Source organism: Pan troglodytes, chromosome 4 (assembly GCF_028858775.2).
Source record: "Pan troglodytes isolate AG18354 chromosome 4, NHGRI_mPanTro3-v2.0_pri, whole genome shotgun sequence".
NCBI classification, from domain to species: Eukaryota; Metazoa; Chordata; class Mammalia; order Primates; family Hominidae; genus Pan; species Pan troglodytes.
Window position 1 is genome coordinate 48,454,440 of NC_072402.2, and position 72,089 is coordinate 48,526,528.

At 36.8% G+C, this 72,089-nt stretch overlaps 1 protein-coding gene across 4 annotated transcripts; it reads right to left on the reverse strand.

The window, feature by feature from the left end:
• Positions 1-10,114: 10,114 nt before the first annotated feature.
• SREK1 (splicing regulatory glutamic acid and lysine rich protein 1) lies at positions 10,115-47,255 on the reverse strand. Of its 4 annotated transcripts, none has more exons than XM_009449070.5 (12): positions 46,427-47,255; positions 37,384-37,517; positions 31,634-31,749; positions 28,689-28,853; positions 28,370-28,548; positions 27,041-27,171; positions 26,067-26,181; positions 20,793-20,912; positions 20,009-20,377; positions 15,957-16,052; positions 13,342-13,483; positions 10,115-12,285 (listed from the first exon to the last, which is right to left on the reverse strand). In XM_009449070.5, the coding sequence occupies exons 1-12, from the start codon at positions 46,585-46,587 to the stop codon at positions 12,136-12,138; spliced, it is 1,878 nt and encodes a 625-aa protein (XP_009447345.1). In that variant the 5' UTR covers positions 46,588-47,255; the 3' UTR covers positions 10,115-12,135. The 4 variants fall into 4 exon arrangements, with proteins under 4 accessions (XP_009447345.1, XP_001162417.2, XP_063667237.1 ...); XM_001162417.8 differs by having other exon boundaries at positions 13,342-13,486; XM_063811167.1 differs by lacking the exons at positions 37,384-37,517; positions 46,427-47,255 and adding an exon at positions 32,036-32,170 and having other exon boundaries at positions 13,342-13,486.
• Between the last annotated feature and the right edge of the window lie 24,834 nt (positions 47,256-72,089).

Consider the following 72,089-nt stretch of genomic DNA (forward strand, 5'->3'; position numbering starts at 1 on the left):
AAGTTTAAATTAGTACAATCACTACGGAGAACAGTGTGGAGGTTCCTCAAAAAACTAAAAATAGTGGCTCACGCCTATAATCCCAGCACTTTGGGAGGCCAAGGCAGGCGGATCACCTGAGGTCAGGAGCTCCAGACTAGCCTGGCCAACATGGCAAAACTCTGTCTCTAGCAAAAATACAAAAACTAGCCAGGCGTGGTAGCACTTGCCTGTAGTCCCAGCTACTTGACAGGCTGAGGGAAGAGAATCAATTGAACCTGGGAGGAGGAGGTTGCAGTGAGCCGAGATCACACCACTGCACTCGAGCCTGGGGGACAGAGCAAGACTCCATCAAAAAAAAAAAAAAAAAAAAAAAAACCTAAAAATAGAGCTACGATACGATCCAGCAATCCCACTGCTAGGTATGTACCCAAAAGAAAAGAAATCAGTACATCGAAGAGATATCTGCATTCCCATGTTTATTGCAGCATTAGTCACAATAGCCAAGATTTGGAAACAACCTAAATGTTCATCAAGAGACTAATGGATAAAGAAAATGTGGTACATATACACAATGGAGTACTATTCAGCCATAAAAAAGAATGAGATCCTGCCACTTGTAACAACACAGAAGGAACTGGAGGTCATTATATTAAGGGAAATAAATCAGGCATAGAAAGACAAGCTTCTGGTCGGGTGTGGTGGCTCACACCTGTAATCCCAGCACTTTGGGAGGCTGAGGCAGGTGGATCACCTGAGTTCAGGAGTTCAAGGCCAGTCTGGCCAACATGGTGAAACCCCATCTCTACTAAAAACACAAAAATTAGCTGGGCATGGTGGCAATGCCTGTAATCCCAGCTACTCGGGAGGCTGAGGCAGGAGAATCGCTTCAACCTGGGAGGCAGAGGTTGCAGTGAGCCGAGATTGCACCACTGCACTCCAACCTGGGCAACAGAGTGAGACTCAGTCTCAGAAAAAAGAAAGACAAGCTTCATATGTTCTCACTTATTTGTGGGAGCTAAAAATAAAAGCAATTGAACTCATGGAGACAGAAAGTAGAAGGATGGTTACCAGAGGCTGGGAAGGGTAATCAGGTGGGTAGAGGGGAACTGTGGGGATGGTTAATGGGTACAAAAAAAATAGAAAGAATGAATAAGATCCAGCATTTGATAGCACAACAGTTACTATAGTCAATAATAATTTAATTGTACATTTTTAAATAAGTAAAAGAGTATATCTGGATTGTTTGTAACACAAAGGATAAATGCTTGAGGTGATGGATACCCCATTTACTCTGATGTGATTATTACACATTATATGCCTATAACAAAACATCTCATATAACCCACAAATATATACACCTACTATGAACCCCACAAATATTAAAAATTAAAAAGAAACAGAGCTAAAAGAAATAAAACAATCCACAATCCAGTTGGAAATGTCAAGACTTTGAATTGATAGAAAAAGCAGACTGAAAATTATTAAGTACATAGAAGACTTGAACACCACTATCAACGAACATGACCTAATTGGCACTACAGATTACTTCACTCAACAAAAGCAAGGCACATTCTTTTCAAGTGCATGCAAAACACCAAAGTGGATTACTTGTGGACCATAAAACATGTCTCAGACAATTTCAAAGGAATTAAATCATACAAATGATGTGTCCTAACCATGATGAAATTAAGTTAGAAATCAGTTACAGAAAGATCTTTGAAAAGTCCCAAATATTTGGACACTAATTAACACACATTTCAATAACCCATGGATCAAAGACAAAATCTAAGGGAAAATTATGAAGTATTTTGAACTCAATGAAAATGAAAATACAACATAGCAAAATTTGTTAGAATACAGCTAAAGTAGTGCTTTGAAGGAAATGTATAGCACTAAATACATATATTAGAAAAGAAAGGTCTGAAGTCAGTGACTCCTGTTCACACCTTAAACTAGAAAAAGAGGGCAAACTAAATCCAAAAGAAGAAAAAGAAAATAAATAATAAAGAGCAGAAATCAGTGAACTAAAAAAGAAAAATTGATGACAGTGAAATCTGATTTAACAAAATAAATTGATAAACCTCTAGCTAGATTGATCAGAATAAAAAGAGAGGAAGACACAAGTTAACAATATTACGAGTGAGAGAGGACGTCGGTATAGATCTTATATGTATTAAAAGGTCGTAAGGAAGTATGAATAACTTCATGGCAATAAAGTTGACAACTTAGATAAAATAGACAAATTTCATTAAAGTTACACAACATCAATGCTCATTTAAGAATAAATAAACAAGGGCCAAGCATGGGGATGTGTGCATGTAGTCCCAACTACTCAGGAGGCTGAAGGAGGAGGATCTCTTGAGCTCAGGAGTTTGAGACCAGCCTGGGCCACATAGTGAGACCCCAACTCTAAAACAAAACAAAACAAAACAAATAAACCCTAAGAATAAATAGCTTGAATAACTCTAAATCTAGTTTTAACACTGAATTTGTAGTGTGAAAGACCATTCCAGGCTCAGGTTGGCTTTTTTTAGGTATTCTACCTTAACAATTTGACACAAATTCCTTCAGAAAAGTGAAGAGGAGGGAATTACTTTCCAACTCATTCTATTAGGCAAGCATGACCCTTATACCAAAACCAGAATGAAATTACAAAAAAACTCAGACCAATTTAAATACATTTAATCAAGTGGCAACATACGTTGAAATGAATTTGAAAAAGGTCTGGGGTTGCAAGACCAATTAGTAGGCTACAGAAGCAGACTAAAAGGAAAATGACAATTCTAATACTACAGTTACTTTTCTGCTACAGTGATTCTATTCCATGTAACTAAAATCATACAAGGGCATACTTAAGATATTTCAGAGAAAATGCACAATTGGGAGGACTTAGCAGATGTGACTGAGGGTGGGAACAAGACGGAAGTTGCAGGCATTCTCAGGGATATTAGGGGTTCAGTTCCAGGCCACCATAATAAAGTGAGTATCACAATAAAGCAAGTATCACAATAAAGCAAGTATCACAATAAAGCAAGTCACATAAATTCTTTGGTTTCCCAGTGCATTTAAAAGTTATGTTTTATAACTATGGCCTATTGAGTGTGCAATACCATTATATCTAAAAAAGTGTACATACCTTAATTTAAAATACTGCTTTAAAAATGCTAGCGGTTGTCTAAGCCTTCAGTGGGTCATAATCTTTTTGCTGGTAGAGGGTCTTGCCTTGATGTTGGTAACTGCTAATCAGGGTTGTGACTGGTGAAGGCTGAGGTAGCTGTAGCAATTTCTTAAAATAATAAAGTTTGCCACATCGATTGACTCTTCCTTTCACAGATTTCTCTGTAGCATGGGATGCTGTCTGACAGCATTTTACCCATGTAGTACTTTTAAAATTGGAGTCAATCCTTTCAAACCCTGCCACTGCTTTATCAATTAAGTTTAAGTAATATTCTAAATCCTTTGTGGTCATTTCAACAGCATTCATAGCATCTTCACCAGGAGTAGATTACATCTCAAGGAGCCACTTTCTTTGCTCATCCATAAGAAGCAACTCTTCATCTCTTCAAGTTCTATCATGAGATTGCAGCAATTCAGTCACATCTTCAGGTTCCACTTTTAATTCTAGTTCTCTATTTCTACATCTGCAGTGAAGTCCTTCACTGAAGTCTTAAGCCCCTCAAAGCCATCCATGAGGGTTGGAAGCAACTACTTCCAAGCTCCTCTTGATGTTGCTTTTTATTTTTATTTATTTATTTTTAAGACAGTTTCCCTCTGTTGCCCAGGCTGGAGTGTAATGGCGCAATCACAGCTCACTGCAACCTCCACCTCCCAAGCTCAAGCAATTCTTGTGCCTCAGCCTCCTGTGTAGCTGGGATTACAGACATGCACCCATCATGTCTGGCTAATTTTTGTATTTTAGTAGAGATGGGCTTTTGCCATGTTGGCCAGGCTGGTCTCAAACTCCTGACCTCAACTGATACACCCTCCTCAGCCTCCCAACATGCTAGGATTACAGGCGTGAGCCACCCCGCCTGGCCTCATGTTGATATTTTGTTCTCTTCCCATGAATAACAAATGTTAATGGCATCTGGAATGGTAACTCTTTTCTAGGTTTCCAATGTACTTTGCCCAGATCCATTGGAGGAATCACAATCTATGACAGCTATAGCCTTATGAAATGTATTTCTTAAATAATAAGACTAGAAAGTCAAAATTACCCCTTGATCCACGGGCTACAGAATGAATATTGTTTGTACAGGCATGAAAGCATTAATCTCCTTGTACATCTCCATCAGAGCTCTTGGGCAACCAGGAGATTGTCAAGGAACAGTAATATTCTGAAAGGAATTTTTTTTTTTTGAGCAATAGGTCTCAAAACTGGATTTAAAATAGTAAATCATGCTGTGAACAGATGTGTTGTTATCTAGACCTTGTTCCGTTTATAAAGCACAGGCAGAATACATTCAGCACAATTCTTAAGGACTCTAGGATTTTCAGAATGATAAATTAGCATTGGCTTCAACCTAAAGTCACCAGCTGCACTACCTCCTAATAGGAGTCAGCCTATGCTTTGAAGCTCTGAAGCCAGGCATTAACTTCTCTCTAGCTACGGAAGTCCCAGGTGGCATCTTCTTCCAATATAAGGCTGTTTCATCTACGTTGAAAATCTGTTGTTTCATGTAGCCACCTTCGACAATGACCTTGGCTTCTAGAAAATCTACTTCTAGATAACTTGCTGCGGCTTCTTACATCAGCACTTGCTGCTTCACCTTACACTTTTGTTAGAGATAGCTTCTTTCCTTTAACCTCATGAATTAACTTCTGCTAGCTTCCAACTTTTCTTCTGCAGCTTCCTCACCTCTCAGCCCTCACAGAATTGAAAAGAGTTGAGGCTTTGCTCTAGATTAGGCTTTGGCTTAAACAAATATTGTGGCTGGTTTGGTCTTCTATCCAGACCACCGAAAACAGCAATAAGGCTGTTTTGCTTTCTTATCATTCATGTGTTCACCAAAGTAGTACTTTTAATTTCCTTCAACTTCTTTAAATTCATAACTTGGCTTTCATGCCTGGCTAACTGCATTGTACAAGAGGCTTAGCTTTCAGCCTATCTGGGCTTTCAACATTCTTTCCTCAGTAAGCTTTATCATTTTTAGCTTTTCAAGTGAGAGACATGAAATTTTGTACTTCCCTTGAAAACTTAGAGGCCATGATAGGGTTATCAATTGGCTTAATTTCAATATTGCTGTTTCAGGGAATAGGAGACCTGAAGAGGGGGAGACAGGAGAACTGCCAGTTAGTGGAGCAGTCAGAACACAAACGTTTCTCAATTACTTTGCTATCTTATATGGGCACGGTTTGTGGAGTCCCAAATCAATTACAATGGTAAGATCAAAGATCAATGACCACAGATCACTATAAGAAAAAGTTTGAAATACTGCAAGAATTACCAAAACGTGACAGAGCCACCAAGTCAGCACACGCTATTGGAAAAACGGTGTCCACAGACTTGCCAGATGCAGGGTTGTCACAAACTTTTAATTTGTAAAAATGCAGTATCTGCAAAGTGCCAGAAGATGAAGCATGCGGCCAGGCCCGGTGGCTCATGCTTTTAATCCCAGTATGAGGCCAACATGGGTGTATCACCAGAGGTCAGGAGTTCGAGACCAGCCTGGTCAACATGGCGAAACCCCATCTCTACTAAAAATACAAAAATTAGCCCGGCATGGTGGTGCGTGCTTGTAATCCCAGCCAGTCGGGAGGCTGAGGCAGGAGAATTGCTTGAGCCTAAGAGGCAGAGGTTGCAGTGAGCCAAGATTGCACCACTGCACTCCAGCCTGGTCAACAGAGTGAGACTCCATCTCAAAAAAAAAAAAAAAAGATGTATGCCTGTAATGATGGCAATGTGCAATTAGAAAAATGGTAGTGCTGGTGAAAGACAATAAACAGTAAAGGGATACACTTGGGATTGAAAACTCAATGTTTTATTTGGAATGAGATAAGTTTAGGGTGCTAGTAAGATACGCAGTATTGTAATAGCTGATATTCAGTGAGTTCTTAGTGTCAGGTAGTTGAAAAGGTGACTGAAGCTCAGGAGAGAGGGAAACATGGTACTGAAGGTCATGCCTATATAATTGATTCCATTTACCACCTCTCATCAACTGTGGTTATTCCTACATTAAATACGGTAGTATACTTTTTAAAAGAGATACTTTTCTGCAAATCTTAGGATGTTCTTCCCAAGGTAAGAAAATGGTAATTATAAAAACTAAATTACTATAATGATACTCCTTAAGTAATTACGATTTGGTAGAAGTCTGCTGTTCAAAGCAGCTCCTACTCTAACCTGGCATTGCTTTCAAGAAGTCCTGTGGAGAACGCCACACACACAAACCCACTACTGGCAAGGGGTGCATTTTAAAGGCCTCTGCTCTCCCACCCCTACACATGCAGTTTAACACATCCGAAAACCAAAATGGCAGCTGGGCACGGTGGCTCACATCTGTAATCCCAGCACTTTGGGAGGCCAAGGTGGAGGGCTCGCTTGAGGCCAGAAGTTTGAGACCAGACTGGCCAACATGGTAAAACCCCATCTCCACTAAAAATACAAAAATTAGCTGGGCGTGGTGTCGGGCACCTGTAGTTCCAGCTATTCAGGAGGCTGAGGAACGAGAATCGCTTGAGCCTGGAAGGTGGAGGTTGCAGTGAGCCAAGATAGCACCACTGCATTCCAGCCTGGGCGACAGAGCGAGATTCTGTTTCAAAAAAAAAACCAAGAAAACAAAAAAAAGAGAAAAGAAAACCAAAATGGCTCATGTCCTTTAGCCACAGAAGGCAGCTAAGATAGATGGCCTATGTAGATAAATCAATATACATAGCCTCAACATCTCTAGGCCAGCTATGCCAATCAGGTCACGCAGGATTCTAAATTTATCTAACAGGTAATTTTTTTTTTTTGACTAATAAGCTAATAGGCTGTCTTACCTAAGTGACCACCCTGAGCACACAGCTCATTCACCAGATGGAGAGTTACACCTCTTATAAGTGGGAGAAGGCATTCCACCTGTTGTTAAAAGACAAAGTGATAGTTTTCATTGTACAAATATCCTAGCAAGAAGCTGAATTTGTGGCGGCTGGGGAGAAGGGAGATTCAGAGAGCAGCTATCACTTACTTGGATACTGCAAAATGTTTAATATGAAAAGCCTTGACTGGAGTTAACTGCCACAAAACACGAAGATTGCCCCGTATGCAAAACCTTCCATTTTTGGTAGTAATCTTGAACCCTGGAAAAGCCTATTATCACCTTTCAGTTATAGAAATAAGATGTAAATATGCAAATAACTGTTCCAGAAATAGGTGAAATTACTACTCAACAGTGGCAAGATTTTAAGATTTTCATTTTATTAAAAATATAGCAACATAATAGCAGCATTGTTTGATAAATCTTTACTAGTACCATTTAAAAGTAGTCCTACTCACAAATAACCACCACCTATGCAGCATGTTTATGTTTACATTCCAAACTCTTCCCTTGATAATCTAACACTGTTCTATTAATCTAATCATTAAGGAGGTAATTTTTTAAGCATTAAGTTGATCTACACAGCTACACAGTATACTCAAATTTCATACTTAAATCTATTGTAGAAATCAGAAATTCTTTAGTTTATTCCCCAACAGTGTGTTACCTACCAGTACCCTCAAAATGGTTGAAATCAACCTATTCTTTCAGTGTGATTTTTATGAATTTATACTTACATATGTAGTTAAGAAATTATGTCTAGCAAATAAAAATAAACCAAGAATAGAAGGTACTACTCCTCCATACCAATCCTGGAAAAATAAAATATAGAGGTAAAATATGTGAAATCTCCCAAAAGTTGGCAATTTTAAAATTAAAATGTTAACTAGATATAAATTTAAAAATCAGGCAACAGACTTAAAACCTTTTATAAACATTATATTAAGAACTGTTATATCTGATATAAGCTAATTGTAACAAACTAATTGCTAGAAACTATAAAAGTACCTTAGAATGGAAGAAAGCTAGTTATTAGTTACTAAATCCAACTGACTGAATATAACCAAAGTCATAAATGGCTTAGCGTTTACTTTTAAAATAACGTATTGCCAGGTGCAGTCCCTCACACCTGTAATCTCAGCACTTTAGAAGGCTGAGGCAGACAGATTGTTTGAGCCCAGGAGTTTGAGACCAGTCTAGGCAACATGGCAAGATCCTGTCTCTACAAAAAAATTCTAAAATTAACTGGGCATGGTGGCACATGTCTGTGGTCCCAGCTATTCAAGAGGCTGAGGTGAGAGGATCATCCATGCCGAGAAAGGTCAAGATTGCAGTGAGCCATGATCGTGTCTCACTGCACTCCAGCCTGAGTGACAGAGTGAGACCCTGTCTCAAAAAGAAAAGTAATAATAATAATGTATTACTCTTCAGGCAAAACCACCAATAAGAGTGTACTAAAAACAAACTCACCCACAAACCCAAGATTAAGTAGGGAAGTCAATTTTATTTTAAAATTTTATTACATTTATACTAAACTCCTGCTTCCAGAAATATAATTTAGCTCTTTTAAGAGCACTAGCTTTTAAACTTTGAAAATAAACATCTAATTTTAAGTGAAAATTACATTAGTAAATAAACATGAGAAAATATATGTAGTGAAAATAAAAAATATTTAAACACAAGAAACATGGGCACTGCACATTTACTTTGTGGGAATGGCTCTACTTTGTAACGCACCAGTTGAAATCAGATACTGTCTTCCAATGAAAACATAAATGATTCACTGAAATTATAAGTTATTCAATGCCATCCCTCCAAAGGGATTCATTTTAATTGTTAATTCAACAATAATTAAATCATGCTCTTTATTTCTAACAGATTGAAAAAAAAACTTAAAGGCCTATTACTCTACATTATAATTCTTGAATCTACACAGTATCTTCACTTGAGAGGGGAGTTAGATCAGGGTTCTAAGTTTTAAAATAAAGATAGCAACATAGACATAGGAATGACTGAAGGTCTTGAAAATTATTACTATCACAAAATAAATTCTCTTGACCCCCCCACCCCCGACAAAAAAACCTTTTCATTATAAACGCCAGTGTTTATTTTTAATTGAGCATGTCAAAATTTAAGCCTCTGGCACTGCCAAAGATCAACATAGCAGGTACTGAACCTCGTGAAGAAAAGAACTTGAAACACAGAGATCACAAGCTGACTAGTGTTTGCAATTATAAGCTAATTAGATAGAAAATAACTAAGACGATAACTGCAGAACTTCAGGATTTAAAAGTTTTGACACAAAACTTATGCACTAGCTTATGAACTGATGCACCATCTTATGATACTAGTTCAGCATACGTTGCTGAAAGGCAACAGAATTTGTCTACAATGATAAATAGCAACTACAACTTAAGGAACAGAGGGTACTCTATGTAATCAAGCTACAAAAGAGAATTACAGAAAGTATGAAGCATAAAATGTCTGTCTTCTTGGCCTTACCTCAAGTTTATCTGACAACATCTACCTGGGATTTAAAAAAAAAGAAGTCTTAAAGAAAAAAACAAAATACCCTGAAAGAAAAGAATAAACAAATGAAAACATGAGCTCTTTTAAGTTTACAGAGAAAGTATGTCTCAAACAGATACACATGTGCGCATGCGCACACATGGACACACACACACACACACACACACACACACACACACACACACACACACATCCCTCTAGACCCTAGAATGCCTTGCTTCCATAAGCCCATGTAAAAAAAAAGTCAAACCCTAATAACAATCTGATTTGTTCCTCCAGATCTCTTGTATTCCTACTCATTCTTAGTTTTTACAAATCAGTGTTTCGAGATTATAGTACGATTATTTTAAAGCTTAATAAATATCAGCAAAGAAAATAATTAGCAGCAAGAACCAAATTAAATGTTAATTACCAACATAAAGAAACATGTAATAGGTCCAGAGTACAAGAAAACACTCATACTTTAAATGACTTGTTTTATAGACACCACACAAACATGCACTCTCCACGTCACAACAATCTCTATGCCAACTAAAACGAGCAGGATAAAACTAAAATGCTTTTTTGAAATGCATAAACAAATATTTTCCTCTAAAATACTTAGCTTTATTAAAGACACGGTACTAAAAATAACAGATTCCAACATTTGCTCTATTTCTACTTATATATCATAAATAAGACAGCTGTTGATGCAAGACACACTCTTTCACAATCTTTCCATATGCACCCAAGCATTCTTGTATCAGAATAAGCTGTTTACCAGCCAACCGTATGTGGCTGAATGATTAAAATGACCATCTATACTTTACATAGTAAAGCATCTTCCAAAATTTTAATGTACACAGTGACAAAAAGGAAAAACAAACAAAAAAAATAGTAATTCTGAACACATGAAGAGTGATTAAGCAGCTTCATAATCAAATCAGGCTTCATTACTTGCAACAAGGGCAACTCTTTCCATTCCCCACTAAATACTAAAGTTTCAATCTTATTAACATTAAAAGAAAACTCAAGTTGAAACCAAGTAACTAACATGCTATTCAGCTTTTTAGATCTAAAAAAGTAACTCTTCCCATGAGGTAAGGCAACTGAGTAATCTGATTGTATTAGACTGCATTAAAATAATTATACTTAACTTTTAATACACTAATTAAAAGGTATTACTTTTTTGGAAATACAACAATAATGAGTTCAGAAACCACAAGTTATAGTACTGGGGAAAAACATTAGCAGTACTGTCACTTTACTATTTGCATACTTTCTGTAAAAAGTGAGCCTAAGAATGATGGATGACCTGTATCTTAAACTCAAGTAAACGTATCCTTAAACATAAAACCAATAACCTCCCATATACTCCTAAGTCCTTAAGTACAATTTCTGCACATCATTTATGAAAAGATGATTGAGAGGTAATAAGGCCATCCAATGTAGACAACTAAAGGGTTTTCTTCAATTTAAGGAAAATAAGAACATGTTTCATTTTCAATTATCACAGTATAAAACTGATGGTCCCAAAGCTGCATGACTCTAATGTCATTCTTGAAAACAGGACTTCCTTCTCATTTTAGGTGAAATCAGTAAGAAGCTCTTCTGACATACCACTTACACACTTCTCTATGGGTATGCATGAAATATCCATCTAGATTCCATATGAATTGAGAATGACTAGCACATATAAAATTCTAGAAAACAGTATACCACATTGTAGAAGGCACTAAAGCTTCAGCTTGTGCTCCCATAGCCCATTTTGAAAAGCCAGTTTCCTTTTTTATAAGGGCACCTTTGCCACCTACAGCTGACAAGACACACTGCAATATTATTCATAATAAGCTTGGAAATGTCAAGAAAATTTAAAAAGAAATGCTCACTTTGTGGGTAGACCCAATGATTCTAAACACTGAATACTAATTCATCATTATTAGTATTCAACACGGTTGCTCTTCCTTTTGAAAGAGAACAGTAGCATGCATTGTCAGTTTTTTAATCCACTTATTTAAGCAATTTTAATCTGCAAAACTATTTTAAAGAAAAATTGTCCTAAACAGTGAGCAAAAGAAAACACAATAGTGAGAATTTAACACAATCACAAGTCCTGTGAAGTAAATGTTAAAACTTCTTACATACTTTGCACTTACAAGGGTGTGTATATATTTGCACCAATTTCAAGCACATCATCAAACTGTATATATTGAAATTAAAAAAAAGTAAAACAATACAAAATTCAGTAACTAGCATTTTTTAAAAGAGCCTCCAATGCTTATCTCCAGTCTTTAGGGATAGTACAAACTTGGATCTTTGATGTTCAATTTATTTGCAATGGTTCTTGGCAAACACTAACAGACCACATGACAAGTGTGTCAGCCACCATGGAAATGCACAGATTTTAGAAGATGAGTTTGGGTAACATCTGTTATTTTCATGATGTCCATGCTTTATTTTCTTACTCAATAACAAGATGGCCACAAAGTCATCTAACAACTGGAAAAGCTGTTAGATCCTCTATCTTCATGCTCAACTAGATTTCTTTCCTGTTTACATCTTGTTGAGAGAATTAAAAGCTTTGGATTTGATTCCAGCATTGAGTGCAGAGGTACACTTGTCAGTCCTATACTGCTTCTGTTTTGGTAGAGAGGTTTTCTTCATTCAGCTGACAATTCCCATTGTGCTGTATTTTGTTTTCCTCAGTCCTTGGTGCATCCTTGTCATCTACTTCTTTGCTCACACTTGAATCTGGTTCTCTATTGTGCTCTTTCTCCTACAATGAGTAATTAAGGTATGCATTTAATATTTTCCTCAAGAACTGCCTGCTATGACGACAAAAATGTGAAACTTTATCTTTTGCAAATTTAAAAAACTGGGTATGATTTTTCTCTCATTACGTTTTCACACAAAATGAATATGCAAACACTATCAATTTCCCCTTTGTATTCTCATAAAAGATGGATAATCCATGGAAATTAAATTAGAATTGGTGAACAGAAATTTTAAGCAAGTGCTCAATAAATGTTGCTGACAGACTTGAAAAACGGAGACAGATCTATTGAAAGAGTGAAATAATTTCCAAGGATGCCAGGATAGATTTTTAATCTGCAAACCAATACAGCAAAAATAAGGAAATGTGGAAAAGGAAGTCACTATGCCTCCTGGAAAAGGCTGTTCAAGAGCACTCCAATTTCTACCCTCAATTTAAAAGAGTTAAATGAGAACAAACAGTGCCCGGCACATCGTAAATGCTTAATAAATTTTATCAATGTTATTGATGATGATGATAATCGTCTATCAGTATTACAGTACATAAAACTATAAGATAGATGTTCCAAAATTCATAATTTCCAAATACAAATATACTTTACCAGTGTAAGTAACTTAATTCACAACTACTTGAAGTATTTATCCAAGTGACAAAAAAGCTCACTTGGTGGAATGTGGTTTTCCATTAGGTATTCTAACCCAACAAACCTAATGTTAACTACACAAAGTCTTTTCAAACTTGCTGAAACATAAATTGAGGAAAATGGCATCAGGCAGAAATCCTATCTATATAAAATCAAATACATTTGTTACTGTTGATTTCTTAAATTTTTCTTATTGCATGCCATGTTAGGATTTAACTTAGTTTTTTTAGTTTTAATTGGCTCTTATCTCTTCAACATTTAGTTTTTTTAAATTACCAATATTTTAAATATTTTAAAATGCCATAAAATGCCAACAATGTACAAGACACTGTTCCCCAAAGAGCTTTCAGTCTAAAACCATTTGTATGCAATAAAGAACCATTTCAAGTGCCAGACACCGAATGACTGCTGCTTACTTTAAGTGAAGTACTGTTCTTCTCCAACTTCTCCTTCCCATCTCTATCATTAGAACTCTTTCTCATAGACGTTGAACGTTCTCTCTCTCTTCTTTCACTGATGTGGTCCCTTTCTTTTTCTCTCTTTTTATCCTTCTTATTTCTGCTATAAGAATATTGATATGTCAGTTAAATTCTAAGAAATTGTAAGATCTATTATATTCTTGACAAAATATCCTTTTCTAACACTGGATATCTAAAATAATGCATTGTTAATAAGCATCAACAGTAAGCTGGTTTGCAAAGTAACATAAATGAGCCCTACAACCTGACCTACCCCACCCTTACCCCAGTTAGTTTCTTAAGGATACACAAGTCATTTTGGCAGAGGCCACCATATGTTCTCATAAAACACTATTTGGCATAGCCTATTTAATAGTTTTCGAATATTCAATATTTGTTTATGTACTGCAATAAGGAGAAAATAAAACCAAATGAATATGTATCTGCCTCATTTCGCAAAGAGAAACAAAGGAAAGACAATCAAATGACTGGTCAATTACACAGGGTGAATGGGAACAAGGCACATGGAATGGAGACAGGAGTGACATTTTCTGAATGTATCTTTTTGTCTAATTTCAGTTCATAAGAGAAAAGTTTTGACTTTCCTGGGTAAAGTATTTGTTTCAAAAATACAAACATGGCCTGCATCTATAGTATCCTAAGCCTTCCGTTATTCTCACAAAAGCCAAAAACCTATAAGCAAATAAACAAAAGACCCCTCTGCTGGAAAATCACAGAAAATCACCTAAAAAACCATAACCAATTAGTAAGGCAGTGGGATTAAAAAAATAAATATACAGAAATCAATAACTTTCTTATGTACAAACCTAACCCCCAATTAAACATAATGAAAGAAAATACCTCATTTCCAACAGCAACAACAACAAAAATTTCTAGGAATTAAGAAATGCATAAAGCCTGTATGAAACAAACGATGAAATATTTCTGAAAACACTAACGATGGCCTAATAAGATATACCACATTCCTTGTCTACAGCCATATCACCCTGAGCGTGCCTGATCTCATTAGATACACCATATTCCTGGACAGATGACTTGTCATCATGAATCTTTATTAATAAACCTGTTTATCAATTTTCCCTAAGTTAATTTATAAATCGAATGCAACTGTAACACAAATCATCAATAGGTTTTATTTCTGGAATGCAGACAACTGACTCATGTTCAAGCGGAAAAATAACCACTGAAAGGAAAGCTAACTATACTCAAAAAAGCAATGAGGGGTATAGAGAACAGGCCTTGCCAAATACTTAAAAATACTGTATAATCTCAATAATTAAAAGGGTGGGACACTGGCACATGAACGGCCAGTCAAACCAATCCAAGGGCACAGAAGACCCAGAAATAGACCCAAACACACAGAAAAACACAGCACATGACAAAGGCAACATATCAAATTAATGTTAGAAAAATTGAGTTTTTAACAAATGGTACTGCAACAACACGGAAGCATTTGTAAAATAAAACTGAACCCATCTGCCATATTGTACACAAGAATTAAGACTCTAACCAGAGATTTAACTGCAAAATATAAAACCACAAAAGTACAAGAAGGAACAATGGGAAAGTTCTATCATAATCTTGGAATAGGAAAAGCCTTTTATCAGTTTTTGACTCACAAAAGAAGTCATAAAAGAAAAAGAGAAAGTTATTTTAAAAATGAAAAACCTTTGTAATCAAGTCTCACAAACAATTTTTTAAAAGAAACAGCAAACTGAGAATGATATTTATAATCACATCACTAAACAATAAGCTCCCTAATATAAAAGAGTTCTTGGAAATAGAAAAGGAAACAAAAAGGCCAACAGGAAAATGGGCAGAGTATACAGGCAATTCGCAGAAAAAGAAATACAAATGGCTTTCAAATCTATGAAGTGGTCACTTCTCTCATAATTAAGAGTGCAAACTGCTGCCAACTCTTATAGAGGATAATTAGGAAATATTTCTCAAAAATTACAAACATGCTTATTATCTAACTTAACAATGCCATTTCTTGAGATTTTTCCTACACACATGCACACTAAAAACAACTTAAGTCCAAAGCTATTCATTACAGCATTACATAATTTATGGTAAAAAAATTCAAAAAACCCCTTCTACTGTAGCCTAGTTAAAAAACTACGGTATGGCCATACAATGGAAGCCTATGCAATTATAAAAAGGAATTGAAGAAGCTCTCTCTGACCTGGTAAGTTAAGTGACAAAAAGACTTCCTGGTAGTTAAATGACAAAACCAAGTGCACAACAGTGTGTATTTTGTGTTGCTTTTTGTATTAGAAAAAAATGATACATTCTCATCTTGTTATCTGTATATGAAACTGGAAGCATATACAAAAAAACCTCATGAAGTCATTACTTCTGGGAACAGTGTAGATGGGCAAGAGTGGAAATTAAGACTTCCTGATACATAACTTTTATCTTTAATTTCTGAATAATGCATATGTATTATTCATTCAAAATATAAAGTTTAAAAAATAAAGAGAGAAATTTAAAATTTCAAAAAATATTTATTGCTTTCTCCTGTTTAGTTTTAGCACAAGCTTCCAACCTACCTCCTGGGGGACGGAGATCTAGAAGATTTCCTTTTTATGGTTTTTGATGTTCTTGGAGATCTGGAAGAACTCCTGCTCCTCCTCCTACGCCTTTCCCTGAAAATCAAAAACACATCATTTTTAAAAACAGCAATTGAAATAAACGGCAATTCAAATATACAAAAGCAAAAGGGTCCTCGATATTCTCATATGAACAGTATTCTTTAGAGGCCAGTTTAAACTTATGTCCTTTATGAGCATGTTCAATTACCTAACTTTAGAGTGGGTCAAATTATGAACCATAAATTTTACAGACTGATGAAAACATCATCTAAGACTTCATATTAGGAAGAGTAGAAGACCTCCTCCTTTTCACCTCGTTTATTTGAACAATTTCTTCAGTAGAAAAAATATTAATGGCGTTTCTTAGCAGCTAAAACATGTTTTGCTTATCAAATCATTTGTCATGTATCTAGCTCCTTGCTGCCCCACTGTGGATTATAACAAAGTAACAGGCCCTTTTCAAGAACTGAAACATAAATTGGCTTGTAAAATGTGAACTTTCTATACCCAATTATTAACGTCTACTTAAAAAGCATTTACATTACTATCATTTTAGAGAGAAACTGCCTTTCCCTCCAACCTCCTATCATTTCATTACTGTTGTTCTATTAATTTAAAATTTAGTGTACAAGTTGCTTAGATTTAAGCAAAACAGTTACAATCTGAAATGTAAATATGACAGGAATAATTATAAAATAGATTACGTTATTATTATTAAAAACCATTTTGCTTATCAGATTAGCAAATGATACATATTCTAAACTACTTCAACTCAGAAACAATGAACTTCACTAGGTCTATAATTTAAGGGATATGGTACGAGGACATACCCAATGATCTATCTCACAAGTTCTGATAATCAGTGACCACATAGCTAAAAAACCAAATCCTCTGGAATTCATGTTATCCTTACCATCTCAGGAAACTGATTCTAAGAGACTAATAAAATATTTTAAGTTTTTCATTTCTAAAATAAAAAATGCTCACACGGTATATATAATATGTATTAAAATACAAAGCTCAAGAACTCTGAGAACACAACTCAATTCTACCTCTACCTAAGACTCTCTCCTCCATTACCCACTTTTATTCCCAAGACACTCCACAATTACACTTCTAATGTGGAAATTAGATACATTATTTGATTACATCAATGACATTCTCTTAACAGCTCAGCCTAAGAACCAAAAATACTTTTTTCAAAGCATGTGAATGTCAGCGTATTCCAGACTTTAAGATTACACAAAATCGCTCTGCCTTGATCAGTGTAATTCTTTTACTTATTTGTTCAGAAAGCACTATGTACAAGCGGATGTCTAATACCTACTAGCTGACGATAATGAGAGGAAAGTCTCCATAGACAGCAATCTAGACAATTACTTGAGAAAGAAATTGTATTAACAACTAAAGTTGGTGAGACTTAGACTTAAATTTGAGTTATACACTTTACCCAGCTATACAACCAGGATCATATTACTTAACCTAATCTGTTTTTTCAACTGAAAAATAAAGACAATAATTCAAGTCTTATGAGGTTGTTGAGGATTTAGGATAAAAGCTGTAATGTGCAAAGCACAGAGTGTGACACAGAGTAGGTGCTCAATAAATATTGTTTTTTCCTTCCCTTTCTTGGTATCACCTTTAATGACAGTAAATTTAAGCATTAAAAAATTATTTAATATCATTTTCTTTAAAAGTATAAATTAGGAGACAATGTTAGAAATAAAAATATTAACTATTTTTTGAACAGTTAAAATATTCTCCATTTAGTAAACAAATCAGAACATTTGAAAAGCAGAAAAATGCTAAAAGACAAGAAATTTTAACTCTTGGCTGGGGGCGGTGGCTCACGTCTGTAATTCCAGCACTTTGGGAGGCTGAAGCGGGTGGATCACCTGAGGTCAGGAGTTTGAGACCAGCCTGGCCAACATGGTGAAACCCCATCTCTATTAAATAAAATACAAAAATTAGTTGAGTGTGGTGGCACACGCCTGTAATTCCAGCTACTCAGGAAGCTAAGGCAGGAGAATCGCTGAACCCAGGAGGCAGAGGATGCAGTGAGCAGATACTGTGCCACTGCATTCTAGCCTGGGTGACAAAGTGACAGTCTAAAAAAAAAAAAAAAAAAAAAAATTCAAAGAAATTGTAACTCTTTACCAAGCTCTTCTGAAAGCACGAAACATTCCAAATTGCTGCCTTTATAAACTAATGTCAGTCATCTTTTATTCTCAAGGCCCCAGTTGTTACTGAAGAATGTATTTGAGCCAGGTGCAGTGACTCATGCCTGTAATCCCAGCACTTTGGGAGGCCAAGGAGGGCAGATTACTTGAGGCCAGGAGTTCAAGATCAACCTGGCCAATATGGTGAAACTCCATCTCTACTAAAAATACAAAAATTAGCCAGGCATGGTGGTGCACACCTGTAATCCCAGCTACTTGGGAGGCTGAGGTACAAGAATCACGTGAACCGAGGAGGGGGAGGTTGCAGTGAGTCAAGATCATGACACTGCACTCCAGCCTGGGCGATGAGCAAGACTCTGTTTCAAAAATTATATACATATATATTTAGGAATGAATGTGAACACTTGAACTTTCCTCTACACCAAACAACTTAAAATGGCCCGAGAAAAAGTTAAACATTCCCATGTCATCAAAAAAAGTAAATTTGTTATTAAAAAGGAATGAAAATAGTATTTGGTGCTGTGAAAGGTAATGTCTAAACAATCACAGAAACACAAAGGCATGTGTGACACAGAATCAATAAAATCACTTTGCAGTAAAGGTGTGGTTACAAGGCTCAAACCAGTACCCACAGCAAAGGAGGTTACATTAATTCTTCAATTTGTGGTTCAATGTGCTGAAATCCAGCAGTGATCTGTTTATTTTGAGCCTTGTTTTAACATATACTACTGCTTTCAACTTTATGCTTCTGAGGTAGTTTTTAAAAGTAAGTACAAGTACTAGAGAATTCTCAAACTTAATCTCTAAAATAAAGGAAAAGGGCTACTATACTTCTCATACAGAGCGTCAGCTTCCTCATGTTTTAAAACAGTGATGATAATAATCTTCTCCCAGGCCTGTTGTGAGGATTAAATAAGGTGAGACATGAAAAAGTCTACTGACATCATGTCTGGCATACAGTAAAGTGCACAATAAATGTCTATGATTATCTTTTATTATCTAGTCAAAGGCTGGTATTAAAAATAAACTACTAAAGCACAAGTTTTAAAAATGGGAAACATATATTCCTTTATCTCAAATTATTTTCTATTAAAAAACCATCTTTAAAAATCTTCAAAAATTTGCTAATATATATATTTAGTATTTTTAAGACAGTGTAGTACAAGTTAGGAACTTCCATTTACAGTCATGGTATCATCTGAAGTAAAGGATGTGGGTTTAGATAATCTTAAATCTCAAAAGTTGTTCTCATTGTACAGCTGTTACTATGGCAACTTGCTGCCACCTGGTGGTAGTAAACCTATTAATAAACTCAAATCACAGTCCTAAGGAAAAACTCTAACCCTTAAAACTGACAAAATAAAACACAACAAAAATTTAAATGTTATGCACTTAACAAAATAAGGATAAAAATTAACTTAGGTGACAAAGAGGGCTAACACCGCAACTTCAGCAATCATTTTACATATTAAAATTAATCACACCATTCAAAAAAACTTCAGGAAAAAGCCTAAGATGCAAATTCTTAATGTGCTTTTTTAAAAAAGTACCTTTCCCTGCCATCCCACCCTCTAAGAAAATAACAATTATTATTATTCTATTAAAATAGTAGTTACAAAGAATCGCTAAAACTCTTCAAATAATGTTGCCCAGTATCATCTCTTTCCCCACTCTGCTAGAGAAATGTTTACTCTGAAATTAGGAGAAAATGTTCTTATATTACTTTACAGGTTCCACTTGCGTACAGTAACCTTTTCTCCCTCCGTAAAAAATTTTGTTTCCAATTGTCATCAGCAAATCCCTTTGTAAAAATTTTAAGCATTATCAAACCTGCTGGAACTACGAGATCTTCGCGATGCATTGTAACTCCTGGGTGGTGTTCTGGATTTTTTATCCTTCTTTCTTTTTTCATCTATCTCTTTGGATCTGTCTTTTTCTCGTTCCTTTTCTTTGTCCTGTTCCTTTTCCTTCTCTTTGTCTCGATCCTTTTCATGCTCTTTTTCCCGTTCTCTCTCTCTGTCCTTTTCCTTGTCTTTTTCCCGGTCCTTTTCCCGTTCCTTGTCCCGGTCTTTATCTTTGTTTTTACCCCGTTCCTTTTCTTTTTCACGTTCCTTTTCCCTCTCTCTCTCCTTTTCCCTGTCTTTCTCTTTCACTCTTTCCTTTTCCTTGATCTTTTCTCGAGTGTCTTTTCTCTTGTCCCTTTAAAAACAAAAATAAATAAATTCATAACTAAAATAGTTCTACCTCCTCCAAAAAGACCTCTCTCTCTTCAACAATTACCAACAGAAGACAATTTATAGTACCTACAGGCATTTACATATACATTTTTATATAGCTCAGGTGTACAAGAAGCTGCTAAACAAAGCTATTCATACTACACAAGCTGAACTGAGTAGTTTGGAAACCTCATGAGTCACACTGACATCAGATTCAGATCACTGGCAATCAATATTAATCCTAGATTACTAAAACAATAAAAAAGGTTTAATTTCTCTCATTAAAAACCTAAACCACAACAGATTTTTAACAAATGAAGCCAATTAAAATATTATCCCTTAGCACTAACAGAACTCTGAGGAAAAAAAAAATTATTGTTAATTTCTCTAAAACTCACCGTGAACGCGAACGACTCCTTGACTTCCGTCTCTCCCTTGATTTAGAGCGTTTTTTATGTGGGCTCTTAGATCTACGTCTGTCTTTCTGTCTTGAACGTGATCTATTATGGGATCTACTCCTAAAGAAAAAAAATTGTTAGAATATCAAAACTTAATTTACGATCTTTCAAACAAGAAAATTTAAAATCTATCCTAACAGTATTTAACAATATTTTAAAATTTTCTCTTAAATAATACTTTAGTTACATAATCTGAAATACATTTACTGGAAACTTTACCGGATATTTCATTGTCTAGAACAGAGACAGAAACAAAGAATTTAACAGTTATTTCGTATATTTTCAGATGTGGCTTTTGCTAGTCATTTTATGCCTCAAATCAGTATAGACGATTTTTCCCTGTTGACTTGCATGTAATCTGGTCATAACACATCATGACAGGGAGTAGTGGTTACGTGGTTGAGTAGTTCCTGTGAATGTGTGCTGTCTGTCATAACAAACAAAAAGAATATATAAAAGGAAGCACAGTCCTAATGACAGCACCACTGTGACAGGAAAATAAAAATCATTACTCATAAGTTAAAACTAGATATAATCAAATATTGGATTTGCAATGCCTTGATTTTATAGCTGTAACTATAATCATAGCTACCAGTTGAGTATCCCTTATGTGAAATGCTTGGAACCAAAAGTGTTTTGAATTTCACATTTTTGGAGATTTTGGAATATTTGCATTCTATATATACACACGTATAAAACTGGTTGAGCATCCCAAACACACAACTGAAAAATCCAAAATGCTCCAGTGAGCATTTCCTTTGAGCATCATGAAAGCGCTCAAAAAGTTTTGAAGCCTTTTGAATTTCAGATTTTCAAATTTGTGAGTCTCAACCTGTATGAAAAGAAACCTTTAACTGCAGGAAACGTTTAATTGCAGGAAAAGTAACTGTTATTCCAATTTGGACTAGGCCCCCTTTCTCACTGAAAAAGTTTTTTGAGAATGTGATTTTTTGCATAACGAGGTATCCTAACTACTTATTAAATTGTAACAAAACAGATGTACACAACTTAAATAGCAAAGTGATTAGACTCAACAGCTTTGGAGTCTGACAATCTGGCTCTGAAAGTCAGCTCTGCCACACACTACCTGTGAGAACTCTGGCTAGTCACTTAACCTCTCCAAGCCTGAGTTTCTTCCTCTATAAAGTGGAGTAGGAATCATACCTGCATCTCTTAGGGCTGTCATGAGGATTACAACTGATGATGTATGTAAAACTGCATAGTATTCTCTAGCACAAAGTAAATGTTTAAAAATCTTAATTCTCAATGTCATCATCATTAAAAGTTAACATAAATGTAAACTTTATATCCTTATGTACGTATTCCAAGGAAGCTGAATGAACTTCTATAAGTATCCTTTATACAGCTAAAACTCATCTTGATAGTCATGTTTTAATAAATTTAGAACAATTATCAGTAAAAGAAATATAGTTGGGCTGGGCACAGTGGCTCACACCTGTAATCCCAGCACTCTGGGAGGCCGAGGCAGGTGGTACTTGAGGTCCACCTACCTTGAGGTCAGGATTTCAAGATCAGCCTTGCCAAACATAGTGAAACCCATCTCTACTAAAAATACAAAAATTAGCTGGGTATGGTGGCATGCACCTGTATTCCCAGTTACTGAGGAAGCTGAGGTGGGAGAATCAATTGAACCCGGGGGGCAGAGGTTGCAATGAGCTGAGATCGCTCCACTGCACTCCAGCCTGGGCAACACAGCAAGATTCCATCTCAAAAAAATAAAAGAAAAAAGAAAAAGACCATGTTTTGTGGTATGCTTTGAAACCAGAAAAACCTCCAAATAATCCTCATTAATAACAAAATCTTTTGTTTTTAAACACATTTTTCAGTTAGTCAAAATGCTGATTAAAATACTCATCAACATTACAAATCAAAATTTCAATAGCTAATTTCCATTTAAACTACTCATCTACTATTTGGCTTTAAAAATAATATACAATTGTCTTCATTCCATATTTTTTTTTTTAGCCTCACTTGGTTCAACATACCACATTATTTTTTATTTTATTTTTTTCCAAAGACCCTAGATAAGAAATCACATACCATGTTTTTAATACAAGAAGATAATTCATAGCTTGCTGAAATCTTTATCACTAGTACTTAAGAGCCATGAAAGTTAAGGAGTAGATGTTAAGGCAAAACTGCAAAACTGAGAACATTATTAGTCCATTTACAGATATCCACATAGGGTAATCTTTTAAAGTGCCTTTGCTTCTACATACTTAATAAAAAGTCTTACTTATAAGATTTCTGTTTTAAGTTGTCCTTGCTAAAAATATAATTCTTTTGTTTTCCTCAAAGCAATGCTTTCCAACCTTAAGCAAAACTTATTTTTAAAAATTAAGTATAACTCTCATAAATAAGTTAATAATAAAAAGCACTGATCACTTGGCTTCCAACCTTACCCTGCAACTGAGATGTCAAAAGACAGTGACTAAGAGTAATTATTACATTTTAACTGTGACGTTAAATATTTTCACGTCAATCTTACCCGCTAGTAGTTTTCTGATTAAGAATGCTAAAAGTAGTCAAGAGCAGATCTAATCTAACTAAAGATTTATCATTAACTCTCATTTTTAACGAGAAATTGTATTATTCTGAATAATGCAAAATCTTATTTTTAAATTAAACTGTAAAAAACCAGCAACTTACCATTATGCTGCATCAAAGTTCATTTGTAAATCAGTTGTTTTCCATTAAAATATTATAAAATGTCTTACAGTTCCTGTGCTAATCTATAAAGGTTACTTAAAATTATAACAATTATAGTACTATCCATCTTTTCTATGTCTCAATAAATAAAACAGGCATCAAAACTTGGATAAAATGGAAACATACCTCCCTAGTCCTAGCCAAGGTCACAGTGACAAGAAACCCCTTCCTCTCTCTAACCATAAGAAGCGGAAGGAACAGGGAAAGGCTGTGGGGGAGGGTTGGGAGGTAGGAAGCATGGCTCTAGAAGCATTTGAAAATGGTGAAAAAGTAGAAGGTGGGCCTTTAAGTTAAAGGGTTCCTGCAACCCACGCTCATGCTAAGTCTAATAGGTCAGGGTGAGATTCAAGGACAACAACTCCCACTAGCAGAGGAGGAAATGTCAAGAAAGGCCTATCATTCCCTTCCTGATTTCTGGGGGATAGTGGGATCCTTCCAGGTCAGAATCTGTAAGTTAAATGTTTTTAGGTAAGGAATTTTTTTTTTCTCATTTAAAGATAACTCATTCTCTCTTTTGTATTTGTTCTTGAACTTAAGGCTACATGTTTCCACATGCATGCACAAAAACAGAATATGCTGACAAAAGTATGTATGTATGTATATATGTCAGTTAAGAACATGTATACCACGCCTATAATCCCAGCACTTTTGGAGGCCAAGGCGGGAGGATCGCTTGAGCTCAGGAGTTCAAGACCAACCTGGGCAGTATGATAAAACCCCGTTTCTACAAAAAATACAAAATTAGCCAGGCGTGGTGGTGCGTGTCTGTGGCTTAGCTACTCAAGAAGCTGAGGTGGGAGGATCACTTGTGCCTGGGAGGTGGAGGTTGCAGTGAGCCGAGATCAAGCTACTGCACTCCAGCCTCGGCAACGGACTGAAACTGCATCTTGGGGGGAAAAAAAAAAAGGAATATATATACATTATTTCTAATGCTACACAGACATTGTGTGTACATCTGTATAGACATATCTACATAAAGCACATAAAACTTCACTTAGATCATCAAAGAAACAACAATTTTATTCATCATCAAGTTTTGGCTTGTTCCAGTCTTGGACATTAGCTCTCTCTTACAATCAACACAATATGAGATCCAGGTCATCAGTCTTCCTCAGAAAAGAAGTTGTAATATTACTCTTCAGCCCAATTCTATTATTTCCTTGATCTCCTTTACCCTCACCACATCCTGTCAACATATGGAAATATCCACAGTCTAGTATCACTGCAGCTTCTGTTCCACTATCCCTTCCTGACTCTGGCCTCTGCTGCACTGCCTTATTCTTGTATGTGAAACAACCTCCTTCACTTGGTTCTGAAAGTGTCTTACTGTAAGTCCTTGGATAAACGCAGTAAAACCATATTCCAAAGGAGATTTTGCAAACTAAGAATAGACAAGTATACACTAGTATATCTGGTGTATACTTGTTTACTAGAATCTAAGAAAGAAACATCCTATTTTTCCTCATTCTTTGAATCTCCTTGATCAACACACACATACACACAAAAACAAAGTAAACTGAGCCTGCTGGTAAAACAATGTACAACAAACTGGTTCCTTTTCCCTCCCCCAAATCCTTTCTCCTTCTTTAAAATCCCAACATACACAGATACACTCTTCCCTCCCTGCTCTCTCAAGACATACATAGGAGTACGTATGTACACATAACATGCAATTAGGATCCACTATACATACTTTCACATTTCAACAACAGCCCCCTCCGTACCTTAAAATAGACAACAAAATTTGTAACTTTAGTAATGATCTTTAGGGTACTTCCAATTAGGATGGTATTGCCAAGTTTGCATTTTAAGGTCCCCTTTATACCAAAGACAAAGAAATGACAGATAAAGAAAATCAAAAGGACAAAGCTATGATCAAAAATAAGATAAACAGAGCTTAAGCAAAGTACTAAAACAGAAGCTGAAACTGCAAGTTACTCCTGTGTTTCAGGTCCAAAAGTGGGCAGAGGAGGCTCTTATCACCAGCAATACCAAGGACTCAAAGTGTTCCTTTGGATACGTGGTACTGAAAATAGGGAATTGCGTGAAAGATCTGGGGTGGTGCTCCCCAAACTTGGAATAGACTGGGAAAACAAAACAAAAAAGCTGCAACTTGAGCAATTATTTTCAGCATGGTCACTAAGGATGTTCCCTTTTCTCAATATGAAGAATGAAAACAGCTTTTGTCACTTCTATATAAAGACTAGTTTACTCTTAGAAAAATCTGGAATAGAGTATCTTTAGACACAAAACTAACTTCAAAAAATAAAGATAAGTTCAAATATTTAAAAATTAAGTATCATTAGACAAAATTTCATTCTCAACTACAGTATTACAATTAGAACAATATTTAATGGTAACCACACTTCAGGTGTACACTACTAAAATTTCTAACTTCTGATATTTTGACGAAAACTCATAAAATCTTAATATTTTAAATACAAAACTAAAATAAAATTTAAATATGACAGCAGAAATTCTCACCTGTGTTTTGATTGTGATCTTTTCCTTCTAGAATGGGATTTTGAGCTAGACCTGGATTTTGAGCGAGTATGGGAACGAGATCGACCGCCTTTTCTTTCATTGCTCTTTCCAGACTCTGGGAGGAAAAAATCACTTTGCAGTGTAAGCTCAGAACAATTAAAGATCCCAGTTAATAATCAGGCACAAGTGGAATGTACCACATATAGTGCAAGGGGCCTACTCTCTGTACATCCTCCTCCTTCAGAAACATCCAAGAAAGTCATTGCATAAACTCGTTGAGTGCAGCCACCCTGCAGCAGTACATATAAACCAGATGATTATAAACAGCTGTTCGTAATATTTTGTTGCTGCCGTAACGTACGATTACAACATGTCTGTAATTCCTGTGACAGTGATTTTAAGTCCTTTCTCCACTTATTCTGCTAGAATTGAAGCTTAAATTCTAAGTGTTGATTTAGAAAATCTGCTCATATGTAAACCACCTAGATGTTTTTAGAATGGGTTTTTTAATTATTTTCATTAGCAACACAAAAGTTTGAATAGATGTTCCTTTACCTTACTAAAATACAGTATCTGTATTTTTTTCTAAATCACAGGTTCTCTTCTCTACTTCTAAAATTAAAATGTTGAGGAAAAGTAAACCTGCTGAGTCGTAACGTTTTAAATATATGTACTCTTTTTAGCCTTGCAATAACATTTTTACTTTCAGCAAATCACTTTTGAGCACTGATTTTGCTATGAAAATACAGAGCTGATTAGCTCAGACTAAAGTGCCTCAATTCAGTATCACAGAAAAAGATAAAATATGGGCTAAGTTGTTCTTTGACATGAGTATGCTACTTACTATTTCTTGAGTTTCAGTCTTCTTGTTTGTAAAATGAAGTGACTGAACAAGATGATTTCTAAAATTCCTTCCAGTTCTAAGATTCTATGATCTTTAAACTATGACCTATGTAACAACGTTATGTACTTACCTGGTTCAATAGCTGCTGAGATAAATGACTGAGCTTCTCGTACTCGCTTCATTACTTCTTCTAACTCCTTAGCTGCAGCCTGAGGTGTCATCTCAGGGGGTTTTACTATTGCATTGTTGGAGTGATTTATTCTAAATTAAAAATATTAGCATATCACAAATACACACCACATTTTATAAAACATGAAACAAACATTTATATGATACACATATTTATAAACGTGAGGACATCTCAGAAGCATGTAAGAATGATATACAGAATAACCAAAAGCAACCTCAAAACCATGATTAATCTCTCATCCCCACTTCCTATCATTCCTTGCTAATACAACCAAAAGCAGGGAGAAAAGAAAAATTGAACCCTAGCTAACTTAATTCAAACAGACTAGATTAAGTGCTTTTCCATAGCTTAGAATTAAAATAATTAAAATGTTCATACCAATATGAAAATGAATCATTTCTATTTTCAAATCAAAAGATCTTACTGATATCCTGTACACTCTAGAAGAAGGGTAAGCTACCTGTATATCATCATATTATGTACACCATTTTAACCAACGCTGAACCATGGCTGAGTTAGACATAGCTTTGAATGTGCAAGGCATCCGATAAAACTCTTCCTCTACTAGGTAAGAGTGACTTCTCTGATGCACATGAATGGATATTATGTGTCTTGCTTTACCCCTTCCACACTGAGAAGACAAGTACCCACTAAAAACTTATCCTTAACAGAAAAATCCTGATCAAATTGTATAACTAAAGCAATCTATGAAATTCAAGCAAAACTATATTTGCCTCAACAATCTGCATGAAATAGAATTTCTGGTCTGGAGTATCTCGAAGGCCATTATCAACGTTTTACAAACAAGGATGTAAGCAAACCTTAAAAGTCAAAATTTCTGGTTTAAAACATTTCTGGGCACTTATAATTTCCTTCTGTAGATTTTGAATTTACCACAGTTGTTACTGGAAGTACTGTAGTTCAACCCACCTGTTAAGTTGCTCAATTAGTCTAGTATCATAATGTAAAACCAACCTGACTATTAAAGTTTATGGAAAAAGATCTACAACCGTTATGCAGGGTATATAAATAATGTTAACACTGAATTAGACCCTAGAAAATAGAAAATGAGAAAATAAATGTCTCTAAATAAAGGAATTTAAAGACTAAAATGGTAAGTATCTCATGTATTTCATTTATACTTAACACAAAGTCTTCCTTTCCACAAATTGCCAATTACTATTAAAAAGAAAAAAAAAGCCTTAATTACATCAAAAATACTTTAAATGTTTCAAAATCATTAAAATTTCTTTGTTTAGGATTTCTTACTTCAGTGGCCTGTCTCCAAACATAACTCCATTAAAAGCAAGGGCCCTTGGTACAGAATTTTGGTCTGCAAATTCCACAAAAGCAAACCGAGTTGGCTGAGTCTCATCACCTGCCATCCGCACAAACTTCACTTCTCCAACTTGTTTAAAAAATTCAAGTAGTTGATCAGCTGTCGTTGTCTAAGGGAACAAAGTGACACTTTGATAAAATATATCCATTTAAAAAATCAGGTAAATATTACTGTATCCACTGATATGATTTTTAAGAAGAGAAAAAGAATAAGGGCTACTGCTGCTTTGTTTCTTCTTTAATTGGTTACCTGGGAATTCAGATTTCCAACATAAACCGTTCTCCTAATTTCATCTATTTTGGAAGGATCCACGTTTCCCATAAGTGGTGGCTGTGGTATCTCTCCAAGTGTTGCAATGTTGGGGTCTAGTGCTGCTGCTGGTATAGCTCCTAAACTGCTAAGTGAAACACCAAGCTATCGAAAGAAGAAAAAAAACACACAGAACACATATTTTCTATTAGTATCCAAAGCTACCATTCTCTAATCTTGAAAAGAATGAACTAACTCAACAAGAATGAAAGGAGACTAGGGACTCCAAACTTTCAGTCATATATATGTCTGAGTTATTAAAGTAAGGTCACATTAGTTTTAAATGTAATTTGAAATATATTTTACTGTCTGGATATTTTAGCCACTTTTAAACTTGACCCTAAAAGACAGGCTGTTTCTCATTACCTGACATAGCTACGTTCTATAGTTTCCGTGAACAATGAATTATTGAATATTGAACCATTATTCCTAGGGAAAATACAGGGTGAAGTTCCTACAAGCCTCTGGTCACATTTACATTAACTAATAAAATATTTAATCTTATTTTATATGTGCTTCTGTTTAAAGACACCTTAGCTGTTATATATTGTCGATTCATTAACACTGAACTTACAGCCAGCAGCGCTACAATTCAGGCCTGAATGAAGCTTATCTAATACATGTATTTAATATTTTCTCCATGAGGCACTTCACAATCTCCCTGTACTTAGGAACACTACACAGCAGTTTGGCACTACACTTGTGGGCCCATCTTAACAGTGAAATCACCAACAAAAAGCACAATTCAAAGAACAGAGCACTAAACAGACTGCGTGCTTGTTTACCACCTGAGTGCCAAAACAAGAAGATTTCGACCTCCGTGCAAATAGACAAACCCCAATTTTTCACCACTCTGTGTATGTCCACGAACGACCACAAAAGTGCTCCAACTGTTGATGTGGGGATTTCAAAAAAATTTTACTTACTAAGTGAATTCAAAAATACAGAATTCACAAAGAATGAGAATCAACTGTACCTTGGTCATTGAAAAACACAGATGAGTATGAGTATGAGTTCCTAACAGTCAACAATTATCATAGCATCGAATTCAACTGAGGTAGTAACTTAATCCTCATATCAACCCTAAGAAATGGGTTATTATTATCATGCTGAAAGTTTACCTAAGAAAATATATCTAAAATATTGAGCCCTTACTTATGCCATGGTACGAAAAGGACAAAAACCTTCAAAAAAACTTTGAATGATCTTTCTATAGCATCACTAAATTCAGTTTTTACTTTCAGCATTAAGGAATGTATTATTTTTAATATGAATGTAAACTAGAAGAAATATAAGATCTCAGAATTTGAAAACAGAAAAAATTTTTCAGAACGAAAAGAGCTTTCAAGGAAAAAAAGACAACTCTTTTCATTTCCACTTATACTATTAGAGAACATTTTGACCATTAATGACTATATATACAAATATGATACAGAACTAAGATTTTAACAACTGTTAAGTAATGGCACTTGCTAATGGTGAAAACGGAAGTTTATGAAATCAATGTCACTTATCACAGCAGCCAGTCTGATCTTTTTAAAACATGTCAAATCATGTCATATCCCTGCTTAAAACCCATCAATGGTTTCTAATTACCTTAAGAATAAAACTCGAACCCCTCTTTCCATGGTCTAAAAAGCCCTACCATAATCTGTGTCCTATCTATCCCCTCCAATCTCAAACACTCATGACCCTCACTCACTATGCTTCAACCATACTGACCACCATTCTGTTCCTTGAACACATAAGTTCAACTAAAAAACATTTCCCCCCAAGAATCAGAATGCAGGTCTTTAGCATAGCAATGTTATGTAAAAACTACAAATCTAAAATTTTGCACTTCAAAATTTCAGAAACCACTCTTACAATCTAGATAAATTAACTACAATCACATAGTTCATTTCTTAGTTCAATTCCTATCCAACACCACAAAGCTAGATTCAACTTCCAATTAAGGCAAGCTTTGTATTTTGTTCTACGTTGTCTTTTGAAGAAAAATGGCACTTCTTTTAAAATAAATATGGCCAGAGTTTTTTAAGCAAAAACCAAGAGCCAGTAATAGTAATATCCCCTTTTTTTTTTTTTTTTTTGAGACTCTCCCTCTGTCGCCCAGGCTGGAGTGCAGTGGCACAATCTTCGCTCACTGCAAGCTCTGCCTCCCAGGCTCACGCCATTCTCCCGCCTCGGCCTCCCGAGTAGCTGGGACTACAGGCACCCACCACCACGCCCGGAGAATTTTTTGTATTTTTAGTGGAGACGGGGTTTCACCGTGTTAGCCAGGATGGTCTCGATCTCCCGACCTCATGATCCACCCACCTCGGCCTCCCAAAGTGCTGGGATTACAGGCATGAGCCGCCGCACCCGGCCGTAATATCCTTTTTTAATCCCACTTGGAAGTCACAAAGGAAGCATTACTAAATTATGATTTAATTCTGCATAGTTAATGGAAAAATATTTTGCCATGTTTTCACCTTATTACATTTTCTCAATATCAGACAAAGACCTGTTTTTTCCCATTACCAAAGTTGTGGATCATTTCACGTATTTTAAATGGATTTAATCCTCATTAACTGAGAAATACAGTTACCTAGATCCTCTATGCTATCTAAAATATCGAGTTTTAATAACTGATTTTCTAGTGAATAATCTATTGGGGTTCTCAAATTTAAATGAATCCCCTGTTACTTCAGGAGTAAATCCAAAACGCAGCGTAAGTCACTGATAAAGTGAAAAAAAAAGTTTAAGCAGTGATTTTGAATCCTCTCTATTAAAAAAAAGAAGAAGAAGAAGAAGAAGATCCAAATGCAAATAATCTGAAGCTCTCTATTCAACTGGTCACACAGTTGAACATTCACCTCTTTCGTAAGCCAGCTTATAGTACTTACAGTAGTCAAAGGATTTGGGGTCGGTATTGGAAGCAATCCTGCACCAGGCATCAGACTTGTCATGGTTGGAGCAGGAGCCAATAAAGAGAGGGCTTTGGATTCCTCTGGGATTTTACCTGCAGAGGCAAGTTCCAAACATTACAAAAAGCAGAAACACCACACAAACTTTACACTATGATTTTACAATTACCCTTGCAGTTAAAAAATAATAATAATAAATGAATCTATCTATCAGATCTGTATAAAGAAATAAATAAGAACTTAAGTCTTTCCTTTTATCCTGCTCTACTAGGAAAAATAAAAGTGAGCAAAACTTCAAATATTAACAATCTCATTAATGGAATATTATTTTAAAAATTGAATAATGTAGACAATTATTTAACACTTTGAGCTATGGGTCACCTGTACTGGAAACTTAATGTTCATGAACCAAACGATATCAAGCATGGACGCTTTCCCAGGACGGTGTTTTCGCGGTGATCGAAAGTTGTGTTACACATGACAACCGTTCGTGTTGGCTGCATCACTAATAGCACACAGAACATCAGATACAGAAAAGAAGAACATTTTTTAAAGTTTAATCCCCAGAAATGGCAAATAACCAAATTAGTCAAAAAAAAGAAAAAGAAAAAACAAATATGTGCGAATTGAAATTTCTTAATGAGTGCCCCTATCCTGTTACTGAAACTACCTATTTGTGATGCAAACAATTTTGATAACCCTCCAACAGATTCCATTTAATTTCAAATAGAAAACAAAAACTTACTCCATGTAATGAACTTCAACGTAAAAGGAAGCCTACATCCATTCAGTTAATAAAGCATCTCACCAACATCAGAGATGCCTAAAAGAATTCAGTTCCAAAAAATATGCCTTGGGAAACTACTAAAAATGTTTCAGGAAAAAAAAAGTTCCCTGGTTTCAGAAAACTTCTTATTAACTTTTAGAACCAATTTATGTATACTTATCTGAAGGGGGAGGTTAATGCCTTAAAGCTTGCTTAAAAACATTTTAATTGCCTAATAACAATAGTAACATTAAAATAATCTAATAACACTCAGTAGGAAAAAAACTCCCTACAACCTAAAACAATGAAAAACTTACTCTGAAATAAGTACGATTTGTCATATTCATTGCTGAATTCTAATCAATTACTTCTGATAAGGACTGCAACTTTCACGTTATTTTTCCTTATCCCCTTAGGCAAAAAAAAAAAAAAAAAAAAATTCTTAAATAGTTGACTACATGTGGATATATTTAGAAGAACACTCATGTGGTAGCTGGTAAAGAATTTCTATTATTAATTCTCCAAAAGTGTTTTAAAAGACAATGCACAAAATCATGCTAAACTGAAATATAGCATATGCAGTAAATTTCCACAAGCACCATGCCTGGTTTCAGTTGTAAAAATATTTAAAACAACCACATGTGCAGAGATAAATCCCTAAACAATATTATCTGAATATATCTTTAAACATGGATGGAACTCAAGTCGGAATTTAAAACTTGATTTAAATAATGGCTATGCCTTATTTATAGGAAGCAAATAAAACCTACTATTTTCTACCTTTGCAGCATCTAAGTTTATATTACTTTATTACTTTCAAAAACAAAGTTATCTTTATTATTTCAGTAAAAATTCTGGAGAACAGATTTCTTAACATGCATCAACAAAAGGCAGGTAGGCCTTATTGAAAACATCAAATAACAATAATCTGCTTTATATGTATTAGTTATTGGTATTAACACATGTATTTATATATACCCACATATACACTATACTATTTATATTGATTTCACCTGTTTTATCTGTTATAAATTGGTATTATCTTAAAAGGTTTGTAAAACCCGAACATTCTTGATAAATTGAGGTTTTGAGGCAGAAACTCCATCGTCACTACCTTAATGTATGCACCTAAGGAAACTAAGAGTTCTAATCTAGTAATGTCCCAAATTTAATATTACTTGTCCTTTAATAAGCAAAACTACCTATTGAAGACATTGTAGAAAGACTATACAAACAAAAAGGGTATTCAACACTGGCCAAAAGTTGACTACTTAGTATTATGAAGTCTTTCACTTTCAGCTTAAATATCAGTAGGTTGTCAAACTCTCTCACTGCCTTTCAAAAGAGTATACTACTATAAATATAGTATACTACTATAAATGTATAAATCCACTATAAGCACATTTTTAAATAAATTAACTTCCAATTACCATTCTAATTACTCTATATACTTATTCTAATTACCTAAAGGTAATGGCAAAAGTACTTTAAGAAAAAGCTCCATTGCTTAATTTCCAAGATAGAATTCTACCAAATTTACCCTCCAAATAACAGAGCTTATAAAAGTATAAAACAAATAAGCACTTAGCATTTTTCCCAAACTATACTCCTCAAAGTCAACTGAGGAAAACATCTCTCACAGTATTAAAGTAATAGTCCTAATCTCAGAATCCATTTAGAAGCTAGTAACCTCTGAAAAATATTCAACAAAAAATTCAAGCTAACAAAAACCTACATGCAAATACTTAAGTTTCTCAAATATCCATTCCCCACATAGGCAACAAAAAGTCTTCGTAAGTCAAGGAAATAAGTTATATGATAAATAACCATCATAAAAATGAAAGGCTCTTCTTTACTCCCAGATTGTTATATTTACTTATTTTCCTTGATGATTTTGTATGCCTAAAATTCCAGGGGGAAGGACAAAAATTAGAAGCTATCAGTTTTTATGAGAGATGTAGACTAGGGGGGAAAAAAACTAGAAAAATGTTGTGCTGAGATCAGAAAGTGTTCCTGAGATACGTATCAGTGTTTTAATGTTTCAAGAATAAAATGTACCTTATGAGTCCATACACACAAATTAAGACTCACAATGAGCTTCACAACACTGTATCCTAATTTACCACATGAAAATTTGCTTTATCTTAAGGTTGAGCTCTACTAATCATCTCCCAATATAATTTGCAACACGTTATGAACCCTTAATGAAATACCATTTACAAAGAACTGGGAAAACCAGCTCACAAGTTAAAGTGAAAGAGATTTAACAAAACAAAAACAAAAACAAAAACAAAAAAAGGGACAAAATAAAGAAAAAGAAATGAAATTAAAGTAAAACAATAAAAAACAGAGACAGGGCGTCCATCTTCTGCGGTTCAGACTCCGATCTCATTTCCCCAATGAAGGTTTCACTTGACGGCAGGTTTAGTGGCATGGCAAACAATGCCTAACTCAGGCAAGTGTAACAGGTCTGCCTTGGCCAGTCTAGTCATCTAATAATGCACAAATATCACATAGAGAAAACATACAAAACCAAATTAATAGTCAAAATCCATCTACCAGAAAATGTGGACATAAAGTTATGACTGATGATTAGGCTGACACCCTTGTTATGTTTGACCGTATCTTTTTCTACGTGTTAACATTTATAAAAGAAATCTGAAATGCACGCAACAACAAAAAGAGGTCATATTTGGACAAGTATAATGAAAGCATATTTTATTTTGAAATGGCATGTTTTATTAACAAAGGCTAAGGCTTAATATGCATGAAACTTACACATCAAATGTTACTTTTACAACTTAGGATCTTCTCACATTACTGTCTACACTAAAAAACAGCAATTCAAAGAAACTGAAAAAACTTCTTAAATTTTTTTCTATGGTTTTTCTCACTTATGTCATGATGCTGTTTGTTCAACATCAAGGAAAGGATGCATTCAGTGAGGTCAACAGAACACTGCTTGCTTACAGCACCACAGCACATCTCCTCTTACAGAACTTACTCCACTGGAATACTTTTCTTTGGTTATTTCACACTCACTCTGCTATCTTTTTTAGTACAATAATGCACTATTTCTTTGCTTGTAGTGCATAATCAGTATTTTAACAGCTCACTGTGAAATTCTCGAGGTTCCATAAATTCATCTCTGCCGTATTTAATACAACTAATGAAAAACGTATATCTGAATGTTTCACCAATACCAACTGTAGGTTAGTGTTTCAAAATATTTACTTACTTATAACTAAATTGCAATAAAAGTATGCTTAAATTTTTCTGTTCAAAAACAGTAAAACTGTCCAAGTTGTAATATTAAAAACACTAAAAAGGTACATCTGACTGTGCATTTATTCATCTCTATCAAGTAAAATAAACATAAAAGGGACATCTACATGCCCATCATCTTGAACATTTATAACAAGATACAGTAGGGCTTCTCAGATATATGAAAGATTCTATGGGAATAAAGCAGGTTCCAACCAAGCAACACTGATAAAATTCTTCCTTCCAATTCAGTAATAAGCTAACACAATAAAAGATCCAGTGTTATTGGTGGTATTAATTTTCTGATATAATTAATATTCCAGTTTAATAAACCTTTTACCTGATTTCTTTTTTCCCATGCAGTTTCTCAGTATGAAATTTCACTACAAAGTTTGTAGAACGAAACCATTCACCAGCTCCTTTCCCACCTCACCAATTTGGGGCTTACTGTAGCCTTACCGATCAGCAGATAAAGATACATTTGGCCAATAATTAACTTTAATCCATTTTTATCTTCCCTACCCACTCTAACCCCCAAGCATGGGAAAGACACTTCCAAATTTATCTGAAAAATACTGAGAATGTCCTATTCTGGGACTTAAAAGATACGAGCCTGGTACTCAGTGTATTAGACTGTAATGTTTTTGACATCCCAGAACAGGCATTCTGAAATAAGCATAAAACCTTGAAAGTGCAGCAAACTGCTTATTACATATTATTTTAATGTCAGCCTGGCCACTAAAAGAGGTTTTAAAAATTACATATGAAAGCCCATCAAACTGTTTTCCACAAACCTTTATGTTTAAAACAGTTTCAGTTACAATCATCCACCAGAGAAAATCTACTTTAAGACATTTTAATTTATAATAACCCAATTCTAAAATCCTGTACACATGCTAGTCAGTGCTCTGAATAAAAGTTAATTACACACCAGAAGTGTCAAAATTCAGCACAGTCTATTATACGTGAGTGGCTCTGTAAATAGAAGTTACTAAAAAATATTAGTAATAATTAGCTCTTAAAGCAGTTTAGGTCATAAAATTTAATGGATACTTTAAGGCCTTTGTTCCTATCTTCAACAACTACTTCCTTCATGGAGGCTTTGGAAAATTGCTTTCCTTTTTTTCCAACACTCCTCCTGCCCCTTTTTGGGGCCAATTAAAGAAAAAATTAAATTCCAGTTGCAAAGCAAACAATTACATTGAATATAAAATAATGATCTCATAGTAACAATTAAGGTAAATTACCTTAAGAGTGTACTTGAAAGTATAAATTACAAATATTTTCTTATAAATATCACTTAACCCCAATTTGCCAAAATGTGTACACTGTTTTCATTTGTAATAGTATTAATACTGAACACACAAGGTAAATGCTTGTTTATGCATTTAAAATAATTTCCCATATCAATTATTTTTTTAATTTCAGAAAGCTTTCTTTGCAATCTGCAAATTGACTACAGAAAGCCAAAGCAAACCAGAAGCCAATGAATGTTAAATTGTAAAACCTCAAATGTACATGTCATAAATTAACCATTTTAATATTACTATTAGGTAAAAAGGTTTACCTCCTCCAAATTTCATTCTTACTTTCACACACGCATCAAGAGTACTGTCTACTTGCCAATCTCTAGGAAAGCTAAAGGCAATAACAGACAGGACAGAAATTCAAATAAGAGGAAAAAAAGCGAGATACCAACCTTCTGCACAAGGAACAACTATCAGAGCTCTGTCAATAAAAACCGTGTTAGTTAGATGCTGGGCCACGCCAACACTTGATGGATCACGAAACTTAACATAACATACTTTGGAGGAAAAAGCAAGAGGTGCGTTGCTGCAAGATAAAAAGAAAAACAATTGAACTAATAAACATTTGCTTGGTTTTATCATTTTCACTTAAAATTTCTTTCCTAACCTTTACATAATCTTACGAAATTAAGACTTTAAAACTTTTTGTTATTAAGGATCATTAACACATAAAACAGTGAAACTTAGTCATTTAATGGTGATTTGTCTACCACGACAGAAGGCAATCCAGGCAGGCCTACTGCCTTACTTGTAAAACTTGGAACTCAAATTAATCCTTAATCCAAGTGAATGTAAAAAAAGCTAATTTAACCCAAAAATTAACTCAAAAAGTGTATCATATGTAAGCAAAAATCCCTTTATAAAAGCTCCAATCCTCAAGATTTCAAATTTTATCATCATTCCAACTCTTCCTAAATGTGTTTCCCAAGCATTTACATCACTAAAAAACTTCACAACAGTCTTAGAAAGAGTCAGGTAGTATGGAATTTAAATTGAGGTCTTTTGCATACACCAGAGCTGGACAGTGATGATTTTCCAGACAAAAGATTTTACAAACAAAATCTTACATATTTTATAGGCAACAAAGACTCTAACTGGTCCTACTTGATTCAGTTTAATCCAGGCAGGCCGATACTAAAAATGAACCAGACAAAGCACAAATGAAAGGAACTTTTCCTAAAATGAATACATCCTGTTAGATTCGAAAATATACTATCCTCATGGATAATCATTTTGTCAGCCTATCCATAATTACTTTTCATTAAAATCTGTAATTGTCTTTAGCAGGAAAAAAAAGACCGAAACTAAGTATATACGTAATCTGTAACATAGATTTTATATTAAAATCTATTTGAAACATTTAAGATTTTTCACACTAAAAAAAGAGAGATCACTTGAAAAATATATGACTTAATAGTCATTTACTTTTGTTTACAAAACAGGAAAGAAAACTGACTACAATTCCAGAACTAGTAAATCGCAAAGTTAACATCTAATGTCTAATCATCTAATTCCAAACTTCATGCAACTGTAATCATTCAACTAATCAAGAATCTTTAAACCATTCTGACATACTATTAAATTAGCAATTCCACAAACATTAGCCGTTTTTAAAATCCAAAAATCCAGATTTCTTTGTAATTCTTCACGTCCAGGAACAAAACCATCTTTAAACAATGTAGAATAACCACATTAATAAGGGTTAAATTTATATATATTTATGCTATTAACCAAACAATGTGATAATAAAATGTATCTGCATTTAGAACTTAAAACTATTTACATTAACACAATTAGTAAGGCTAATTAAAGTTGAAAATAAAAGATGTACCGCCGGGCGCAGTGGCTCACGCCTGTAATCCCAGCACTCTGGGAGGCCAAGGCGGAAGGCGGGCGGATCATGAGGTCAGGAGATCGAGACCATCCTGGCTAACACGGTGAAACCCCGTCTCTACTAAAAATACAAAAAATTACCCGGGCATGGTGGCAGGCGCCTGTAGTCCCAGCTACTCAGGAGGCTGAGGCAGGAGAGTGGCGTGAACCCAGGAGGCGGAGCTTGCAGTGAGCCGAGATCGTGCCACTGCACTCCAGCCTGGGCGACAGAGCGAGACTCCTTCTCAAAAAAAAAAAAAAAAAGGATGTACCTCTTAGCATCCAACTCACTTCTGCCTAAGGGCATCCAATTCAGGATTCACATCAGCCCTCAACAAAAATCCCTCCTTACCCAACCCAACACCTAAGTCAAAGCAACTTGTGTACTGACACTGAGGTAACTATATGCACATCCAGACTTAACTCACCACCTTTACATGACCAAATCACCAATTCAGGCCTCTTGTGAGCTCTAGACTCCCAGGTACAAGTGCCTGCTGGAATATTACACCTTGATGGTCACTAAGTAAGTTGAAAATACACTCATCAACCTCGTTCCTTACCAGTCCTGCCCTCTGTCCCCTGCATTCCATATTTCAGTAAAAGATATCATACTACCCAAGTCTGAAACCTAGGAGTCACTAGTGTGACCATCCTAAGCACTGCCCACCAACTACTTCCAAAGCTCTTTCTAGGTACACAATAAAATTCCATTTTTCTGTTCCTTTAAGTTAGGTGTGGCCATGTAACCTGCTTTGGTCAGTTAAATATGAGCAGAACTGACGTGTCACTATTCTGAAGAAGCTCTGAGAACCACTGTTTGACTCTTTTCCTCTGCCACAACGACTGGCAACATTCAAAAGATGGCTGGGACTCATCAACTTCATCCCAGAGTGAATAACCACAACGAGTAAAGTTCCCAACCCCACGAATTTAGTCTAAAAAATATTTTGTCAGCCAGGCAGGGTGGGTCATGCCTGTAATCCTAGCACTATGGGAGGCAGAGGCGGGCAGATCACCTGATGTCAGGAGTTTGAGACCAGTCTAGCCAACATGATGAAACCCCATCTCTACTAAAAATACAAAAATTAGCTGGGTGTGGTGCCACACACCTGTAATCCCAGCTACTTGGGAGGCTGAGGCACAAGAATTGCTTGAACCCGGGAGGCAGAGTTTGCAGTGAGCCGAGATCACACCACTGCACTCCAGCTTGGGCAAGAGAGTGAGACTGTGTCTCAAAAAAGAAAAAAAAAATTGTCAAACTACAAAGATCTGAAGTTATTTCCAAAACTCTACTTATTCTAACTGATAAATTATCCTTGACCTTTCTGTCCTCATCCAATTGGTCAATATATCCTGCTTCGAGTACCTTGTAAATATCTGTCACATTAATTTTTTCATCATTCTCATTACCAATGCCTTAATTCAGACCCTCATCATTTCTCATGTGGATTACTTAACAGCTTTTAAGAAATCACACAGCACCCAACCTCAAATCCTTATTAATGGTCTTCCACCAAAGCTCCCACAGTGATCTTTCTAAACACTAAATTTCATTGTGTCACTCCACATATCAAATTTCCTTAAAGGTACTATTCTGTTCTTGCCTCGTCATGGAAATGCACCCAAAAATTATACCTGTGGTTCCAGCAACACATCACAAACATATGGGTCTTCATATATGCTGTTCCATTTGGTTACGATGTCCTCGCTAACTCCCATTTTGAATGCTAATTCCACTCTTCTTCAAGGCTCAAATTTCCAAGTCTTCTGGTAAATCATCTTAAGATACCGCAATCATTAGGTACAGCCTCCTACATGTGCTACCAAGACATTCTATATTGCTTTGGCACAGGCCTTAGCACGGTTTCCTTATGTGAAACCCTCAAAAGATCCTATAAGCTTCTCTAGCCATAAATGATTAGTCACCAGTCTCAAGGGCCCATTTCCCTGGCTGACCAGCAACCTCTAATTTTGGAAGTCAGGCTCAACCAAATGAGCTAGATCAATCAATCAGGTTCTCTCTATTGGGCTGGAAGGTGACTTACAGTAAGCTGTAAGCCAGATGATGAGTACATAATAGGTATGCAAAGAAATGGAGTAGATAGAAACAAACTGAACTGATAATAACCACTGCAGAGAAAGAAGCAGATAGTCATCTTGATTGCTGATACCCTTCTGGTTCCCAGTCCTAGTTTCCATGAGGCCTGGCTGTACTACAATCTTTATTTTTCAACGCAGTGAAATCTTTCTTTTTAATAATAATGTCTCTTCTCGATGTACCTTGGGTAACACTGTTTCTGTCCTTTTTAACCAAAAACAATCTGTGATTATAATAACCTACTAAAGCCCTAGCAATTCCAACAGGAATAACTCTTTTGCCTCTGAAATCTTCAAGAGCCTGACAGTCATCTCTGAAGCAACATTTCCTAAACTGACGGATCCTTTTGTGAAGGAATGTAAACGTTAAGTAAGCACTACTGAAAACTAAAACCACATTTCCAAATACCCCTAGTTGAAATCTACTTCATTTCAAACTTAAAACATCCACAGGAATAGGAATTCTGAGTCTGGTTTGTAACGCAACTACATGTGAAGACATGCCACCAACATTTCAGAAGCCTGGGAACTGGTTAAAAAAATGTTGGTCTGTTCTGAACAGCATTATCATGGAAGTATGGATACTAGGTATGGCTACTCCACTGATTTAAGCAATTTTCTTTTCTTTTCTTTTCTTTTCCTTTTTTTTTTTTTTGAGACAGAGTTTCACACTGTCACCCGAGCTGGAGTGCAATGGTGGGATCCCGGCTCACTGCAACCTCCGCCTCCCGGGTTCATGCGATTCTCCTGCCGCCTCCCGAGTAGCTGGGATTACAGGTGCACACCACCACACCCAGCTAATTTTTTGTATTTTTAGTAGAAACAAGATTTCACTATGTTGGCCAGACAGGTCTCGAACTCCTGACCTCGTGATCCGCCTGCCTCGGCTTCCCAAAGCGCTGGGATTACAGGCGTGGGCCACTGCACCCGGCCAATTTTCTTAATCTTCATTACCAATTACCTTCCTTAAAATAAAGACCAACTTACATTTACTTTATAAAAATGCAAATATTTGAAATTTTCAGGCAAGGTAACACTATTTTATTTTGACCATCATAAACTAAAATTATTAGAGTGGCAAGCCAACAAACAGATAGCTCATCAAACAAATGTGTACTTGCTTGTGCCCAAGCGTTCAAGACCAGCCTGGGCAACAGAGGAAGACTTTGGGGGAAAAAAAAACACATAAAAAGGGATGACATATTCCATTTGGTCTAAATGTATGCATCTATAGAAACCAGCAGGCCAGGCACAGTGGCTCATATCTGTCACCCCAGCACTTTAGGATGCCAAAGCAGGCGGACTGCTTAAGCCCAGGAGTTTGAGTCCAGCCTGCGCAACATGGTGAAATCCTGTCTCTACTTAACTAAATAAATAAATAAAATTTTAGAAATAAATTTTAAGAAGAAAATAGCAGTACCCAAATTTAGCAGATTTTAGTTTGACCTCATTCGTTGACTTAAGTTTTGGTGTTTTAAAATACAAAATCTTATCAATTTTTCAAAAAAAATTAAAACTTTTCAGTGGGTAGTAAACGCAGAAACCAAAGAACCAACTTTTTGGGCATCAATTAAATTTCTTGGCCCTAACTGGTTATTTTGTCTTTTATTAAACATAACGATAGCACTATACAATATTTTTAAAACCAATGAGGTAATAATATGTCCAATATTTTATCAGTATATTAATACACATCCTTTAGCGGACAGAGGACCTACCAAAAAAGATATGCCAAAACATGAGCGAAGCATACAGTATCATGTACAAAAATATTAGTTGGTGCATTATTTATAAAAGGGTTTCTCCACTGGGCTTCAGTGGCCCTATGGATTAGCACAATTCATCCTGTTTAAGACTACTTATAAATTGCTAACATTTACCCACTAAATGCCAACAGGCCCTCTAATCATTGTTGACAATCAAAAAGACACACCTCCCAATTTCTAGCTAAAATCCACTAATTTGTAATACCAAAAAAAGCAATCAAAATATCCAACAATAGAATTTCAAAAACACACAATACACTCAGAAATTACTAATCTCTAAATATTACTATAAATAAGACAGCAATATGGAAAATGCTTATGACAAAGTGAAAAAAGTAAAATAACAGTGTGATTCCTTTGATTACGCTATATTACATATATTACATAATGATAGCACTATACAATTATTTTTAAAACCAATGAGGTAATATGTCCAATATTTATTAACGCATGTGAAAAGGACTGCAGGGAAATGGAGAGAAGCTTTGATAGAGTGGTGGGATCACAAGTGCTGTTTCCTTTTCTCTATTTTCTATAAAGTGGCTTTAGTGGTTATATTTTTTTTAACTAAATAAACTTAAGTAGTTGACAGATTTTTCCATTCTTTCTTAGAACTTTAGAAGACCAGAGAAGTGAAGGAAATCAACAAGCAAAAAAAATCAACACAGGAAAAACGTCTAGCGTTACAAATCAGGGTAGGCTTACCCTTCAGGGTTTAGTTACTTGAAGGGGGTCACGGGGAACTTACAGGGTGCAGATAATCCTGACTGTGTGCTGGTTATATAGGTATGTTTACTTTGTAAAGATTCACCAACCTGCGCTTACGACCTGTGCACTTCTCTGTAGGTACATTAAACCTCAATGAAAAATTTACTGAAAAAACAACAAGGATTTCTTACTTGTGTAAGAAAGTTTCACAAGCTGTGAGATTGATTTATTGTGCAAAAAGTTAATAGTAATTCTACATATTTACCAACTGGCAGCACAAAAAAAGGATGACAAACTACAAATAAGAATTCTTAATGCTTACAGTGAATGTTCACAAGAATTCCCTAGCCTTAAAAAATTCTTAACGTTTAAAAAATAAAGATGAAATTCAACCACTGCATCATGCCAAAAGAATTAAATTTAAAATCTGAATTTTCATATTAGCAACTTAAGTCATTTAAGTCATTTTTTTTTTTTAAGAGATAGGGGTCTCAATATGTTACTCAGGTTGGAATCAAACTCCTGGGCTCAAGCTGTTCTCCCACCTCAGCCTCCTGAGTAGCTAGGACTATAGGTGCACACCACCACACCTGGCTCAATCATAAAATTTTAATGAGAAACTATTTTCACATTCTATTAATGTATTTCCAATATACCTGGAAATATGTATTTGAAAATAAATATATTTCCAATTTTAAAACAATTTAAGTTTCTACTCAGCTCTAAAGATGTCATAAAATAATTTATGTGACACTGCAAAACAATATATTTTCAATACAACTACTACTATTGCATTTTGTATCCATTTCAGTCCAAATTTGCAAACACATCTTCTAATATAAGGACCAGGCAATGACAACTTCATTACGAAGCAGAAAACCTGTGAATAAAGCATGTCAGTATTGCTGCAAAACATGAATGAGGGATCTAGTATTGCACTTAGGGAAAAACTAGTTAAGGATTTTGCCTGGCCTATATATATTACACGTATGCAACAATTTTGCTTAATGTGTTACAGTTTGTGAAATACACTACCGTAATCTTCCATATGTTTAAGTGAAGAACTTTTAATTCTCTTTGACTTTTAAACTCCAATAACATCTGATTTCAAAAAAGTGGCCCATTACTGTCAGTTATGGCAATGTGTTGTCACCCAAACCCAGGTTTCAACCAAATAAATATTATGTTGGTAATGAAGAACATTCTCCAATATATTTCTTCTACCTATGAGATACCTTATTACCACAGCCTTGAAAGCAAGATTTACAAAGGTTCATGTACAAAGTATTTTACTGATTGATTCCAATGCCTGCAGGATACGGCACTCCCCCAAACAATTCTCAATTATTCTCAACTATTAAGAAATGTTCTGAGAACTTAAATTGAGATGGCTGAAAGCATTTCCAAAAGTTAAGATAATTAAAGCAATAATGCCACGGTTAATCAATCAAAATGTACGTGCGTGCACTTATGCAGTATTCTTGTCAAAAATGTATTACCTGAATCTCGTCACGAATATAAAGATATATATATACACATATCTCTATATACCTCATCTATATATCTCATCTATATAAACTCAGATTATGAGTCATTTTACAAGACAAAATGAACTACAAAACAAAATATCAATGTCACGACTTTAGAATCTTTAAAAGGGGACGGGACTGTCCTAGATTAAAGGAGATAACTATTAATACATGGATTACTTGGCATATTCAAGGGAGACAGTGTATCTAATTACATACTAGATCAAAAGCAGACAAAAAAGCATTATTAAAATAACTGGGGAAACTTTAATAATCAACTGTAGCCAAAAATAGACAAAATGCTCGTAAAAGGAACATGGATGTTCAATGTATTACTCTTTCAACTTTTCTGTATGCATGAAATATTCCAAAACAAAAAGCAGAGAAGAAAAACTTAAAAAGTAAATTTTAAATATCCACACAACTTTTATATAGTTATGCAACAGCACTGTTATAACCTAAGATAGAAAACTAAAGAAAAATAGGTCTAAATGCATCACTACGAAATAAATCAAAATTTTTTTAAAGAAATAAATCTTGGGTAACAATTACCCCTTCCCTCAAAGGATTTTGATATAATGAACAAAAAACGGAGGATCTTAATACTGTAAGATCTACCATTAAAAAAAAAAAAGTTTGTGTGCAAGAATGTGAACAACCTACAAACCCCTTGCGAGTTTTCTAAATAATATCGTACGAGGGAAATTTTACCATTCCAAAATACACTATCTGGGAAGTGGCCGCGAGCTGTGAATGCCAGCCAAGATCTGGACTTTAAATGTATACGGGAGGGATAACCCTGCACCGACTTACACTTTTTCTGAAAGCTTTGGGACAGTGTGACCTTTCAGGAGGAAAATTTAATCTGCTGTCAAAAGGGCTAACAGACATGATCTTTGGGAACATGGATGCGCTCGGTTAGATAAACCAAGATGCTAAGTTTGTGCGACCGTCCTGGGAAACAAACACAGCCCCAGTTCCATCTTGTCACCAGCAGCAGGCTTTCTCGTCAGCAAAACGGCCTGACACCAAGGCCTTAAAAAACTGGACTGTGGCTCAGGCGCGGTCTCCGCGATTTTCAGAGTGGAAAAACGCTCTGAGACGTTTGCCATGAGGGCTGTTCCGGGCCCACCTGCGGCCATCTTAAGTTCGGGGGGAAATAAGAGGGTGGGTGCACGGAATTCGAAGACCCAGCAGCGAACACAAGTCCCGGAGGCACGGAAAGGGCAACCATTCTAAATCCTTGGTAAGGGCTCCGTGCAGTAGTTAAACCCCCAAATCCGACTAAGGAGAGCAGGACGGCGGAACCCGGGTGCCCTAATCAAATATGGGCACCAAGGTAAGCCCGGGAGATCACGTGACATGCACCGCGCGCCCGCGTCCGCGCTCTCCTCCACGCCTCGGCTCCCGAGGTCTCTATGGCGCCCGCGCCCCTCCCCCAGCCGAGCTCCAGCACTTACTCCGGGGGGTAGAGCCGCAGCTCCTCGATTTCTCCTAGGAAGGAAAAAAGCGTCCGCATCTGCTCGCTGGTCACCGCCGACGACAGATTCGTCACCTGAATCACCGACGTGGGGGTGAGGCCGAAGCCTAAGCCCAAACCGAAGCCGCCGCCGCTGTTCATCCCGATCCCGCTGCCGTTGCCTTCCCGCTCCCCAACGTCTACGACGCGTCAGCGACGGAGCCGGGAAAGCGGAGAATGCGCGTCCGCGAGCGCGCTCCCGCTGGCGAATTCACAGCGCCGGGCAGATCTAGCCGCCCATTTCACAACTCCCCTGCTCCCGGGGCTGCGCGCGCCAGCCGGAAGCGTCGCCCCGGCAACCCGGTGGTTCTCGCGCGGCTGCGGCCTCCAGCTCCCGGGTCCCTGGGGCTGTTGCTGCTCGTTTCACCGCCTGGATTTTTTTCGGTGTTTTTGTTTTCCCCAAAAGTCGATGAGAGTCTTGTGCTCCTGTCTACCCGGTTCCTTCCGGTCTCGGATTGGGAAACCAAGCGGCCTGGCCTACTGGTGCGGGACTGTAAAGGAGGAATGACTCTTGGACAACACGGAAGAACACTTGACCCAACTATAGTGCAGCCTTATCACATACAGGCAGCACCCCAACTCCAACTATTTTTAAAAGTTGGCAGGCGTCCTAATTGTGAAAAAAACAAAATTTTACAAAATGCGTAGGTTCAGGTTGAATTAAGGAAAGAGCCAGTAAGATGAAGGCTGTGCAGGGGTTGTTTATAACCTGTTTTTATTCCCTCGTTCCACAGGTGTTGATGTTTATTGAGTGCTATGTCCCAGGCACTATTAGGCAAGGGCACGTAACAGACAGTTAAAGACAGTTCACATAGAACTTGCAACCTAATGAGAGACAACAGTAGTTGAGTCCATGGCAGCTGCTCCCAAAATGCCCTCCGCAGATCCCTAAGGGTACCGAGACCTTTTCAGTAAAGTTGGCAAGGTCAAAACGATTTTCATAATAATATTAAGAGTTTCTTGACCTTTTTCACTTTGTTGCCATTTGCACTGGTAACGTAAAAGATTAAACTGCTGACACCTTAGCAGCAATCAAGGCAGTGGCGCCAGTCTTGTACTGGTAGTGGCATTTTGTATTCTTCACATCATACAACATTTAAGGTCTTAAAATATGCTAGTTTCACTTTAAAAATGTTCTTCACAAGTAACTAAAAATTGTATTTTTTTTTCAAATCCATCCTTGCTTACACGTCTTTTAAAGAATATGTGTGAAAAAATGGGAACTACTGCCGCTACATGCCCAAGTGAAACGGTTGTCTCCGGAAAAAGCACTAGTGTAATTCTTTGAATTTTCACCTAAAAATACAAATTTTATTACACTTGTATCCACCAACTTGAGCTTGACAGCTTGCCAGTACTTAAAGACTTTTCTAGTAAAAGAAGCATTATATTAACAAATTATTTTTGACTATATTATGAAATATGTCAACATTTTTGTGATCTTTACAACTTAGTGGACACCTATTTTCCAAATGGCCAGTGGGTGCCATTACAAAGGCAAAAAGCCTCTGGTATGTGCAAGATAGATTGATGGATTTCAGTGCTTAATTGATGTGGTTTCAGATTCAGTCCACACTGCAATGAAGGCTAAGAAACTACCACATGTAAGTTTGGTACAGTATCAAAGAATAATATCTAGAACTATCTGGAAAGGCTATAAAGTAGTTTTCCCTTTTCCAACACCTTATCTTTATGAGATCAGATTTCCCTCATATATTTCAACCAAAACATATCACAACAGATCGAATACACAGAAAACTCATGATCACAAAGAAGGAAACGTCAGTCACTGTGGTCTACTTGAGGGTGGAGGGTGGAAGGAGGGAGAGGAGCAGAAAAAATTATTGAGCACTGGGCTTAATACCTGGATGATGAAATAATCCGTACAACAAACCCCCATGACATGAATTTATCTATGTAACAAACCTTCACATGTACCCCTGGACCTACAATAAAAGTTGGAAAAAAATAAAGAATACATAGATAGGAGAATTCAGCTGTCTTCTATTAAAGCAGACATTAAAAAGGTTTGAAAAATGTAAGACAATGCCACTCTTCTCACCAATTTTTTGGAAAAATATTTTATCATAAAAATGCATCATTTTGCCTTCAATCTCGGTTTCTAAGAAAAAAATGCGTCATTTATATTAACATAATGGGCTTATAATTATTTTTAAATGAATCTCAAAATACCAAATTTCTCAGGTTTAATTTATAATGTGGATAGTAATAAAAGCATTTTACAGTCCTTAATAATCTTTAAGAATGTAAAGGGACTCAAGACCAAAATGTTTGAGAATTATTATTACCATAGGGATAAGCATGGGGGAATTCAGAGCACACAGGAGGGCCTCTTAAACTTAGTTCTAATGGCATACTTCCCAGAAGAAATATTGCTTAAGCTGAATATTGAACAAATAGGAATTACCCAGGCAAGGAGGGAAGGAGGAGCAGTGAAGGGCATTCCAGACTGAGCATGTAGAATGTGCAAAGGCAGGGTTAAGGTAAAAGAGAGCTCGAGTGAGGTACAGAAGATTCAAAGTCTATTATTGCTGGGCTAAAAATGACTAGAGATGCATGCAAAGGAATAAGCCTTTATGAAGGGTATTATTTGTCACGGTAGAGGTTACTTTATCATAAGCTGGGAGCCACTGAAGACCTCGGAGCTGAAGAGTGACCCTGATCAGATTCATGTTCTAAAATGACTGGCTATGTGCGGTGGCATATGCCTGTAATCCCAGGATTTGGGGAGAGTAGGGCAGGAGGATTGCTTGAGCCCAGAAGTTTAAGACCAGCCTGGGCAACATGGAGAGACCCCGTTTCTACCAAACAATAACAACAAAAAAGTAGCCAGGCATGGTGGTGCATGCTTGTAGTCCCAGCTACTGGGGAGGCTGAGACGGGAGGACTGCTTGAGCCTGGGGGTTTGAGGCTACAGTGAAAATGAGTTGTGATTGTGCCACTGCAGTCCAGCCTGAGTGACAGAGTAAGACCCTGTCTCAAAAAAGAAAGGAAGGAAGGAAGGAAAGAAAGAAAGTGATAACTGTCACTGCAACCTGGAGATACATTGGAAAGGGTTCAGACTAGAGGCAAAGAAACTGGGTAGGTTATTGCAATAATCTGAATAAGCTATAATGAGGTCATGAACAAAGGTAAGAGGTGGTAGTAATGGAAAGCAAGGAACAGCCCCAAATTTGAGAATCACTGAACTCATTTGAAGATAAAAGGAATAAAAGCTGTCCACTCAGAAAAATATATATGGACATAAACTCACTTTTAGCTACAATTACTGATGCTTTCTGGTCCTCCTGAAGTCCAACCATAGATCTCTCGGATTAACAACTAGTTTTGAACAATTCTCAGACTTTAGTGTGCATCAGAATCAGCCCGTGGGCATGTTACAACAAATTGCTGGTCCCATCCCCAGAGTTTCTAGTTCAATAAGTCTGGAGTGGGGCCTGAAATTTTAATTTCTAACAAGTTCCCAGGTGAGCTCCTTCTTGTGGTCTGCAAACCCCATGTTGAGAACCACTGGTTTAGAAGGTTGTAAAAGCAGTATTCTTAATGGACTTAATCTACTCTTAATAGTAAAGCAGAAGGAGGAGTTTAGATTTATGTCTTGGAGAATTAAGTAAACAGTGTCATAATTTAGGTCGAAAAATATGAAGGAAGAGCAGCTTTGGGAGGAAAGAGCAGAAAATATTGAGAACCCTTATGGACAACATTCTGAAATGAAATTTAGGAAAAATGTCTAGAACTAAGATATAGCACTTGACTTAAGATTGGGAGGAGATATAGATACACCAGGAATGTTTGTAGCAGGAAAAGTGCTGTGGACAACATTAAACAGACAAATACAACAAATAGCCAAAAAAAAAAAAAAAAAAAATCAAGCCCCAAGGAAAACTGGGAGGGAGGATAGTCACAAAATTTAAAGGAAGAAAAAGCTTTTGGCTCTGGGGGGTATTGTTGTTTTTGTTGTTGTTGTTATAGAGGATGAGGTCTCACTATGCTGCCCAGGCTGGTTTCAAACTCTTTCGTGTGGAGAAGAGGTAACAGTATCCCTCTATAAATCTCTCAGGGAAACTTACCAAACCTGGGCCTATTCCAGCCCTGCCACTCTGGCCAATGTGACTGTTCTACCATGGACGTCTGAGATACATTTTAAAATTCCAACCTCCATGCCATGTTCTGCTTCCAAACTCTGTAATCATTCTCATGGCTCCAATTTTCAGCTATTTCTTTATCTCCAGGCCTCTTGATTTCATCTGCATGCTAACCCAACACCTTCAAATACAACATCATAGGAATAGTAATGGCAAAGTTTCAGTGAAAAAAATAAAAAGAGCTCCTCACAAGGAGGCTCAGGCCCATAAGAGCCAACCAGAAACCAAAAATTCAAAAAACTAAACCCCAGTAAATAAAGCAACAGAAAAAACCAAGAGAAAGATGTACATGATAGATTTTAGGTACTTACTAGACTGAGAACCAGGAGGTGACTTTGGAGAGAGCAGTTCTGGGGTGTACAGGGACAGGAAGAGAATGCTAGAGCTGGGAAAGTATATAAAATAAGTGTGGGATGTACTTACAAGAAGAGGCTTTGATGACTGTTAGTCTTCTTGTTTTGGTTTTGAATGAGTGGGATCTGCTATGAATCTACTCTACGGAATCTGAAAGGAAATTTTGACAGTAGGGAATAATTTAGGAGTAATTTCAGGTAAGGAAAGATCTGTAAGCAGTCTTATGTTTGAAAGAGGAGTGCTGATTATATTCTTAAGAAGAAAGCTAAATAGGTTGTCCTAGAAATAATCAGAAAAAGAGTGAGAACTGTGCATACATAAGTGTGCGTGTGTGTGTGTGCATGCACATGTGTAATGTGTTTTGGAGTAGTACTCTTCCAAAACTGAAGCAGAAACTCTTAGTCTTCTCCTGTGCTAAACCACGTGACCTTTGCCTTTCAGGATCCAGAACTCTCAATTCATGATGTCTCTAGTGGGCTAGCTCTGGAACCTTATCATTGGCATTACTTTTTACTACTAAAGAAATGACTCTAACTTAAACTGAAAAAAAGTGTACACAATGATGGCCAGGGTATTTCATGGAGTGGAAGAAATAATTGTACAACCAAATCTTGATTTGGGATGTGACTAAGGCATGTTTAGAAACCTTAACAGTCTTTGACTACACAAAAGAAAACAAAATATATTACAAGACTAAGGTACCTAACAGATTTGCAGGAAGAATTGCACAAATGTTAGGAAAGGAGGTGACCAGGGAACCTCTAAGAACTTTAGCAGCAGACATTCATAGACCACCTCAAGTGTGCTGTTGATAAGGTAAATCAACTCCAGTAACACCCAGCTCCTGCAAGCACTGATATGCTTTTTGTCTCTGTCTATACATTTACCTCTGCTGGAAAGTATATATAAATGGAATTATACAACATATAGTCTTTAGTGTCTGGCTTCTATCATTGAGCATGTTTCTGAGGTTCATTCATGTTGGAGCATGTATCAGTAGTTTATTAATTTTTGTTGCTGAATAGCAATCCATTGTTGAATATTCAACATTTTGGTTTTTATTCATCAGTTGATGGACATTTGGATTGTTTCCAGTTTGAGCTATATGAATAATACCCTTGCAAACATTCACATACAAGCCTTGTTTCTCTTGGGTAGATATTTATGAGGGGAATTTCTGAGTCATATGGTAAGTTTAACTTCTTTTTTTTTTTTTTTTTTTTTTTGAGACAGGGTCTCCCTCTGTCACCCAGGCTAGATAGAGTGCAGTGGCTCGATCATGGCTCACTGCAGCCTTAACCTCCCAGGCTTAACTGGTCCTCCCACCTCAGCCTCCCTAGTAGCTGGGACCACAGACACATGCCACCACCCCTGGCCTAGGTTTAACTTTTTAGGAAACTGCCAAACTGTTTTCCAATGAGGCTGTACCATTTTACATTCCCACCAGTGATGTGAGAGCATTATATTTGCTCCATATCCTTACCAACACTCAGTATTATCCTTTTTGATTATAGCCATCCCAGTGGGTATGTAATGGTATCTCATTGTGGTTTTCATTTGCATTTCCCTAATGGCTAATAATGTTCAGCAACTTTTAATATGCTTATTGGCCATTCATATTTCTTCTCTGATGAAATGTCTATTCAAATATTCAAATCTTTTGTCATTTCAAATTAAGACTTTTATCTTTTGTTATACAGTTGTAAGAACTCTGTAATTCTAGTTGCAAATCTGTAATTTTTGCAATTCTAGTTGTAATTCTAATCTTTGTAATTCTAGTTGCAAATCTGGACATATGACTTGCAAATATTTCTGCCCAATCTGTAACTTTTATTTTCATTTTTTAATGATATCTTTTAAAGAGTAAAAGGTTTTTATTTTGATGAAGTTCGAATTATCAATGTTTTATTTTGTGTATTATGTTTTTAGTGTCACAACTAAGCAATCTTTGTTTAATCCAAGATCACAAAGATTTTATCCTGTGTTTTCTTCCAGAAATTTCATAGTTTTAGATCTTATATTTAGGTCTTTGATCCCTCCTTAATTATACTTTGTGTATCTTATGTATGGGTCTATATATTTTTTTCCTTCATATGGTATCAAATTGTTCTAGCACCACTCATTGAAAAGACTATACATTCCCCCATTAAATTGTTTAGCACCTTTGTCAAAATTCAAATGACCATATGTTGAAAGATTTATTTCTGGACTCTCTTTGATACACTGTCTTACTTACTGTAGTTTTGTTAGTTTTAAAATTGGGTAGTATAAGCCATGCAGATTTATTCTACTTTTCCAATTGTTTTAATTATTGGGTTATTTTCACTTTCTGGATCTGCTTATCCATTTCTTAAGAAACTCCACCAGGATTGTGATAGGGATTGCATTGAATTCATAGGTCAATTTAGGAAGAATTGTCTTTTGACAATACTGAGGCTTCCTGTCTGTGAATATGGAATGTCTATTTAGTTAGGTCTTCTTTCAGTATTGTGTTCTACTGGTTTTGCACTTCTTTGTTAAATTTATTCCAAAAGTATTCTTTTTGATGCTATTGGGAAAGGAATTGTTTTTTTAATTTTATTTTTGGACTGCTTGTTTGTATGTAGAAACCTACAATTATTTTTTTATACTGATCTTTGATATGGTTTGGCTTTGTGTCCCCACCCAAATCTCATCTCAAATTATAATCCCCACATGTCAGGGGAGGGACCAGGTGAGAGATAACTGGATCATGGAGGTGGTTTCCCACATGCTAGTGTCTTGATAGTGAGTTCTCACGAGAGCTGATGGTTTTAAAGTGCGGCACATCCTCGTTCTTGCGCACACTCTATCCTGTCACCTTGTGAAGAAAGTGCCTGCTTCCCCTTCTGCCATGATTGTAAATTTCTTGAGGCCTCCCCAGTCATGCAGAACTGTGAGTCAATTAAACGTCTTTTTTTTTTTTTTAAATAAATTACCTAGTCTTGGGCAGTTCTTTATAGCAGTGTGAGAACGGACTAATACAGTAAATTGGTGCCACTGAGAGGGTGGTACTGCTATAGAGATGTCCAAAAATGTGGAAGCAACTTTGGAACTGGGTAATAGGCAGAGGTTGGAACAGTTTGGAGGCCTCAGAAGAAGATAGGAAGGTGTGGGAAAGTTTGGAACGTCCTAGAGACTTGTTGAATGGTTTTGACCAAAATGCGGATAGTGATGTGAACAATGAAGTCCAGGCTGAGGTGATCTCAGATGAAGATGAGGAAGTTATTGGAAAGATTTAGCAAAGAGACTGGCAGCATTTTGGTCAAAACCATTCAACAAGTCTCTAGGAAATTCTAAACTTTCCCACATCTTTCCTGTCTTCTGAGCACCCCAAACTGTTCCAACCTCTGCCTGTTACCCAGTTCCAAAGTTGCTTCCACATTTTTGGGCATCTTTATAGCGGTACCCCATCCTTTTGTTCTGAGACCTTGCTAAACTAGTTCTGGTAGCTTGTATGTTGATTCTTTTGGATTTTCTACATATAGGATCACATGGTCTATCGACAGGAGCAGTTTTCTTTCTTTCCTTCTAATCTGTATGCCTTTATTTTTTCTTTTCTCATTGCATTGACTAGAACCTTCAGTACAATGTTGAATAGAAGTGATAAGAACAGACATCCTTGTCTTGTTTCCGATCCTTGGGGAAAACAATCAGTGATTCACCATTAAGTATGAGTCTAGCTCTGCATTTTGCTGATATTGTAGTTTTTAAGACACCCTTTAATAGGTAAGGAAATGCCCTTATATTCTTAGATTATTGAGAGTTTTCATCATAAATTAATGCTGGATTTTCCAAATGCTTTGAAATGATGTGATTATGTGATATTTCTAGGATAAAGTCCACATGATTATGGTGTGTAATCTTTATATGTTGCAAGTATATAATTCATATGTAAATATGTAATTTATAATTTGTTGGCAAAAAAGTGTTAAAATGCCTTATTGTCCTTTCAATTTCTGTAATGTCAGTAGTGATGTTCCCTCTTTCAATTTTTTTTTTAAATTTTTTTGAGACAGGGTCTTGCTGTCACCTAGGCTGGAGAACAGTGGCATGATCATAGCTCACTGCAGCCTTGAACTCCTGAGCTCAAGATATCTTCCCACCTCAGCCTCCTGAGTAGCTGGGACTACAGGGATATTCCACCATGCCCAACGAATTTTTTAAATTGTTTGTAGAAACAGGGTCTCACTATGCTGCCCAGGCTGGTCTTGAACTCTTGGCTTCAAATGATCTTCCCACCGTGGCCTCCCAAAGCTTCTTTCAATCTCAATATTGGTAATTTGTGCCTCCTTTTTTCTTTGGTTGATCTAGATAAAGATTTATCAAATGTGTTGATCTTTTCAAATAAGTAACTTCAAATGTCATTTATTTTTCTCTATTTTTTGTTTCTATTTTATTGATTTTAACTCTGGTTTTATTTATTTAATTTTTGAGACGGAGTCTTGCTCTGTCGCCCAGGCTGGAGTGCAGTGGCATGATCTCGGCTCACTGCAACCTCTGCCTCCCATGTTCAAGCGATTCTCCTACCTCAGCCTCCCGAGTAGCTGAGATTACAGGCGCCTGCCACCATGCCCAGCTAATTTTTGTATTTTTAGTAAATATATTATTTCGCCATGTTGGCCAGGCTGGTCTCAAACTCCTGACCTCAGGTGATCTGCCTGCCTTGTCCTCCCAAAGTGGTGGGATTACAGGCGTGAGCCACTGATCCTGGCCTGATTTTATTATTTCTTTTGTTCTGCTTGCTTTGGATTTAATTTGCTCTTTTCTTCTAGTTTAAGGTAGAATTTACATTGCTGAGACTTTTTGTTTTCTGATATTGTCACTTAATGTACATATTTTCCTCTAACCACTGTGAGAAACACTTCATTTATTTCTCATAGTGTTGGGCAAGGCTGCTTAGAAGTAGATGTCTCACCTATGATATAGGTCCAAATTTCTTTTTGTTATTGATTTATAATTTGTGTTGGTTAGAAAACATACTATGTATAATTTCAGTTCTTTTAAATTCATTGAGACTTGTTTTACAGCCTAGCATATGCTCTATTCTGAAGACTGTTCTGTGTGCACTAGAAAAGAATGTGTATTATGCTGTTGGGTGGAGTGTTTTTAAATGTCCCTCAGGTTGACAATGTTGCTCAAGACTTTTATATCTTTGTATGACATGCTGTGCAGTATCCTAGCACTAGAGAAGCTGCCCATGCTACAGAAGCATGGTGTTAGGCAAGCGTGTACACTATAGGGGCTGTATTCTGGTGAAACCATGCATTCTACCGGAGCTGCCCAGTGAAAGACACCACAACCAGGAAGGAAAATCCTTTCCTGTTGTAATGATTCTCCAGCACCTTCTACTGACAAATTTTGACATTGTGCCATCTGGCAAAGGAAAAATATTTAAAGTACTCAGATTCATTTTCACAGGGTGAATTTGGAGCCAAGAGGCAGTAGACTGATAACTGAACCTGCCTCCCCTGTGGTGTGGGCATTAATGTCCCTGCTACATTTAAAAAAAAAATATTTCTTCTTATGTTTTAACTTGCTTCCTAGGTGTTGTCCCCTGCATAACCTGGCGGTCAGCCACTGATCAGTCTGAGGCTGTACCAAAATTCCTAAAGCCAATAGGATTTCCAACCCCTGTCAATGGGTTTATATGTGAGTTTATGAGTACATTCAAACTCAGGTAGTTTTGAAGTCTGTCCCAGGTCTTACTTCTTACTAGGCCCTCTCAGGTCTCCCTGTACATGCATGCAGTCTACAGTCAGCCAGAGATGTGTAGTGTGGAGAGCTTGTCAAGTCTCTCTTGGCCTCAGGTGTGTATATATATATATGTGTGTGTATATATGTATATATATGTGTATATATATGTGTATATATGTGTATATATACATATATACACACACATACACATATATATGTATATACACACACGTACACATACACATATGTATATACACATACACATATATGTATATACATACACATATATGTACACATACACATATGTATATACACATACACATATATGTATATACACATACACATATACGTGTATACACACACATACACGTGTATACACATACACATATATATGTATATATGTACATATATATTTTAGTAGAAATGGGGTTTCACCATGTTGGCCAGGCTGGTCTCGAACTCCTGACCTCAGGTGATCTAATTGTCTCAGCTGGCCTCCCAAAGTGCTGGGATTACAGGCGTGACCCACCACACCCAACCTTGATTTTGTGAATTCTTTTTTGTTTGTTTAGACGGAGTTTCACTCTTGTCACCCAGGCTAGAGTGCAGTGGCACAATCTCAGCTCACTGCAACCTCCACCTCCCAGGTTCAAGTGATTCTCCTGCCTCAGCCTCCCAAGTAGCTGGTATTACAGGTGCTCACCACCACGCCCAGCTAATTTCTGTATTTTTAGTAGAGATGGGGTTTCACCATGTTGGTCAGGCTGGTCTCGAACTTCTGACCTCAGGTGATCCACCCACCTTGGCCTCCCAAAGTTCTGGGATTACAGGCATGAGCCACTGCACCCAGCCATGAATTCTTAGAACAACCTCTCAGAACAAGATATAAAATATGTTCAGCATCCCAAAAAGCTACCTCATGTCTCTTCTACTTAATAATTCCCCAAAGGTAACCATTATTTTTACCTCTATCACCATAGATTAGTTTGGCCTGTTCTAGCTATTCATATAAAGGAAGTCATGCTCTTTTACGCTTAATATTGTGTTTTTGAGATCAATGCATTTTGTTGTGTTATAGGACAGATATACACTTAACTTTGGAAGAAACTATCAAAGAATTTTCCAATTGGTTGTACCATGTCATATCCAACAAGCAGTATTTGAGAACATTCACGGGCAAAAAAGAAAGTCCTAGATGGAAAAGTTTTTATTTTTCTTGGGTAAATGCCTAGGAGTAGAATTTCTGGATCACATGGTTAATTCTTTAATTTTATAAGAGTCAAATTTGGAAGGTGGACATGTGAATGTGGCCATGTTTCTGAATCTCTCTGCTGCTTCTATTAATAAGCATGGTTATGGAGGCACGGGGTTGTTTGTTGTTTTCCTTTTCTTTCTTTCTTTCTTTCTTTTCTTTTCTTTTTTTCTTTTTTTTTCTTTAATAGAGACGGGGGTCATGCTATGTTGCCCAGACCACTCTTGAACCCCTTGCCTCAAGCAGTCCTCCTGCCTCAGCCTCCCAAAGTGCTGGGATTACAAGTGTGAGCCACTGCTCCCTGCCCATTGTTTGTTTTTATAGCTGCATAAAAGACCCCAAGGACCATGCTCCAAAGGTGTTGAGAAGAGGGACACAGGGTATTCATATTTATCAGTGTAGATGGAGCAGGTGTAGCATGGCTCCATAAAGGTTCTGGCAGCAGATTCCTGGTCGCTGGATTGTAGTTATGGTATTATAGTTTGTTCCTGGATGTGATGGGTTTTGTGGCAGTTCCAATGCCTGGAATACAGATAAGGTGGTGAATTTCTAGAGCCAAGAGCGGCAGGGGCAGCTTTCAGATGCAATAGCTCATTACCAGTTGTGTTAGAGACAGCACTTCCCCAAGTAGGCTAGTTTTGTTAGATTGTTTTGAGAGTCATTCCAGGGAGGTGCACCTTAGAGACTGATCCTCCAGCCCTTACAGAGATTTATAAGTGCCAAGGTCCCTGTACTGAATTCCTTTCTGTTGAAATAACTACAACAGTTTCTAGTATATGATAGATATATTAACTATATACTGAACATAAATAAAGTGACGTAAAATGTCTAAAAATAATAACGGTTGGCTAAAGAAAAGCAGAGGTCATGATCTTTGTATTGGTTAAGGCTGAATGCAGACCAAGAAGCAATAACAATGAAATAGAATTATATACCTCAAATATATAAAATCAGACTTGTTCACAATTAAAATGGAAATTACAAGCCACAAGTTTAATTGGCACCTAATGAGATTCTTTTAGTGGAGAAGTTGTTGGCCCAAATACTTTGAAAATCTGAAGCACTGGGTTTGCCCTCAATCTTTGAATAGAAAATAAACAATTAATGTTAAAATATATTAAATTCTGTTTACTATAATTTTTTTTTTGAGATGGAGTTTTGCTCTTGTTGCTCAGGCTGGAGTGCAATGGCGCGATCTCAGCTCACTGCAACCTCTACCTCCCGGGTTCAAGCGATTCTCCTGCCTCAGCCTCCCAAGTAGCTGGGATTACAGGCATGTGCCACCACACCCGGCTAATTTTGTATTTTTAGTAGAGATGGGGTTTTTCCATGTTGGTCAGGCTGGTCTCGAACTCCCAACCTCAGGTGTGTTTACCACAAATTTTAAGTTGTGCTTTATTTGGCATGCAAAATTTGAGTTTCTAAATGATTTTACAAAAAAAACAAACAAAAGCACTGAGAGCTTTCCTGTAATATTCAGAGGTTTGTGTCAAGAAGTATTTTCCAAGAACTACTGACCTGCCCTTGGAGTTACGTAGATTTGTTGTAGGTAGCTACATTTGTTAGTAGGCTTGTTTAGTGAATTGTTTTGTTCACATACAGTTCTAAGTTTGTTGGCATGAAGTTGTTTATATCTTTATTATTATTATTTTATTTTGAGATGGAGTTTTGCTTTTGTTGCCCAGGCTGGAGTGCAATGGTGCGATCTCAGCTCACTGCAACCTCTGCCTCCTGGGTTCAAGCAATTCTCCTGCCTCAGCCTCCCGAGCCGCTGGGATTATAGGCGCCTGTCATTACGTCCAGCTAATTTTTGTTATTTTTAGTAGAGACGGGGGGTTTCACCATGTTGACCACGCTGGTCTCAAACTCCTGACCTCAGGTGATCCACCTGCCTCGGCCTCTCAAAGTGCTGGGATTACAGGCAGCCTCTCACAGTGCTGGGATTACAGGCATGAACCACCGCACCTGGCCCAAAGTTGTTTATCTCTTTATAATGCCTTAGGTATTTCTAAGATCTGTAATGATGTTCCATCTTTCATTTCTAATATTTTGCCTTCTCTCTTTTTTCCATAATCAATCTCACCAAATCCAATAACTTAAAAAAAAAACAAGTAAAATGAAATGATAGCTACTCACATTGTAGTCAAATTACTGAAAAAGAATGATAAAAAAGTAAAAGCAGTCAGAGACAGAAGACATCTTACACACAGAGGAACACTAATAAGAATAATGGCTGATTTCTCATCAAAATTAATGCAAATCAGAGAGAATGGGGGATATTATAGTATTGAAAGAAGAATAAATGACAACCTAGAATCTCATATCCTATAAAAATGATTATAAAATGAAGGTAAAATCAGACATTTTTATAGAAATGAAAGCTGAAGAAATTGTAGCCAGCAGACCTCGTTCTTTAAGATACTTCCCTGAAGTATAGAATTCTGTTCATTCTGTTACTTTTTGGCTTCCATTTTTTGCTGCTGAAAGTCAGCTGTCAGTCTGCTTATTACTTGCTTAATGATAACATGTTGTGAGTTTTTTCTGGCTGCTTTTAATATCTTCCCTTTTATTTTTGTGTTCTAAAATTTTATTATTATTTTTCCTGCTTGCATGTCATTTGGTTTCCGAATCTGTAGATTTGTGTCCATAGAGTTTACTTCCCTGAGTACCCATCCTTACTTTGGTTTCGGCCTGGGAGTTAAGTCCTTCTTTGCCAATTCATAGATGCATTTAAATTTTTTTTTTAATTTTTTTTTTTTTTTTTTTGAGACGGAGTCTCGCTCTGTCGCCCAGGCTGGAGTGCAGTGGCGCGATCTCGGCTCACTGCAAGCTCCGCCTCCCGGGTTCACGCCATTCTCCTGCCTCAGCCTCCTGAGTAGCTGGGACTACAGGCACGTGCCAACACACTCAGCTAATTTTTGTATTTTTAGTACAGATGGGGTTTCATCATGTTGGCCAGGATGGTCTCAATCTCTTGATCTCGTGATCCACCCGCCTCCGCCTCCCAAAGTTCTGGGATGACGGGTGTGAGCCACCACGCCTGGCCACATATCATTCTTTTATAGATGCACATCTTCAAAATCTTTCAGATATAACTTAGAATTGTTAATTTATTTTCCTTTTATTGTTCTCTTTTTTATCTTTTCTTTCAGGGTGCTAGCATATATCTTGTAATTCTTTGTTGTCAATGTGTATATATGAATGAAAGACTAATGACTATTGTGATTTTCCTCATGTGCTATGTAAGTAGGCCTGTTTCTTCATGACTCTTTGCCTAGCTTAGAAAGTCGACTTGGAGTTGTTTACCTACAGAAAGTGTCACCCTGTAAGTTTCACTACTGTGAAAAAGCCGTGAGCCAACCATCAGGCTGAATGCCAGAATGAAAAAAACCTTTATGCCTAGAATAAATACGGGGCTACTGGCACTTGCGGCCCAAGAAGGGAAGGGGGGTGAGATCAATTATTCAAGTAGAGACATTCAGTTAATTTGGACCATGATGAGATGGTCCGATAATGTGTTGTTGCCATGGTAATCCTGCTCAGTACTCCAGGCTCAAACGTTTGGTGTGTGTGCATGGCTAAGGAACCAATGGAGTGAAGCTGCCATCTGTGAGATTATAACTGAGCGCCTCCAGGTCAAAATCCCGCCTAGGTGAAACAATAGTATTTTCACTGACCAGATGAGGCAGGGAGTTGAGTCCTGAAGGACTCTCATTCCTGATACTAAGTGCCTGGCTGCAGCAGCTGGACATGACCAGTTACATAGACAGTGCCAGATGGGAAGTTTGACTGGGGCAGTACAACTATAAAACAGTAATGGCGGTGTCCTAAGGCAAGCTCAGGGAGGAGGGAAGACAGCAGCTTCCTTTGTTTGTATCATGAAAGAGCATTGGATTTTGTCAAATGCTTTTTTTCTGAATCAATCAAGGTAATCATGTGGATCTTTCCCTTTATTCTATTAATTCAGTGTATTCCATTGATTAATTTGTGTATGTTGGCATGCATTAAACTGTTTTCCATCTCTATAGCTTCGCCTTCTCTGGAATATTGTATAAATGAAATCATCCAGTATGTAGCATTTTGAGACTGGCATTTTAAATCTGATATAATGCTTTTGAGATTCACCCTTGTGTTCCTGGGGTAAATGTCACTGGGTTCATGGTGTCAAATCTTTTTATTATGCTGCTGGACTCAATTTGCTAATATTTTGTTTAGGATTTTTGCATCTACATTTATAATGATATGGGTCTATAGTTTTCTTATCTAACTGTTCTGTTCTCTATTTTTGAAAGAGTTTGAGAAGGATTAGTGTTAACTCTTCTTTAATCATTTGATAGGATTCATCAGTGAAGCTATCTGGTCCTAGGCTATTTTTCTTGCACATTTTTTGATTACTGATTCAATCTTCATTTGTCATAAGTCAAGATTTTCTAGTGACTTTTTTGTGTTAACTTTGTATCTGCAACCTTGCATTATGTAATCACTTATTAGTATCAGGAGCTTTTCTGTTGATTCTTTGGGATTTTCCATATAGACAATCATGTAATCTATGAACAAAGACATAGATTCTTGCTTTCTTCCTTTCCAATCTGTGTACCTGTTCTTTTTCTTGTATTATTGCATTCGTATGACTTCTAGAATGACACTGAATAACAATGGTGAGAGGGAGGAACATCTTTGCCTTGTTTTTTTTTTTTTTTTTTTTTTTGAGACAATGTCTCACTCTGTCACCCAGGCAGGAGTGCTGTGGTGCAATCTCGGCTCACTGCAATCTCCGCCTCCTGGGTTCAAGCGATTCTCCTATCTCAGCCACCCGAGTAGCTGGGATTACAGGTGTGTACCACCACGCCCTGCTAGTTTTTGTATTTTTAGTAGAGAAAAGGTTTCACCATGTTGGCCAGGCTGGTCTGGAACTCCTGACCTCAAGTGATCCGCCCGCTTCGGCCTCCCAATGTGCTGGGATTACAGGCTTGAGCCACTGCTCCTGGCCTTTTACCTTGCTCTTGATCTTAGCAGAAAGGCATCAAATTTCTCATGATTAAGTATGATGTTAGGTGTAGGTCTTTTATAGATGTTCTTTTAAAAAAATTTTATAGTGGAAAATTTCACACCTATACAAAGTAAACAGAATAGTATAATTATCCTCCATGTACTCATTACCCAGCTTCAACTATTATCTACATATTGCTATTCTTGTTTCAGCTATCTCTCCATTCATTTTCCTATCCAGCACTCAACTTGTGACTTTTCTAAAATTGTAATTTATTTTTATTTTACATAAGATGAAAATCACTTTTTGTGTACAGATCTATGAGTTTTGACAAATGAAGAAAATGGAGTCATGTAACCCTACCCCAACCAACACACAAACCAAACCAGTTCTGTGACCCAAAAAATCCTCTCATACTGCCCCTTTGTAATCAAGACCTCCCCACTCCCCAGTTCTTGGCATGCATTAATCTGTTTTCCATCTCTATAGTTTCACCTTCTCCAGAATATCATATAAATGAAATTATCCAGTAGGTAGCATTTGAGACTGGCTTTTTAAATCTGGTATAATGCTTTCAAGATTCACCTATATTATTGTGTGTAACAAGAGTTTCTTTTGTGGCTGGGCGGGGTGGCTCACGCCTGTAATCCCAGCACTTTGAGAGCCCAAGGCAGGCGATCACTTGAGGTCAGGAGTTCCAGACCAGCCTGGTCAACATGGTGAAACCCCATCTTTACTAAAAATATAAAAATTAGCCGGGTGTGATGGCACGCTCATGTAATTCCAGCTACTTGGGAGGCTGAAGCACAAGAATTGCTTGAACCCGGGAGGCAGAGGTTGCAGTGAGCTGAGAGCACGCCACCGCACTCCAGCCTGGGTGATGGAGTGAGACTCTGTCTCAAAAAAGTAAAAAAAAAAAAAATTTTTAAGTTTTTAATTTCTGAGTATTCCTTTGTATGAATGTACTAGTCTTTGTTTATCCAACAGTTCAAGACTATTTGAGTTGTTTCCTATACTGCTATGAGTAAAGCCACTATAAATGTTTGCATACAGGGTTTTGTGTGAATGTAAGTTTTCAGTTCTCTTACATTGATTTTCTTTTTTAATTTTAATTTTTTAATGATGGGCTCTTGCTCTGTCACCCAGGTTGGAGTACAATGGTGCAATCATGGCTCACTGCAGCCTCAACCTCCTGGCCTCCAGTGACCCTCCCATCTCAGCCTCCCAAGTAGCTAGGACTACAGACAAGTGCCACTATGCCCAGATAATTTTTATTTTTTCTGTAGAGGGATCTCACTATTGCCCAGGCTGGTCTTGAACTCCTAGCCTCAAGCAATCCTGCTGCTTTGGCCTCCCAAAATGCTAGGATTACAGATGTGAGCCACTGCACCCAGCTTACACTGATTGATTTTCAAATGCTGAAATAGTCTTGCATTTCTGACATAACTTTCACTTGACCATCTTGTATAATCCTTTTTATATATTGCTGAATTTTTTCCTTAAGAATTGGGAACGTTTATCTGGTTCTTTGTATGTCAAATAATTTTAGATTACATCCTGGGTATTTTGAACATTATGTTGTGATTTATGAAAGTGTTAAAAAATCTCTGGGGTGTGTGTGTGAAGTTTGGACTGCAAGTTATGTCTCACTTTCTGTGAGCTGTGGCTCCAATGAGTTCAGTTTTCAGAGCATTTGCTCTGCTGCATTGGATTTGTCCCATGCTTGTCCCTCTCAGGGGTTAGGCTGGGACTCAGGTGTTCTTTTGTTGTTGCTGCTGCTATTGTTTTTAAATCACAGTTCAGGTTTTAAAGCCTTTGCTATCCCACTTTGCATCCGTCTTGCTTATGCATAACTCAGGAGTGGGGCCTGAGACTTGTGATTTCACAGTCACAGAATTAAAGGGTCCCCTTCTCCAGCTGTCTCCTCTTCATGTTTTACCCCACACTCTCTAGTCCCCAGAGCCCCACTTTTCTGGTCCTCTGGCTAGAAAGATGGGTTTCTACTGGAGTTGTAGCTGTCTACACTGCCACGCAGATCTACATGACTAGAGCCATCCTCAGAGTAGAGAGAGAGAAAAAATGATTCCCTTCACACTTTTTGGACTCAGGATCCCCTTTCTCAGGTTTACCAGTTTCTCTGGTCATAAAGATGGGTTTTCTCTTGGAGTTTTAAGCCCCTGCACCTTCACCACCTCAGTGCAGCTCTGTGACTGGGGCCACCCTTGGCACAAAACTGAGAGAATAGGAAAAAAAACAGCAATTGCCACATTCTCTCCAGCTTGCAGGGGCCCTATTTTCCTTCCTCTGGACAGAATAACAGGGTTTCCCTCAGAGTTCTTGCTGCTTATGCTTGTTTCACATCATATCTGCCCTCAGGTTAAAGCTGGAAGATGAAGAGTCGGGGAGGCAGGAAATGTGGGACTCACTTCTGTACAGGCCATTCTTCAAATTTTGGCTGCCCTCTTGTACTGCCTGCTGTTGCTAACTTTCCACAGAGCTTCTTCGTGTATTTCTCTCACTTTTCTTCTTCTTCTTTTTTTTTTTTTTTTTTTTTTTTTGAGGGGGGCTGTTAGTTATCTCCCTCTCTTACCTACCTAATGTCAGCACTCTTCATTTTACCTGTCCTTATCTGTCTTTAATTTTGATATTTATACTGAGATCTTCCAATCAGTATCTTCAACCCAGACTCTGACCTTAGATGCTTTTTGTGTTTTGTTCAGTTTTTAGTTGTAATCTGCGATACAGATAGTCTGTAAACAGCTTACTCCATCTAAGTAATCATTCATGTGATTTTTTTTTGAGACGGAGTCTTGCTCTGTCACCCAGGCTGGAGTACAACCTCTTCACTGCAACCTCTGCCTCGGCTGACTGCAACCTCTGCCTCCTGGGTTCAAGTGATTCTCCTGCCTCAGCCTCCCAAGTAGCTGATAATACAGGCGTGCGCCACCAGGCCAGCTACTTTTTGTATTTTTGGTAGAGACGGGGGTTTCACCATGTTGGTCAGGCTGTCTCAAACTCCTGACCTCAGGCCTCTCAAAGTGCTGGGATTACAGGTGTGAGCCACCACACCTAGCCTTGTGTGATTTTTTTATTCCACTTAATACTCAAGACAGAAATATTTCTTCTTAGTTTCTCTGGTCCTGTGGGCCAAGTTTTTCTAGTCCAGGAAGACAAGCATTTTGAAGCACCAGGCTTTCTACCAGGGTATGGTTCTAGTTCCCTCGAATCCCATGGCTAGGGCCACATCTCACGCCTCGTGAGGCTGTTGGAATCCCCCACTTGTCATTCTCAGGATCCTACAATTACTCACCACCATGGAAAGCCATGGTGTCTGGCTACCCATACCAGATTCCTCTTTCTGTCTTCATTTCTGTAAGATTTGTGTTCCTCATTCCTTTCTTCATCTTTGACTATTCATTTGGGATCATTTTCTTTCTGTTTGAAAAAATCATTTTTAGAATTTTATTTTGGGTCTCCTAATACTGAGTCTTTTTAAATTTTTGTTTGTTTGAAAATCTTTCTTCAAGCTATTTCTACCGACTATATGATCCTGTATTGACAACAATTTTCTTACAGCTCGCTGAAACTATTGTTCAACCATCATAGCTTTCATTGTTTTGGTTGACACATTGGCTGTATATTGAACTATAGATCCTATGAAGGTAACTTTTTCCTAGCTGATTTTGAGATTTTTTTTATCTCCATTTTCAGTTTTCTGCGGCTTCACTATAATGTGTTCAGCTGTGGATTTCTTTTTACCTATCCTCCCTGGAATTTGTTGGTTTCCTGAATCTGGATATTGGAGTCTTACTTTTGTTTTGAAAACTCCCAGCCATTATCTACTCAAATAGTGTACATGCATTATTTTCTTACTGGTTTTCTGTTCGTTCTTTTGTTTCTGATACCTGTTGATTACTACTGCCTTTTTTGAGGTCGACTATGTACTTATCATTTTAAAGTTTTTGTTGTTGTTGTTTGTTTGTTTGTTTTTTAAAAAGGCAGAGTCTTACTCGGTCACCCAGGCTGGAGTGCAGTGGTACAATCTCAGCTCGCTGTCACCTCTGCCTCCAGGATTCAAGCAATTCTCCACCTCAGCCTCCCAAGTAGCTGAGATTTACAGGCGCCCGCCACCACGCCCGGTTAATTTTTGTATTTCTAGTAGAGATGGGGTTTCACCATCTTGGCCAGGCTGATCTTTAACTCCTGACCTCGTGATCCACCTGCCTCGGCCTCCCAAAGTGCTGGGATTACAGGCGTGAGCCACCGCGCCTGGCTTAAAGTTTTTTTTATATAGAATTTCTAAGTGCTTGTAACAGGAGGTTTTCAACTTTGACTTAGTTTGCAATCTTTCTAGAATTGGACCCCATTCACTTACCGCTCATTACCGTTGAACTTCAGCTCTCACAATACAAAAAATGAGCTCCCAATTTCCCACTCTGATAGCTCTTTTTCAAATGTTATCAGACATGGCCATACTGCAGGATTTAACAAGGTAATTATTCTTTTTTTTTTGAAATTTTCTCCTCTCATGAAGTCAGAGAAACCACTCTTACATAATTCTTGTATCTCACTTTTCTTTTTCTTCCTTTTTTTTGGGGGGGTGTTGGGGGGGCTATCTCCCTCTCTTACCTACGTAATGTTGACACTCTTTTCATTTTACCTACCCTTATCTGTCTTTAATTTTGACATTTATACTGAGATCTTCCAATCAGTATCTTCAATCCAGACCCCTGCCCTAAGTATGTCTAACTGCCTCCTGGTCATCTCCCCTTGAATGTCTCATAAGATGTTCAAACTCAAAATGTCCAAAGGTGATCCTTAATTATTTATGATCCCTATATCAAACCTCCTGCTCTTTTGCCCTTGCCAGCCTCTTCAGTTATATGCATCCCTCAAACCCTCACTTGCCATGCTTGCTATGCTCTAGCCTTGTTAGGCTGCATTTAGTTCCTCCGAGGTGCCATACCATTATTACATTTGTTGCAGAATGATTTTTTAAACTACATAAATGAATAAATGTCATCCACAGTTCATTGTCCCTGACTCATTCCTATGAGTCAATCAACAGTTGGCACTTACTGCTACACACAAAAGGAAAAGATTGATGGCCCCTATTCTTTCACTCCTGAATCCTGGCTAGAAGGCTGTGTGGGGTCTGACAATTCTTTTGCAAGGGATGTGGCTTTCAGGAGTTACAATGTTATTGGTGTCTTCTGGACTCTAACTTGGCCCCTCGGCCTAATCTTTCCCATCTCAGCAATAACTGGAGGAATGAGGTTGGACCTTAGGGCACCAGCCTACCAAGATGAACATAGTTCTAGCTGCAACCACCCAGTATGTGACTCCTACCCCAGTTTCTGCTCATGACCCCTCTCCCCCAAAGGTGATGTATAAGAAATAGAGTAGTACCTCTCATACATATATTTCCTCATATAACATGTAGGGAAATGAGGGGTCTTATTACTCATTGATTTAACTACTTTATGTAGGGAGACAAGCTTAGTAAGCAAAAACTTTCTTCTAACTGGCTTATGATTACCAGGAAACATTTATATTTTGATTCATGATACATATTTGGCAGAAATGTAATTTTACCCCCAAACATTATTATAGCCTTAACTTTTAAGAGTAGAAAAATATTTATAAAGAGATTTTCACCGGGTGTAGTGGCTCATGCCTGTAATCCCAGCACTTTGGGAGGCTGAGGCAGGTGGATCAGCTGAGGTCAGGAGTTTCGATACCAGCCTGATGACAACATGGCGAAACTCCGTCCCTACTAAAAATTCAAAAATTAGCTGGGCATGGTGGCACGTGCCTGTAATCCCAGCTACTCAGGAGGCTGAGGCAGGAGAATCACTTGAATCCCGGAGGCAGAGGTTGCAGTGAGCTGAGATCACGCCATTGCACTCCAGCCTGGGGCGACAGAGCAAGACTCTGTCTCAAAAAAAAAAAGAAAAAAAAAAAGAAATTTTCACATTCAGGCTAATGCTTGCTTTATTTTTTCCTTCTAAAATTCCTGGGTTAGGTAATCACAAAACAGAACTTTAATAAATAACTTCCATAGTTGTTTTTGCCTTGTTTTTACAATACTGTTTCCTTAATCTGGATGCTATATTAGTTTGCTATGGCTGCTGTAATAAAGTACCACAAACTAAGCAGCTTAAACAATAGAAACTTACGATCTCACAGTTCTGGAGGCTAGAAGCCTGAGAGCAAGGTATTAGCAGGGCAGTACTCCCTCTGAAGGCACGAAGAAAGGATCTGTTCCAGGCCTCACTCCTAGCTTCTGGTAGTTCCTTGGCTTGTGACAGGATCCACAAGATCTTCAAATCTTCAGATAGTGTTGTCTCTCTCTCTCTCTCTCTCTCTGTGTGTGTGTCTGTGTGTGTGTGTGTGTGTGTGGCTGTGTTTGTATCCAAAGTTTCCCTTTTCATAAGGACACCAGTCATATTGGATATGGGACCAACCTAACTCCAGTATGACCTCATCTTAACTAAGTATATCTACAATGACCCTATTTCCAAATATGGTAGCCATCTTGAGTTACTAGAGGTTAGTACTTCAAATGTGAATGTGGGTGGGGGCATACTTCAACCCACAACAAATGTCTTCCTTCATTTGTTCACCTAGTGATTCCTGCTCTCCCTGGTTGTCTAGTAGTTAGGAAAGGAAAAAAAAAAGGGAAATGCCTGTTCATTTTTCATGGTTCATGGCACCCTCTGAGATCTCCCAGAAATCACCAATGATTCCTTCCTCTGTGGCCACACTGGGCCGTGTGGCCTCCATTGCATTTATTTACACACTCACCTTTCTTCCCTATTAGGGTATAAATTGCTTGTGGGAAAGGGCCTGTTTGCTTATTTTTGTATCCCTAGCATCCAGCAGACTGCACAGCACATAATTAATGATGAATAAATATTTGTAGATTTGGGTATAGGCCAATTTAAATATAGAAAAAAAAAACACAAGCTAACTCCCAAGAATTTGTTTCAAAAAAGAGAGAAGAGTACAGGGAACTTGTTTAATCAGGCTCAGCATTTGAGAGAATCCTGCTGTTCTTCAACACAAATAAAATCTTGCAGGTCTAGATCTTTATCTTCCAATATAGTTGCCACGTAAGGCTATTTAAATTCAAACTCATTAACATGAAATATAATTAAAAATTCAGTTCCTCAGTTGCATCGGCTATATTTCAATGTTCAATAGCCACATGCAGCTATTACTGCACTGCATGGCACAGAGAACATACCCATCATTTCAATAAGTCCTATTGGATGGTGCTAGTCTAGATAGTAAACATTTGAGGAGACAATCAAAGACATAATTCAATTTAACAATATTAATTAACAATATTCTTAATCCTTTTGCATAAGTAGATACCACATTTGGTATTGGCAAGAAACAAAAAACAAAGTTAACTCTCTGATATTAAGGAACTCCCCATTTATTATTTCACTAAATTTGTTTAAAAATATTTTGCTACGGAAAGTTTATTACATTTGAGAAATCATCTACAAAAGTTAGAAAATCTCATAAAATGTCTTAGCAATGATACCTCAGGAAGTGGTTGTCACTGTCTCTCTCATTATTGGATTATCAAATAAACAACTTAAAAAATGAAAATAGACTCCAAATACCCTAGACACTTGTGAAGGTTGTGCACACATGCTGATCACCGTGTTAGATATAGAGTAGGGCCATGTTCCCATCAAACACACAGGTTCCTAATCTGAGTCTTCTTAGAATCAAACAGTTTAGTATTAAGCTGTGGGAAGTACAATTAAATCAAACTAAGTTACATTTCTTTTAGTTTAGAAACTGCCTTAGCAACATTTATCCTATAAACAATTGGGTCAGATAGGACCTAGAATCTAGTGAAGTCAAGGGAAAAACTTTCCAGTGACTTATGGCAAAACCCACTCAGGCTTACAGTTAGACCATAAGAAACCAAAGGTCACCTTATGTGTCACAGAAGGTGTTGGTGCAAGCATTCAGGATGATCAAGTTGAATTTCAGAATGGATATATTAACTTACAGACTAAACATGTAAAGATATTGGATAAATGAAATCATTTAGTATAAAAAATAACTGTCTTTCATGCACAGTACATTCAAAGACATATTTATTGAAATATTTCAATCCTTTTCAAAATAACTACTTCAGAAATCATATTTGGTTTTGAATTATACACAATTCCCGCTTTCAGACTTCTCCGCTAGTTGCTGGTGGCCAAATATTTGCTATTATATTTGAAAATGGCTGACTCAAGGTCACTTCTTTCCCTTAAAATCTAGAAAGACAAGAGTTACAAAAAGTTTTGATAATGAGGGAAGAACTTTCCATAACCTATTACTCCAGTCTTCACATAACTTTTCTGTGGTGGCAGTCAGAGTATATATATTTTAATAAATTGTCTTTTCCATTTACTTGATGTTTATCATAAGCATTTTTTAATGTTGCCTTCCTACCTTCCTAGTTATCACTTTTACAATGTATACAATAGACAAAGTACTGTACTGGGTTCCTTTAATTAACTATTCTCGTATTATTGCCTATTTACATTGTTATCAGTTCTTTGCTTTTATATATAGTATCACCACAAACACCAAAAAACTTTCTAAGACTCAGTAACACTAAGAATCCTATTTTTGTCTGATGACAATGAGTTAAAAAATCAATATTCTAATGCGTGCCCTCTTTTATATTTAGCAGAATTTAAAACAAACTAGACAATATAGACTTTTAAAAACTGTTTAGAATTAAATATCTAAATTATATTTTACTGTTACAGAACGCTTCTATTTCTAGATTTTCAGGGTGATGGGAAAATTTAGTAGATTTTTGTTGCTGACCAAAATAAAAGATGCCCAGAGACTATTAATTACAAATAAATGAACATTTGATTTTTCCTATTATAGCAAACCAGTGGAATTCTTCCCTCTTTTTAAACGTTTCAACACAAGCTGGCGTTTACCAATTTATTCTATATATTTTACCTATATATATAAAATTTATTTTAGCAATATATTTTATAATAAATGCTTTATAAATAAAAACTTTTAGCTTATTGGTAGGTTTCCTTTAAAATGAAAAGATTATGTACAACTGTATACCTTTTCTCAGCAC

Excerpts from the sequence above, each read along its gene's own strand:
- SREK1 (XM_001162417.8), bottom strand. The coding sequence starts at position 46,587 with ATGAACAGCGGCGGCGGCTTCGGTTTGGGCTTAGGCTTCGGCCTCACC. Across the intron at positions 37,518-46,426 it reads CTGCGGCTCTACCCCCCGGA|CAACGCACCTCTTGCTTTTT; the intron begins GTAAGTGCTGGA and ends TTTATCTTGCAG. Across the intron at positions 28,549-28,688 it reads TTGGAAATCTGAATTCCCAG|ACAACGACAGCTGATCAACT; the intron begins GTAACCAATTAA and ends TTGTTCCCTTAG.